Below are 71439 nucleotides of genomic sequence, written 5' to 3' on the forward strand. Positions count from 1 at the left end.
GAGGTTTCCAGGAAGTGAGACAGAGTTGTACGATTCAGCCTTACACATCTAACATGAAATACTGCTACCTCGGACGTGACAAGAAATGCCCTCTCATTTCACTGCCACCACAAAAGCATGAGCATACAATTGGGTTAACAAGAGTCACCACCCAAGACTTTTGTCCCACAATTTACATCATTTTATTTGTATGCCGCCTTTCCAAGGGGGCTTACAACATGGAAAAAAACCCACCACACAATTCAAAACACAACAAAAGTAGCCATAAACAATAAACAAAACATTAAAAAGTACACAAGCAAATCAAGCAATTTCCACATAAATCATAATAAAGATACAAAAAAATAATATCAATAACAGCAACAGCCCCTCCCCAGCAACAACAACAAACCAACCCTAAGCAATACTCCAGCCCAAGATTCTGTTCAGCAGCCTCAGATTATGTAGCTGGAGTCAATCAGGACCTTGCCTTCCCAAGCCAGGTAAAAAAGAAAAAAGGAAAAGCAGGTCTTCCAGAGTTCACAGCCTGGGGGTGGGGGTGGGGGTGGGGGTGAAGAGATTTAAATATAGAGAGAAACATATTGGCATGACAACCCTGTGTGGTAGGTTAGGCCAGGGGTCCCCAGACTACGGCCCGGGGGCCGGATGCGGCCCAATTGGCCTGCCAATCCGGCCCGCGATGACCCCCGCCACCCGCCACCGCCGCCCGCTCTTACGGCGCGCGCTCCCCCGCCCTCCGGCCCGCCGCGCGATCGGCGCGGTGGGAACCGGCCCAAACGCCAGTAAGTCTGGGGACCCCTGGGTTAGGCTAAAAAATATTGACTAGCCCAAGGTCACCCAGGGAGCTTTGTGGCTGAATGGAGATTTTAACCTTGACCTCCTAAACTCTAGTCTGATACCTTAACTACACTGGTTCCCATCTAACAACTCTTCTGTTTCCCAAGTGGCCAGAAATTTCATTCACACCCCCCCCCCCCCAATAATATGCCCTCCATCTCTGACTAGCAGAATGTTCAAGGGCTTTCCACAGAGATTCTCACTGAACATCCAGCATTGAACACTTTAGCATATAAGTGGAAACAGTGTACTTTGCTGGTATTTAAAAGAACACATTTCCCCCGGAACAGCCAACTGTTAGCCATCAACAAAAGGTGAAGTTGTGTGTCCTTGGATTAAGCCCTGAAGAAATAAAGAAAATCTAACCTGCCATCTAATAGAACATGGTATTCCCTCAGCATTGCTCTGGTTTTCTGTCAAGACTGCCATCACTCGCTTGGGTCACAATAAAACAGTAGCAACAAGCTTCCTTGATCCAGGGGTGCCGATGTGCCCCCCCCCACATTGAGGGGGCCCTGCATTGCATGACATCATATGCACAATGTCACACACCCCTCTGCCTGCCTGGTGTGCAAGCACTACCCAGTGCTGGGCTGCGGGAGATGGCAGCCCCTCAATATTGGGGGTGGGGCTCAGCCCCCTACCCACAAATATTCAGGGGGCTGAAGCCCCTTTCGCCTCCCAGAGTTGGTGCTGCTACCTTGTTCCATAAGTCTCTGTGCCCAGGTTGCTAGACTTAGCACCTGAAATGCTTCCTGCACATTTAAGAACTACATCACAGGAAGAATTTCATCTGGTGCAACTTTTCTCATGACAGCGATGCAACCTGTTGGAGTATTCCCTTTGATGAAACTACAAAGGGAGGAAGGAAGGGAGTCAGGAACTGGTGAACTGAAAAGAGTTGTGTGGCAATGTCCCGAACCCTCCCCCTTTGTTGGACTAAAGACACTTGACACCAGTATTTTAGGTTAATGGGCTAAAAAGCCCACAACTTTATTGATTACAGAATGTGAGTGGTATTGGCTTAGGCATTGGAACCAAACCGACTATATCTGACTCCTGCCCGTCTGCAGGAAGTCTCAGAAGGGTTAACCACCAGTAGGGGGAGCACTGTTAATGCACATCAAGTAGGATCTCCCCCCCAGGGTCACTGATAGGGGTCGTGCCTGGGCTTCAGACAGAGACCATGCTCCTCAGATTCTTTTAACAGAATACCCTTGAAATAGGAGGGGTAGGTGATGGCCACTATCTCCCCTCACGTCCAACCAAATACTCCAATGCCTAACCGGCAAACCTTACAATTTGCCATGAGGTAGGTGAAAAACCACATGGCTGGTGCCAATTTGCCAAGTGGAAAAAAATTCCTACCAGGTGCCTTCAACAGGCGACCAACCAAGGTCCATAGCAAGGTCAAAGGATTAAGAGCCTAACCTTAGGGATGGAGGGAGGGAGGGAGAAATGTGTGAGTGGGAAGAGAGAAGGGCGAGTCCCTGGCTGCGGGCTGCTTAACAGTTTCTAGTTGCTGTTACCTAGAATAGCTGATGGATGATTGTATGTGTGGACTTCAAAGCATTGTATTTGAGGTGGCAGAGTTTTTGAATCTGAATCTTCACTGAAACTGCCCTTCTCTTCTCAGCTGGAGAAAGTATGCCATTTGTCCATGCCAATGAGCCTCCTTCATGTGTCACACCCCATTGACTATTGGCATTGTGTGGCAACTACTGAATGAACAACTGAAATTGTTCACAGCTGAGATGCATGAAATGGTGAATGAAAATGGACCAGAGAATGAGGAGGCTAAAAAGAGGACAGAGAACCGTTGCAGAATAATATTGATGGAGGATTGACAAAACAGAAGAGTGGAATGGTAAAGCTGGAGCTCCCTCCATGTGTTGAGATTTAAAGAAAAATGATGTATGAAAGCAATTATTGGTTCACAATTTTGAAAAGGAAGAACACAGATAGGAAAATGACTCAATCTGATTCCTTTTATCTATGTCCGTTCACCCGTTCTAGGGCAGGCGGTTTTATAGGCGGGCCTGTAGCTAATTGCAGGCCAGATTGACTCCCTGCTGCCAAATCAGCCAATGGTGGCAGACTTTAGAGGGTTTTCTCTGGGTGTGTGACTAACTGCCCAATGGCAGCGCTTGGCCTGGTGCCCAGGGCCTGGATAAATTGCTGGCTTGCCAGGCCTTTCAGTTTCACATTTGTAACCAATAAAGTTGTGGTCTTATTTGATCCAAAACCAATATTCTGTGTGTTTTCTAGTTATTTATACCTTAGGGAACAGGGTGGTCACGCCGGGGCCTCAACACACAATCAGTTTTATCCCCTTTCCTACTTCATCCTCACATTAAAAAAGAAAATCAAGGACGAGATAAGTGCTTTGCTGATTGTACTTTATGGAACAGCATGGAACAGTGTATACAATTCCTACTGCTTGGCTTGGGAGTCCAAACCAAAACATTAAAACAGGGTAGAGGTTCTCAAACCTTCTACCCACAGGGCCTTAGTTGAGATGGTTGAAAATTACTGAGGCCATTGGCACAATCAGTTGACAACGATTTTCATCATTTCCTACTGGTTTGTAATTCATCTCTGGAAACTGCTAAATTCATCGCCACAGCACTTTCTTCGTGGCAAAGTGTTTCATTGCTCAGCTTCTCTCAAACTATCTCATCCTTCTCACACTTAAAGATAACAATAAATCAGGGAATTGATAAGTACTTTTCAAGTGTTCTTGCTGGTTCTACATTATGAAACAGAATGTAATAGTATTAAGCGTTTCTTAGCTCAGTTTCTCTCATTCTTCTCATGCTAAAAAATAAAAATAAATCAGGAAACTGATAAGTGGTTTTAAGTGTCCCCACTGCTTGTACATTATGGAACAGAATGGAATAGTGTATGTGAGCCCTACGGCTTTGTTAGGGACTCCAAAGCACCACATTGAACATGGTTGCAGTTCCAAAAATTTGTTGCTGTCCAAAACATACAGAAACGAAATAGACAGAACTCCCCCCCCCCGCATATCTCCTACAACATTCTCAATGCCTAATGCCTCTTGCTCACCTGCAAACTCTTCATTATTCTAAATCTAACATTAACATAAATTATTATTGTTGGAATTGAAGCTGAGTGTGATTATGATAATTCCATCATTAAATATATTTTTTTATGAAGCTGTATGAAGACATGCTTTCAAGATTTTTTATTTGCAAATCACAAAACTCTTTTTGTTTTCTTGTAGAGCACTTTGATCTTCTTTCTTTCTTTTTTTCTTGGAAATGTTTTATAGCAAATGTGATTATTTTAGCTCTGGAGTGACAGTCAAATGTTCTAACACAAGCAAGCAATAACACAACAACCACAGTTTGCTCTTTGAAATGTAATCCTACCATCAAATGTAGACTCTAGCTAGATAAACAAATAGATTTAATAAGAGGGAAATATTGCTTATGGCTCGTTTAGTTATAGATTACTTATTGATGGCATGCTTTAACAAAGTGCTATTCTCTGAGACTCTGCACTTAATTGGATTATAGGTCTACTAAACCACGGTTGGCATATCCAAAGGGGTTTCTCGATCCTTTCAGCCAGCTACTGTTGTCTCCATCTGCTCTCGGATATTACACAGTATAGTTTTCCAATTATTCTGCAATGGCATATTCTCCAAGTTTCTATTTGGGTACTTTTTATCTCCCTAGCTAGATTGCCTTTAACATCTCCAAATTTTATTATATTTTGGCATCATATCATGTGTGTATCAATTAAGCATTATATATTATAACCGAATTTACCCTGTTAAAGCATTACAAGATAAACATATTTAGTCAATAGTGTTGTTCTGTCTTTTTGGTATTATTTTAATTTTGTATTCTGTGCACTTTTGCAATTGTAAGTCACTTTGAGACATTTTCTGTACTAAGTGGTAAATAAATGCAAATCCTGTGCTACTTGATGTCAAAATAACTGAGGGTGCAATTTCATTCGATGCACGACGCATGTGTGCTACAGACACCCCCGTCCCCCCCAGGGGGGAGTGCCTTTGGGTTTGCCGCCCCGGGTGGCCAAGTGCCTCCATTTGCCGGTGCGTGTGGTGCAGGTGTGCCAAGAAAGAGCTTTACCTCACAGCACCATATGGTGCTTCGCATTGATTCAGAGAATATGCTGGTATAACTGCTGGTGGCTGAAGTCCAAAATTGCAATATACTCTGGTAATAATAGCAATGATTAAGAGTTCTAGCCACTCTATATCCTAGAGCTGGGACTTCGTTTTGGCAAGTTTCTAGAGATGCTACCCTGTATTGGTCTCTTTCATGCTCTCCCTCATTGGATGCCTTCATCTTCTGATGAAAGTTCACTTTCTTCAGTTGGTTCTTGTCCACTTATTGCTTTGTGAGCAGGAAAAGGTTGATGCCAGAAGAGAAACCAATGCCTCGAGCAATGCCAATGGCCTTCATGGTATTCTTGGCTTTCTTCTTCATGGGGACTTTCATAGACTGTGGTTGCGTCTGTAATTCTTCCAAAGCCACACATCTACTGTGAAAGGATATATATATCTCATTCTGCCCTCTCTTCCAAGCATTGAATAACAGTTACTCAATGGAATACCTGCAGGAACAGTTGAAGCAGCAAGCTGACAAACATCCTGCAAGTAGATAAATAGGAACCACTACAGCAGGAAGGTAAACAGCGTTTCCGTGTGCTGCTCTGGTTTGCCAGATGCAGCTTTGTCATGCTGGCCACATGACCTGGAAGCTGTACGCCCACTCCCACGGCCAATAACGCGAGATGAGCGCCGCAACCCCAAAGTCAGTCATGACTGGACCTAATGGTCAGAGGTCCCTTTACCTTTATATTAATAGTATATTAAGTATACTGTATTAATAGTATTTTAAGCAGAGACATCACCTTGCCAACAAAGGTCTGTATAGTTAAAGCTATGGTTTTCCCAGTAGTGTATGGAAGTGAGAGCTGGACCATAAAGAAAGCTGATCACCAAAGAATTGATGCTTTTGAATTATGGTGCTGGAGGAGACTCTTGAGAGTCCCATGGACTGCAAGAAGATCAAACCTATCCATTCTTAAGGAAATCAGCCTTGAGTGCTCACTGGGAGGACAGATGCTGAAGGTGAGGCTCCAATACTTTGGCCACCTCATGAGAAGAGAAGACTCCCTGGAAAAGACCCTGATGTTGGGAAAGATGGGGGGCACAAGGAGAAGGGGACGACTGAGGATGAGATGGTTGGACAGTGTTCTCAAAGCTACGAAAATAATTTTGACCAAGCTGCAGGAGGCAGTGCAAGACAGGAGTGCCTGGCGTGCTCTGGTCCATGGGGTCACAAAGAGTCAGACACGACTAAATTACTAAACAACAACAATAATATTAATAGTAAAATAATTATTAAGCTCTAACTTAAAATGATTGTTTATTCATAACAAACAGTAATGCAAACACATTGGTATTTGGCAATAACAAAAGTTCCTTTAGAAACACAATTTACAAAGACTCATACTTTTTTGGGGGGGCGGGCCCAAGAGAGTGGGGCCCTAAGCTATAGTTTGTTTAGCTTATACATAAATCCGGCACTGCCACTGTTGATGTCAGAGTTGAACCTTTCACCTTTCTTTCACAGAAGAACTTAACAAAGAGACCTCTTTAGTTTTTGAACGATGCCTATATGAACCTTTGACTGACAGGTTATTACTTGATTGGGGATTATTATGCACTGTTTGTCATGATGAATACTAGATACTTGACACGCATGGAAGTGTAAACAAATTCTATCTTTTTTTTGATAGATGTGGGGGGTTTTGCGTTCATTAAGCAAGACAGAACAATGCCCAGAATTTCCTTGCTATTAATCAGTTCAGCCCCACTTGATCATTGAAATCATAGTTCCCATGTCCTAGTTAGTAATTAAGAAGTCTGAACTGCTTTCTGCAGTTTTTATCATGTTCATTCAATTATTATTTCCATTGGATGATAGTGTGGTTAGCCTGACAGTCAAGCACACATGCAGTAGATGGCAGGAAGAGTAGGGGAATGCTATGGTCAGAAGTAAATGTGAGCTAAATGTTACATGCAAGTATTCTTTAGAGCTGGCATCTTGACTTGTGCAGTGGATAACATCTTTGCCAGGCTTATCTAAGCCTCTAAAATAAGTTTCCTGGTAAATTCCCCTTTATTCCCTCATAAAAAGATTAGACACGGCACAGTTTTCTATAAAGGTTTACTCACGCACATTCTGTTCACAGATGGATCCCAGAAGGCAGGCTTAAGTTACAAAATATATACACCTGGAATCTATTCCATAAGGAGATAGTTCCTTTGTCCTCTCTTGGCTGGAAGCTGGAAGCCAAGAGAGCATCTCAGACTAAGAAGATGTTGCTTCTTCGAGGAATGGAGTCAGAGAGAGATATGGCTGCCTCTCCTGTGCTGTTTTGTTACCTGCATGGGTGAGGTCATGCCCACCTCTGATCACATGCAGAGGAACTCTGTCCCAGCCCAGGAGGAAACAGGAATTTCTGACTGGCTGGTCCAGACATCCCCTTTTTATGTCCATTCTAGGAGTGTTGTATTTGACTGCTCTGTGTTTTACATCCCACAGTTAGCAGAAGGTTTAAAGTACCGGTAATAAGTTTAGACAAGACAATTAGCAGAGTTTAAAACACCATCCCTTGCAGTATTAAAGTGGAATCTTTGGGAATATTCTGTGTAATAATAATAGAATCATAGAATTATAGAGTTGAAAGGGACCACAAGGATCATCTAGTCCAAGCCCCTGCAATGCAGAAATCTTTTGCCCAACATGGGTCTCAAACCCATGACCCTGCTTTACTGACTGAGCTATTATAATATTAATTATTACCTTGTCCCTCTAACTGGTTCTCCCCAGCTTCTCTGGGTGGCTTCCATCAGGAAGAATATAAGAAAACATAACAAAGCATTCAACATTAAAAGTTTCCTGTAGCCTTATTTTATTTATTTTCCCCTTTCCCCTTCTTAATAAAAGAACCACGCAACAGACTGTAAATGAAGCATAAAAATTAGTGTTTAATCACATAAAGTCTTGCGCTAGATTCCAGCAGTAACAGTAAGAAAAACAAGGCATGCAAATTCTACTTCTAGATATACAAAATGCATAGCTGAGTACAAAAATGTAGTCTCCGCTGGAGCAGAGATTGGACAGACATCTGTCTGCCTCAGAAACATGGTGGGGGGAGCAGAAAAGATTAAACTCTAGCAGAGGGAGAATCTGCTTTCTCATGAGTGCACCTCTTTATCCAGAAGTCTGAGTTACTAACATTTGTGAACAAGGCCTAATAGAAGGCCCCAATACAGTGGCACCTCTACTTACGAATAACTCTACTTACGAATGTTTCTACTTACGAACGGAGCTCCGTCCGCCATCTTGGATGCGGTTTAGATAGGATTTTTTCTATTTACGAATTTTTAGATAGGGTTGCTTCGACTTATGAATTTTTTCTCCCAATGCATTCCTATGGGATTCAACTTACAATTTTTTTTCCGACTTACGAATATGTGTTCGGGACGCATTAAATTCATAAGTAGAGGTACCACTGTATCTTGACAGAGGTTTTTTTAAAGAGTTTATAAAACAGTTGCGTGTATGCATTTTATGTGATGACCACTCCAATAAGGGAATAGATGGGGTCAATAGCTTTGAGAAGGCTACTTGATAGATGGATACACAGAGAATGTTCCTCACTGTGTTTGTGATGTATTGCACTTGGTCTCTGAGGGGCCAAGTGCCACAGCAAGCTTTGTTATTTTTCTTATCCCAATGAGAAAAAATAAGTGGAGTGAATAAAGTTGTCAAACCCAGTATGTGGAAAATATAATGCTGCGGCGTATTTGCTAGCACAATACCCTGCTAGTTGGTAGGCAGGAGAAAAATGGGCATTTGGAGCCCTGACGTAAGCACAGTCGACACCATACCTCTTCTGTTCATTGAATTTAAACCTAGCAAATACCTCTTTAGTGTCACAGAATGAATCAGCAACAGACTATTTCCACAGAGACAGAGGTCAACCTAGTATGTAAATTTATGTTTTGCAAACCTCTTTCCCCCCTCCATGTGGGTTCTGAACATTCACTGCTCCAGTATTTGACAAAAGTATACAGAAGCAGAAACCCCGGCTTCCATGCATTTGGCCAAGAAAAGCAAATTTCAATGTTATTTACCCAACTGCAGTAATTACCAAAAAGCACAATTTATTTTTATCTTAAGCATACGTGGGGACTTCAACAATCGATCACTGAATCATAAACACTAATGAGACATTTCCAATCTCTTTCTCTATTCAATATGCATTCATGTAACAAAAACATGATAATAATGAATCCTTGTGTCTCACGCTGACTTGTTGGATGAATGCCTAGACTGCACAGTTTTTACCTCTAAGTTAAACTATTGGCTAAGAACAAATTGCACACTAATGATTCAATAGCATTTCATATAGACCAAACCCAGTTTCATCCTTGGTCAATACACCTCCCAAACAAAGCTAGCTTGCTGGTCACTTCATTCACTTCATTCACATCAGCTCATCTTCCATTGTACTGCGGCATACCGTGAATCGCATGTCATTCTCACTCTCTGCTTTGATGTTGCATACAGATAATGAATATAACTCTAACCCACTATTAAAGTATCTACTTTTATCAAGGTATACCACCTGCACATACTGATAGTCAATCCTCTTCTTCTTTTCCTCTGTTGTCTCTCTCCACCATGGTCAGAATTCAGACTCTAAGCTCCTTGTGACAGGGACCTGTCACTGTATGTTACTTTGTAACAGTACCATATAGACTGATGGCACAATATAAACAACAAATAACGATCAGTAAGGAAAATGTGACAAGAGGGCTGCCTGATGGCAGGGTGGGGAGTGCTTGTTAATGACCAAACTTGGCAATCTCTCTCCTGTCTACACCTGAACATGGGCTACATCATATGAGTGATCATGCTCTGAATCAGCCTGCTTATGGGGTATTTAAAATGCAGCCAAACCAACAGTTCATGTTTTGCTAGATAGGCACATGATAGACCTGAAGCTAGCTCACAGAGTTTTCCTGTAAGCTTGCTAGAGAGAACTCTGTGAGAGCCACTCCCATGGTGCCTTGACAGGGGAAGGGCATAGCTATATATTCTCCTACCTGCCTGGGCACACTCTCTTCTCTTTCCACCTTTCCAGCAACGTGAGAACATCTGCTAAGTCTGAGCTCTACATTTTAAGCTAGACTTAAGTATGCCTTTCTAACTGGATTACCATACTCAGCTGGCAACAATATAGAAAGCGGAGTGGCCTGCAAAACAAATTAATCGGATGCTGTTTTGCCTCTGTATGACAGTATCTCATCAAGGTGAGTCATTCTGGACTAGCGAACAAAGCAGGGTACACATTTTGAAAATGAAATCAATTGACAGTTATCACACGTGTTGATAGATGCATTTACCCCATGCAGCCCTGATTATGCACTTCCAACTTCACTTTGGTTATGTCATTCAGCATATACGTAAAGAGGCGAATAAAATACAATGGGAAATGATTTGTGTTTTACATTTGTGTAGCTGTAGGTTGACACAGTCAGCATCTACAACAAATGGGGCTGGGCATTTGAAGGACTCCAGAGACTGCTGACTGGCTCCCCTTTGCCAACGATCTCCCATGCAAACTAGCAGCCGGAACCTTTTGGTGTGACCTATGTAATGTATATGCCTATTGTCTTTGTCCATGGAGTTTATGGTGCTGGAGGAGACTCTTGAGAGTCCCATGGACTGCAAGAAGATCAAACCTCTCCATTCTGAAGGAAATCAGCCCTGAGTGCTCACTGGAAGGACAGATCGTGAAGCTGAGGCTCCAATACTTTGGCCACCTCATGAGAAGAGAAGACTCCCTGGAAAAGACCCTGATGTTGGGAAAGATGGAGGGCACTAGGAGAAGGGGACGACAGAGGACAAGATGGTTGGACAGTGTTCTCGAAGCTACGAACATGAGTTTGACCAAACTGCGGGAGGCAGTGCAAGACAGGAGTGCCTGGCGTGCTCTGGTCCATGGGGTCACGAAGAGTCGGACACGACTAAACGACTAAACAACAACATGTAATGTATGTTAATGTATGTAATGGCCCCTTTAAAAGAAATAGCTATGCCCCCCCCCAAAGGCCACCTCCTAGAGAGCTGACTCAGGTGTGGCCTGGATGGAGAAGCTAGCTTCTTCTCTGTGCAAGCACCCAGCCCTCATCAAGAATAAAACTTAATTTACCATTAACTCAGCTTGTAATGTGTTCCAGAAGGCAAGTCAATCTGCTGCTGTGGATTTCATTAAGAGGTGGAATGATTTGATTTGGTGTGGTTTATTGTATTTCTGTGACCTTTCATTCAAATGAATCCCAAAGCAGCTTACAACCAGTAAATAACAGTAACAAAATAGAACATCACAAATACAGCACAAATAATATAAAATCAATAAAACAATTACAGACTATAAAACATTAGTAACAAAGCAGCAACTGAAAAACTAAGCTAAACATTACAATGACAGCAAGAAAAGGGAGGGGAATCAAATCCTGATTGGTTACTTGAATATTCAATGTTGTTTTCAGCAAAGATTGACTTTGGCGTTGCTTTGCAGCTACAAGGTTTCTGCATTTTCTTGCCGTCAAACCCTTTGCTATAAGGGTTTAAAAGTGTCTTGATTATCCCTAACAAGAACTGTCAGCTGGCTTTGAAGTATCAGAAGAGTCTCGTCGTGTTTTATGAAATAATAAACATCATTTGCAAATGCATCAGTGTTACAGACAACATGCCAGCAGGAACATCAGATAAGAGAGGACAAGTTTTTGCAAAGAGGGTACCCCATGGTGAAGCTGCTGCTCTGCCCTTGAAATTCTGTGAGTGGTAAAGAGAATAGTTGCTTTTGAGGCCGACTGAAGTTTTCATTATCGCTGTCTTCAGTGATGGGGATATAATGTGTATGAAGAGCTTTCTGCTTATCAGTTGGTCATGCTGGGCTACACTCCTAGTAAAGTGTAGTGGTTCGAGCTCAGAGACCTCAGATCATATCCCCAATGCAATTCTGTTGGGAGAGAATGAGACCTGCTGCCTGAACATTATGCCCTTTCCTGATATCAGATGTTTTTAAATTGGCTGTAGCGCTTTGTTGCATATTCTGAAAAGGGCATTTTTTGGTCATATGTAAGAATTAAATTGGGACCAGCAGAGCTTCTTGCCCAGTAGCCTTCAGAAACCTAAAACCAACTCTGCAGTTTGTTCCTCTTTCTGTATATTCTCTTTCATAACTGTTGTGTTAAATTTTATGCATTAAACTGCAAGCTTCTTACTGGATCTTGTCATTTCTATTATCTGTAGAATGCCTTGCAGAGGTAGGATGAGATGTAAATGGAAAGAGAGAGGGGGTCATTTTTCAATCTGAGATTTCACCCAAGGGGATATTTTTTTTTCCATACCCTCACTATTTTATTTTGTTTTAACTTCTTCAAGCTAACTAACCCTGTTGGAAGAAACTGCATGAGATGGATGGCAGGTGTTTCCATCATAGCACAATCCTATACACCTTCCCTTGCAAGTAAATCTGGCTGAGTTCAATAGTCCTTCTTAGTATGCTTGCATAGAAAGATTGCTGTAGCATGTTGTTGCTGTTATCACTCATATGACCAATAGGACCCTTCCTTCACCATACTAGTGCGCAGGACTCTTTGAAAATTAACAATTACGGTATTAAAATTAAATATTATCATTATTATGGCTGTTTAGTGCTGGCACATCGTGACAGAGTGATTTATTGCGTTCACATCTTGCAAAGCGCCTTAAGTCCCAGTTCGATGAAGCGGGGAGTTAAAGAAATGCAAACATTTGTTAGTCCTTCAAGTGGTATACTTGATACTGCAAAGGTGTCTATTTTTAACAAGTGTCTCACAATTGCTTCAGAAATTGCTGGTTATATGGCAAGTCTAGTGAATGACAGCTTTTCCCCCTTCACTGAACAGGCACCTGGGACACCATGAAACAATTGCGAATAATAAAAAACCATGCTGATGTAATATGATGGCATTGCTATGCTCTACTCCTCTATTCAAAAGTTAGCCTTGTTGAGGTAAACAGGACCAGCTCCAAGATAAATGAATATAGTACTGCAGCACTACAGTGCAATCCCATATATCGGGGCTTGCTACAGGTAAGAGGGCATAGAACTGAAGCTCTAATACTGTACAGGCGTCAGTAACGTTTTCTGCCTGTGGGCCGGAGGATTCCCACAGACTATCGTCCGTGGGCTGGACATAGGCCACAAAGGCACAGAAGTGATTTCCGGTGCCGCGCTGTCCACGTCCCAAACACTGGAAATGGCTTCTGTGCATGTCCATGGCTGTGCAGAAGTGATTTCTGGCACTGCGGACATTTTGGAAATGGGCAGCACAGCACCAGAAATTGCTTCTGTGCATGTCCGCGGCTGCGAAGAAGCGATTTCCGGTGCTGGCTGCTCATTTCCAAAATGTCCGCAGCTCCAGAAATCGTTTCTGCGGCTGTGTAGACATGATTTCCGGCGCTGCTCAGTGAGTCCCCGCACTGCGCCGGTTTACCACAGCATGCGAGGGACTTGCCAAGCGGGCGGCTAGGTTCACGGGCGGCCCGTGGGCCGGATAAACAGCCTCCATGGGCTGTATCCAGCCCATGGGCTGGAGGTTGCCGATGCCTGCTCTAATATATGATCTCCACCAAGGGGCAGAGATAGAGTCTACATGCAGACCTCCTGCCCACAACATCCAGCCTTGTTTTGTTTTCTGACAACACATGAAAAAACAGAAAGGCATAATGTAGACACCTAATTTTCCCCATAGGCTTTAGAATGGGACTGTCTCCAGATTGTAAATGATTTGGCAGAATACACGTCCCAGTGAGGCCAAGCGCTTTTGTGCATATTGTTCTGCAGAAACTGTTTTTGTTAAAAGAAAACTGGTGTGTTCAGCAGCAGCTTGAATGTCTTATCCATGTTTACTGAGAAGCTTTTTGTGAATCCTAATTTATGAGCAATGCACATAGGAGACAAAGGAACAGAAGAGGGAGGAAGTAGCAACACAACTCCTTTGTTCTGGCAACTGGGGTGATTTTCCATGAGTAGAAAAGAGCCTACCATCTGCAAATACATTGTCAAAGAGGCAGGCAGTAGTATTAATTAGTAAAGGTAAAGGTAAAGGGACCCCTGACCATTAGGTCCAGTCGTGACCGACTCTTGGGTTGCGTGCTCATCTCATATTATTGGCCGAGGGAGCCGGCGTATAACTTCCAGGTCATGTGGCCAGCATGACAAAGCCTCTTCTGGCAAACCAAAGCAGCACATGGAAACGCCGTTTACCTTCCCGCTGTAGCGGCTCCTATTTATCTACTTGCATTTTGACGTGCTTTCGAACTACTAAGTTGGCAGGAGCTGGGACCAAGCAATGGGAGCTCACCCCATCACAGGGATTCGAACCGCTGACCTTCTGATCAGCAAGCCCTAGGCTCAGTGGTTTAACCCACAGCGCCACCTGGGTTCCCATGTTAATTAGTATTAATGATAAATAAAGCCAGAAATAGTAATTATTATCAGTGTCATACAAAGGGGGGGGAAGCATTGCATGAGATGAAAGAGAGATTTGCCAGTGCTTGGAACTTGGGTGAGAAGTGCAGGATGAGGTAGCATTTTCCTTAACTTTAGTCAGGATGCAAGGAATTATGAATCACATGGGACTTTAGACCTCTTATTTTGGGGCAGCAGTTAGTCATGCATTGCACCACCTTCTTGAAATTTGTGCAGGCTTTCAAAAGCACTGGGCGGACACGGTATGAGGATTAATGAGAAGAAGAAAAGTTAACGCAAAAATAGATTGAACTGGTGCAAGCTCCTGTAGGGGTGGCTGGAGGAAAATAGTACAGTGGTACCTCGGATTAAGAACTTAATTTGTTCTGGAGGGCATTCTTAACCTGAAACTGTTCTTAACCTGAGACACCACTTTAGCTAATGGGGCCTCCTGCTGCCGCTGCTCCACTGCCGCACGATTTCTGTTCTCATCCTGAAGCAAAGTTCTTAACCCGAGGTACTATTTCTGGGTTAGCGGAGTCTGTAACCTGAAGTGTCTGTAACCTGAAGCGTCTGTAACCCGAGGTACCACTGTACATGCATATCTATAGTTCACAGACTAATGATAAGAATTCCTGTAAATTGCTTTATCATCCCTAAGGCAGGTGTTGAGTCCTTCCTCCTCTGGCCAAGCAAATACAGAGAAGGGAGGATTCTGGGGCATTCTTGACTCAGACTGTGACAAGATGATTAATTTACCATGTAATTGTGTCTCCTGAAGCTTCCCCCCCCTTACTCTTTACAGCCACAGGAGTCCCAGAATGAACTTGAAACATAGAAAGCTGCCTTATACCAAGTCAGAGAAGGCCTACTCGAGCTCAGTATTGTCTACACTGACTGCCAGTGGCTTTCCAAGGTTTCAGGCAAGGGACGTACTTGGAGATGTCAGGAATGGATCCCAATACCTTCTGCATGCAAAGCAGGTGTTCTACCGCTGAGCTATGACCCTTCCATGGTCTTTATTGCGGTCAAAGACCAGGCAGCAAAGTGAACAGCAAGCAACATATGCCACATCTGCATGAAGAAGCGGACATACAGTAATTAAAAATTCCCTTATTTGTACAGGTTTTGGTTAAGACTTGCATTTCAAAATTTGGAGAAGTGCCGATTTTGCAGGATAGTTGTGGGTCAGTTTGTATATATTGTTTCAGAAAGTGCAAATTGTGAAAGATTCACATTAAATTGCAAACTGAACCAAACTTCCCCACCACCCCTAGGACTCAGCTACATTAGTAAAGAAACAACAATTTGAATGCTCTATAAACATGCAACACCAGATGGCGCCAAAGAGCAGGAAATTTTCATACAGTACTTCTTTTCCATAGGGTTGCCCCCCATTTGTTATAATGATCTAATTTTTGACTTACTTATTTATAGTGCCCCCCCCGCCCCGTGTAGATCCACCAATGCCCATTGCAGGGCGATTGAAAAAGAGCATGCTTGAGGAGAGGCCACAGGGCTCAATGAGTAAATCTATGCCTCAATTCTGTTTAGTCACACCCGTCCAGCTGTCTGCTTCCCTCCTACTCCAGAAGAGGAAGAAACCTCACCAAGGGGAATGTGGTCACTGATCGAGAGAAGAGGCCCGTCTTAGGCCTCTCTGCTGGTTAGAAAAGACACACTCATAATGGGGATTGTTGGAGCTAAACTACAAACCCCTCATTCTCAAGTGAGATTCAGAGGTGGTTTGCTGGTTGGAAATGACATTTCAAACATTATTTCTTGCCAGGGATGGTAGGACTCATGATTCAGCCCACCATTTCTGGTAGGAAAAGACATTATGCCATACCTTTCCCCAGTACTTTTTTCGGGGGGGGGGGGTGCAGGGGTACACATACCCCTAAACATTTTGTGAATCTTTGTACTTTTGTCCATTTAGTGTATTTATTTTTCCTGATTTGAACTATAAAATGATGGGGTTTTTTGAGTAAAAGTAGAGTACCACTAAACTTTTTTTTAGAAAGAAAAGCACTGCCTTTTCCTGAGGTTGGAGCTCTCCTTTCTACAATGGAGTGCACAGACATCTACTACGACAACAACTCTCATCGTCACCAAGGTGATGCTTTCCCCCCTCTTTGGTGGTGAGGAAGAGAGAGTAGCAGTGGGTGGAGGATTGGCCAGAGCTTGTGCCCTTTGAGAACTGAGCAAATGCCTCCCAGACCACTTCAAGGATTTGCAAGCATTGACTAGAAAGGCTTGCAATTTGGGGAGGAACCCTGGTTTGTGCTTGCCCACCACCACTGTGTAATAAGGAGCCCTTAGCCCATGCTAATTCAATTATTTCATTTGTTGCAGCCGGTGCCCACTTGGATGACTTTATACCAGCCTAAGAGACAATGTATAAAGGGTCTGGCACATAAATGTACTCACAGCACACTGCAAGGGACTGATAACCTCCGCAGTTCAAAAGGCAGGATGAATCATTGCAAGCGCGGCGGTTGCTAAGCCAGTGCTCAAGGCAGGGTCCTGATTTGATGCATACATTTTAAATACAGTGATACCTCAGGTTACAGACACCTTGGGTTACGGACGCTTCAGGTTACAGACTCCGCTAACCCAGAAATAGTACCTCGCGTCAATAACTTTACCTCAGGATGAGAACAGAAATTGTGCGCCAGCAGCACGGCGGCAGCGGGAGACCCCATTAGCTAAAGTGGTACCTCAGGTTAAGAACAGTTTCAGGTTAAGAAACTGTTAAGAAGCTCTTAACCCGAGGTACCACTGTATACACTTAAAACTGCGCTCGTCCTTTCAGTCATTTTCCAGTCATTGTTGCAAAAGAGCTCACTTCTGGTCATTTGTAAGGATGGGCTAGTATTGCCCATGAGACCTGTACTGGAAGACTTGTGTGGGGAACCTTTGGCCCTCCAGAAGTTGCTAAACTACAAGTCTCATCAGCCACAGCAAGCATGGCCAATGGCCAGGGATTATGGGAGTTGTAGTTAAGCTAAACGCCTGCTCTTACACTAGATAGGTTTTAGTTGCCCTTAATGCTATCAACAAATAGCCCAGTGTTTCCCAAACTTGGGTCTCCTGAGGTTTTTGGACTCCATTTCCAATCATTCCTGACTACTGGTCCTGCTAGCTCAGGAGGATAGGCATTGTAGTCCAAAAACAGTGGGACACCCAAGTTTGGGAAACCCTGAAATAATCAAATGTTGAGTGTTTACATACCACATACCATTCCAATGTCTTCAGATCCAAATATATGATATTGGTAGCCTGGGATCACTTGAGAAGGAAGGAAACAGCAGTCAAATCTGCAGCAAAGTGATTGTGAACAAGGGCAAAATAAAGCCCAATAAAAATAATCTCAGTTCCCATCAATAGACCATAGCCTATACAGCTTTCAAATTATTGGTCCTAGCACTGAGACAGTCTGCAATATATATATATATATATATATATATATATATATATATATATATATATATATATATTCTAATGCTGATACAAGGTAATGCATTCTAAGTATATTGTGGTTCCAACAAACTAATTTGTCTCAGGAGCACCATGTGTGCTGATAGTGCTGTCATTTTTATGCTGTAAAAAGCATCGTTCCTTTGCTATAGCTCAGTTGTGGTGCTCTGTTCCTTTACATAAAAAGATAAATGCCTCTAGCAAGCCAGATGAGGTTAAGTGCCCCCCTGTATCATCACCGGCTACAAATGTCTGAAAGCACAAAAGATTAATTCCTTCCATTTTGTTTTCAAGCCACATTGATTATTGTTGCGAGAAACAAAAGGAAGGGAAGATGGGATCAAATTGATGCTCAATGAACGGTCTGTTTACATGCACTCTTTTCCACCATAAAGGTGATTTTATACACTGATTCGCTGTGGATTTCCAGGGTTTCAGGCAGGGTTCTCTCCCAGTCCTACCGGGAGATGTTGGGGAAAGGACCAGGGCTGTCTGTATTTGAGCAGATGCTCTGCCACTGAGCTACCTCCCTGTTTAAAGTTTATTTACCACACCCTCTGCTGTTCTTCTCTTAGTTCTGTTCATTCCATGTTTTTATGATTGCTAGAATCACAGATGTGATAACTGTACATTCCCATTGTCAAACTTGCAATGCCTGCAATCATAAAAGCAATCAAGTATCCCTCAGCAGCATAAAACCCAGCTCTAAAAAATCAGCCCAAATGACATAAAATCCAGCAGCAAAACTAACCAGTACTCCAAAGATCCATGTAATCAGAGCTAACAATTCATGGCAATTCACTCCATGAATGCCAGCAACAATTCTGCAACCTTTTCTTGACATAAGTGGTGGGTTTATTCTACAACTGACATGGGCGCATTGGCCAGGAATTGGTTGGGTAACTGTTAAAATGCATTCGATCCCCAAATTAACCACATTCATGTAACAAATTACATCTGGATGAGGCGCCAAAGAAACACACTTTCAAAGAAAACCGTTTTGTGATTACCTTGCCCCTGCAGCTGGTGCATTTGGGATTAGTCACACTGGTCTTCCAACTGGTGGGTTGGGACGAGCATGAGCCCTACCACCATGCAAATATATGTTAAAATGTTAAGAAATGGGCCCCCAAATAAATGTCTGGGTTAAAAGTGGGCCCTGGGTCCAACGAAGCTTGAAGATATCTTGCCTAGACCACAGTTTCTCCTTGTCCATGTTAGTGTGGCAGTACCTCTGTCAATATAAGGTTGATTTGCATGTTCAGGTTTTGTAGATTTCTGCAGATTCCCAGTCCACTCTGGAAGTTTCATCTGCCTACATGTCCTACTTCAGGAGAGTTCTGGATCAGCCTGCTATTACACCGTATATTTCATTTTGCTGGAAAAACAACAAAGAAGGCTGTCACCATAATACAGGCCTCCCCAAGCTGCGGCCCTCCAGATGCTTTGGCCTACAACTCCCATGATCCCTAGCTAACAGGACCAGTGGTTGGGGGAGATGGGAATTGTAGTCCAAAACATCTGGAGGGCCGAAGTTTGGGGATGCCTGCCATAATAGATAATAGAATTGTAGAGTTGTGCCGTAAATTGGTTTAATTGTTGTTAAGGACTCTGCTCTGGGCTCTGTTTGCTGGTTTCTCTGGAATGCAGCTCCTCTTCTGAGCTGGCCAGCCACATTTGGCTATTTCCACTGTGTCCACTGCTGCAGACCTAATGAAGCAGCAATGCCAGCAGGAGAGTTTAGAAGAGGGTTATATACCTCACTATAAAATCCTCTTCCAGGCTTTTTTGCTGGGTTGGAGCCGAATTACTATCTCCCTCGGTCCGGGATGTCTAACTAATGGTCCTCCAGGTGCTGTTAGATTGCAGCTCTCATTAAACCTGGCCATTGCCCATGCTGGTGGGAGTCCCAGTACATATGGAAGGCTACAGCTTCTCCCTTCCTGCCCTAGCAACCAAAACAGCCACCACTGCTGAGAGTTCTGCAACGGGTTGAGCTCCCGTTGCTCGGTCCCTGCTCCTGCCCACCTAGCAGTTCGAAAGTACGCCAAAGTGCAACTAGATAAATAGGTACCACTCTGGTGGAAAGGTAAACGGCATTTGCGTGTGCTGCTCTGGTTTCACCAGAAGCGGCTTAGTCATGCTGGCCACATGACCCAGAAAAACTGTTTGTGGACACACGTAGGTAGCCGTGTTGGTCTGGGTCAAAGTAAAATAAAAAAATTCCTTCAGTAGCACCTTAAAGACCAACTGAGTTTTTATTTTGGTATGAGCTTTCGTGTGCATGCACACTTCTTCATATACCACTTCAGATACTTCTTCAGATACCGTGTGTTTGTGGACAAAGTCAACATCCTCGGCCAGTAAAGCGAGATGACACCGCAACCCCAGAGTCATTCGCAACTGGACTTAACTGTCAGGGGTTGTTTAACTTTTTTGTGTGTGGGGGGGGGGTAGTTATCCAAGTCTGGATTCTGCAGTGGACTGGCATGATCTGCAGCTCCCAGACTAATGTGTGGATTGAAACATGGTCCTGATTTTTGTGATTTTGACTCTAGCAAATTTCATGAAGTGCTCAGTGAAAGCTGTCATTATATTGGATTCTTTCCAATAAGTATTTGTTGCTGGTGCTGAATGGAAGGGTTTGTGTGGCGGCCACGGGCAGTGAAAAAGAGTCTGCAAGTGCCCCCTGGAACAAACAGGATGTGATGCCATCCACTCACTTGCACAGACACTGTTTGGTGAAAAAAGATTATTTCCCCCATAGGGACAGTCATATTCCCGTCCCCAATGCACTGCCCATGTGAGTCTCCCAGAAGGCCACAGGCGCTGGTGCTCATCTAAGCCCAGGAGGTAGGTTGTTCCATAGAGTGGATAATAATAATAATAATAATAATAATAATAATAATAATAATAATAATATATTTATACCCAGCCCATCTGGCTGGGTTTCCGCCGCAGAAAAGTCCCACCCGCTGGTTGCTATCAAGTTGAAATCTATCACCTTGGGAAAACATTGCTAGAGGTCCTGGAGTACAGGAAAGAAAAGGCATGCAGTAAGAAAGAGGGGGAAAGAGGATTTGCGTAATCAAAGAACCATTTCCCACATGGTTGCCAAGTGCCCGCAAATACCCTGTGCAATGCAGATATACAGAATAAATGTGTAATATGTTCGGAGTCCTTACAGGGATCATGAAATAAGGATTAATATAGGAGGCAAACTGTGTTTGTGTGTGTGTGTGTGTGTGTGTGTGTGTGTGTGTGTGTGTGTGTGTAAAAGAAGTATGCTGTGCATTCTCTTCTTCGCTGCAATACTGTGATTTGCACATCCTGGCTGAATGAAGAAACTGGAAGCATGTGCTGCTTTTGTTGCTGAGCTCTGTGTCACTGCAGCCTCTCAGTGTTTTCTTCTCTCTCCTGGCACTGCTGCATGACTCTTTCCACTGGGAAGGAAATCCTTGGTCTGAAACTGGTCATAGAAGTTGCACTTGGCACTGGGCTGTTTCCTCACTGCCCCGCCCCCCCCATTTCTCTTTTCTCTACACATAAACTATGGATGGATGGGCTTGATCACAGCCTGAACTACTGGATGGCTGGATTAAGATCCAGAGCACAACAAATTATGTCTTTAACTCAAGTGGAGGAAGGATTCCCATCTTGTCGAAACTGGTCATCTAATATAGAGCTGAATGGCACCCAGGAGGCTTTTGGAAACCCCTCTGCAGACTATGATGAGGAGGAATTTCTGCAATACCTTTGGAAGGAATATTTGCATCCCAAGGAATATGAATGGGTTCTGATTGCTGGATATATTATTGTGTTTATTGTGGCTCTGGTTGGAAACATCCTGGGTGAGTAACATTTTGTATACTAGACTCCTATAGCTATTGTTATTATTGTTGTTGTTGTTGTTATTGGATTCTTTTGATTTATTGGTTTGTTTGTTTCTCATATGGGATATGTGTGTGTGTGTGTGTGTGTGTGTGTGTGTGTGTGTTGTGTTTTTATATATGTTGTAAGCTGCCCAGACTGTCTGGAGAAACCCAGCAAGATGGGGGGGGTGGATATAAATTTAAAAATGTATTATTATTATTATTATTATTATTATTATTATTATTATTATTATATCATCATTATTATTATGATTTCATACCATCTTTTTCACACCACTTGTATACTGTACTGATAAAACTTTAAAAACCAACCATAAACCAACTGTACAACACTGAGATTTAGAAAAATAATATATGGCTGTTTATTCTGAGGGTTTTGACATGTGTAATCTTTGTTCTTTTCTGTTGGGATATGATTGGGATATGATTGAAGCATTTGATAATACAGCCATCTGAGACTGTTAGAAATGACATTTCCAATTTTTTTTATAAAAAATTCTCTGATGGTAACCATATTTATTTGAAGGATTTCAGTAGCCTTTAACTTGTTGAGGCATCAGTCTTATACTTAGTTAGATGCAGTAAATATCATTGAACTCAACAGATATTGCTTCTGTTCAGATGTGCATAAGATTTAAGTGTAAGTGTCCATTTTATTAGAAAACATGTTCCTAAATCCAGACCTTGTAACGTCAGTAATAAGTGAGGAACACTTTGACCTTAGGCAAATTACATGGAATTAAGTCATATCAAGTTCAATGAGTCCTCAAGCAATATATTCAGCTATTTCGTTTATTGGTTTACAGACCGAACTGCTGCCTTGCTTTTCAAAAGCAACTGGGTTTTTTTATTGCTGTCCACAGAGGAGGGGTGCTGAATTCTTCAAGCCTCATCATATAATCAGAACACATCTTACTTCATATGACACTTTACCCTAAGTGGTTCCATTCATACCAAGAGAATTTTGAATGACGAGTTCTACTACTTCATTCAACAGAATTCTGAATGAAATTATGAATGAACACTCAGCCTGAGAAAGAGGGCAGCTGTTCTTCACGGTTCTCAATGCTGATGGCTCTTGTATCCCATAGTCTTGGTGGTGTTATTTAAGACAATCTCAGAGCTTAAAGCTAACATTTAAATGAGATGTGCCATTTGCCACATGCCGGTTGCAGTTTGCTGAAGTCAGTGACAACGGTGTGAAAAAATGTATGGAGCTTTGGCCCTCCCTGCGAACATATTAATTGCTGTACACATATGGTGTGTGGGTTTTGAGGACTGGGAGGGGAGATAAAGTTAAACCCATCCCTTCTATATCATCCAGTGCCTGTTGAGAAGGGACAGAAGAATTAATCACAAAAATTCTGCACCAATCCAACACGGCCCTTAGGGGAAGTGCATCTGCGAGAAATGGGAAGATGAAAGTGAAGTTGGGTAAAGCATGGTAGGAAGGGAAGAGATAGTATAAAAATCAGGAACTGAGGGAAGAAGCAAACAGGAACAAGAAAGGATGAAGCATTAATTCAGGCATTATAGAAACAAAGGAAAGGTGCATGTAAATGGGAAGTAAGGGAGCAGATAAAAGCTGATAAAATGATAGATAACGAAATGTTGCTTAAAATGCATGAGATGATTTGAGGGAATGACTGATCCCACATTGTTTGTGGCAGGATCAGGGAATACATAGGAAGAGCAATGTCAAATAGAGGTGATGAGGAAAGAAGTTTTAGAACTCCCCGATGAGCTAGAGCTGTTGCGAACATTTCAAAAAGCATGCTCCAGTACATTTGTGAGGCAAGCATGACCCAGCTATTGAAATGCAAAGCACTCACTGCTGCTACTGCCCCCCCCTTAGCTAGTGCCTATAAAGACACACAAACCAGATCAAAGGAAGTAATAGTACCGCTCTATTCTGCCTTGGTCAGACCACACCTGGAGTACAGTGTCCAGTTCTGGGTGCCACAATGTAAGAAGGATATTGCAAGCCGGAACATGTGCAAGAGTAGGGAGACCAAGAGATGAGGAGAGGGAATGTGGAACCAGGCATCTGGCTGAGTTCAACAGGTGTGAATCATGAGAGGCAGAGCTCCCCGCTCCCCTCATCCACCTTGTCCAGAAGTCATAACTGAATTCTGTAAAACAGGCATAGCTGCCAAGTTTTCCCTTTTCTCGCGAGGAAGCCTATTCAGCATAAGGGAATTTCCCTTCAAAAAAGGGAGAACTTGGCAGCTATGCAAACAGGTTAAGAAAGAGGACACCACACAAACATCCCAAACTAATCCACTTTTTGAAACTGAACGGTTACAAATCAGTGTCAGGGGAGCAGGTTCACCAACAGGTCAGAAGGGAGACTGGGAGACTCAAAGAAAAGTCAGTTGTTTTATTTGGGAAATTAGTATGCAACAGAAATCACACAGGCGTGAAGACGTTGCCAAGACTTGCTCTTAGCACTTCCTCTTCCTGCTGCACCTCCTCTTCTGGACTTCTTCCAAGTAGACGCAAACTCCGGCAGGGAGAAAGTATGAGAAAATCCAGCATACCTAAGACAGGAGGGTCCCTAAATGTCAGGAGTGGCTCTTCAGAGGACATAAGAGATTGTAACAGGAAAGAGGAATCTGAACAATCTCAGTGCTCACACACAAACCTTTTCAGTCCTAGACTCTATCATTGTGGAGCCTAATAATTTGCAGCAGGTGAGCCCTAATGTGCATAGTTACAGATAAAGATAAGCCCCACTGGATTCAACAGGGCAGCTAACACAACCAATTTGCTAGCCATCAGAGCAATGAATACATTTCTCATTTTAAAACAGTGTTGCATTTCTATTTTCCCTTCAGGATTTTGAAGGCCAGAGATGAGCAGATGGGTGCTGCATAGGCTTTAATCCAATAAAAGCAGCGAGACCTTTCATCAGCAAAATCCTCAGTAGATCAATACTTTGCTTTTGGTAGTTTGAGCCAGTTTAACTAGATGCATGTGCTTTGTGGATTAGATGCTTAGGTCAATATTAAATTGCACGGCACCAGCACAGCACAGCATGGTTTAATTAAAAAATAATCAAATCTATATAAAAAGCATGAGTGCTACCATCCCTTCAAAGAAATGTGAGCATTTCCACACTAGGAATTCACTGCACTGGTATCATTGCCTTTATTTCTGATAATCTGCTTACCCTTCAGATGTTTTGGACTATAACTCCATTGTCCCTGGATATTGGCCAATGCTAGCTATGGCCAATGGGGTTTGTTGCCCGAAATGCCTGAAAGGCACCAGGCTGGCAAAGGCTGCTCTGTGCCTTTAACACAGGACTGGCCCAGGGCAAAAGACAAGATGGCAGCCACCACCGTTCCCCTACTGAAGCTGGTTGCACCTTAATAAACCAACAGCTGAACCTTCATCCCAACACTGGTGATGGGATGGCATAACCCACTGTAACTGAGGCAGCAGCCCAGGAGAATCTACATGGCAACAGATAGGTATGGTTGAGGATTCAAGATAACTGCGAGGGGCCAGCAACTGCTACCTCAGGTAGCTGTCTCACTCTGCCTAATGATAGGGCCAGCCCCTCTTTAATAGCTGCCATGAACAGCTCTCCACACACACAGTTTTCCCAGGGCTATGCTTCTGCTGAATTATTTCTGGCATATAAAGACAAAGGTTTGTTCCTGAAAAGTATGGCAAGAGAATCACAAAGTCCTAGTGCATGGGTAGGCAAACTAAGGCCTGAGGGCCGGATCTGACCCAATCGCTTTCTAAATCCGGCCTGCGGATGGTCCAGGAATCAGCGTGTTTTTACATGAGTAGAATGTGTCCTTTTCTTTAAAATCCATCTCTGGGTTATTTGTGGGGCCTGCCTGGTGTTTCTACATGAGTAGAATGTGTGTTTTTATTTAAAATGCATCTCTGGGTTATTTGTGGGACATAGGAATTTGTTCATTTTTCTTTCTTTCACAATATAGTCCAGCCCCCCACATGGTCTGAGGGACATGCTGAAAATGTTTGCTGACCCTTTGCCTAGTGGGTGTGGAATTAGTTTATCCGGCACATTTACCACTGCATTTCCCCTGACCTCATTTCTTTTTGAAGGAAGCTCTTAGTTTTCTTTGAAGCAGCATTCCTAAACAGCATGAAATCAGTACTCTGGCAGATATCTTTTTATTCTTCCCACTGAATAGTCCAAGAGAGACTGCTTTATTAAATCCTAAGGAAGGAAGGTATTTCAAGGGCGGCTGAAGATGTTTTGCTGCCCAAGATGAAACAGTAAATCACAAGGTAAAGGTAAAGGTACCCCTGACCATTAGGTCCAGTCGCACACGACTCTGGGGTTGCAGCGCTCATCTTGCTTTACTGTCCGAGGGAGCCAGCATACAGCTTCTGGGTCATGTGGCCAGCATGACTAAGCCGCTTCTGGCAAACCAAAGCAGCGCACGGAAACACCATTTACCTATTTATCTACTTGCACTTTGACGTGCTTTCAAACTGCTAGGTTGGCAGGAGCTGGGACTGAGCAACGGGAGCTCACCCTGTCGCAGGGATTTGAACTGCCGACCTTCTGATTGGCAACCCCTAGGCTCTGTGGTTTAGACCACAGCGCCACCCACGTCACAAGGTAGGGGACCTTTTAAAGCCAGGGAGACATGTTCCCTTGAGGACATCTTCTAAGGGACAAATTCTAGTGGTGGGTAGGACAAGATGCAAAAGTGGACAGAGCAACAGATGTGACTTTCACCTTTGTGCAGAGGTGGCATTTCAGCTATGCAGAAGTCAAAGGGATACACATACTTATCCACTTATCCATTCTCCATCCAGGCATCATCATCACTCAAGGACACATTCTGGTTAGTCAAAAGCCTTTGAGGAAGGTATGGAGCAGGGCCAGTGAATGGTGTGACCTGGGAAGGTATGTATCCTATGGAGAATCCTGAGAGTCGAGCAGAGAGACCTGTAGGCCCCAGTTGTCCTCAGGCCTGAGAGCCCCCATCTTTTCAGTAAATAGTACTTCCCAAGTCATGGTACATAATGTCCAAGGAAAGCCAGTTCTGGAACCTGAGGCAAAACAAATATCTGCAAGCAGCCCACACTGTCATCAAAGATACAATGATAATAAATTCAATAACCCAAAATTCCCTGCCCTTTCATGACACCCAAAACCAGTTACTTCGGGCACCTTCCTCACTCTGCCTAATGCTAAGTCAGGCCCTGATCAATGTGCTGATAGGGAAGAAATGATTGAAGTTGCACCGCATTCTTCATTCAAGGAAAAGGGAGAATTTGGGCAGAAACTGATAGGGGGGAAATTGCAAGAGAAGTCCTATAAATCAGAACATGTTGACATCAGTTATGAGGATAAACACAGCAGCGACGGCCAACTGCCAGATTGCAGTGATGTAAAGGTATCAGAGCTTCTGTTCTGTTGTGGATGATATTTTCCTGCCTCCCTTGAGAGCTATCTTTGGGTTATCTCTTTTTTCCTCCTCCTCTCTGTAGCCTCTCAGATTCCTCTGCAAATGCAATTTATGGCTTCTAAACCTTTATCCAATAAAATCAGCAACGATTATACAGAAAACTTCATAGACTTCTAAAAGTGAAAGCTCCCTAAGGTGGTCACTTTAGACCAGAGGTGGCTAAACTGTTGAAGGACTACAACTCCCATCACCCCTGACCGTTTTGCTGTGCTGACTGGGGCTGATGGGCATTGCAGTTCTACAATGTCTAGAGGTCCACAGGTTAACCACCCCTGCTTTAGACAGTATGCTTCTGAATAGCAGTTCTGAATAGGAGAAGAGGTAAATAGCAGAGGACTTGTGCTCGTGTCCTGCTTTTGGTTTCACATATGCTTCTGGCTGGCCAATATGGGAAGAGAATGCTGGACATCTATTCTGGATCAAATCAAAACATCCATAGGCATGCAATCCATAGAAGCAGCAGTGAGCAAACTCCCTTTGGACAGTCCAGTGTTGGAGAGATGTGCTGTCCATTTCCTACTTGAAAGTGAGCCTCTCTGATGCAAACCAGAAAAAGATGGTGGAGAAGTGTTCTTGTACTCAGGCCCTGCTTGTGGGTTTCTCACAGGAATCTGGTTGGACGCTGTGAGAACAGGATGCTGGACTAGATAGGCCTTGGTGTGATCCAGCAAGCTTCCCTTATGTTCTTACAATAGGTTGATGGCAGAGAAAGGTCAAGCTGATAAAGTTAGGGCATCACCCAATGAACTTCATGTTGAGCAGGAATTTGAACTCCTGTCCAGGAGACAAACTCCCTACTCATCCTTCTTACATGAGTGGGAAAGCGAAGTTTGCTGCCAAGCCCCACGCCATCTGGGATCATGTTTAGAACATTCCACAACTGTGAGGGTGAAGGTCTACAGCAGAGGGCCTTCTCTACTTGAGAATTTAGAACCCTGCACATGATTTTAAATTAAATTCTAAATTCTGGGAGCCTTGACCAATAGAAACAGCTCCTCGCTGCTGTGCAGAGCTTCACCCTCACTCTCATGAGATGCTTTAGACATGATAATGGTAACACACCAGATGAAGTTACAGGTAGGTAGCTGTGTTGGTCTGATGTAGTCGAAACAAAATAAAAAAAATTCCTTCCAGCAGCACCTTAGAGACCAACTAAGTTTGTCATAGGTATGAGCTTTCGTGTGCATGCACACTTCTTCAGATACACTGAAGCAGAAGTCCCCAGACACTTATATATAGTCACGCCAAAGGATAAATGGACATAAATCTGGCAACAGGAATTGCAAGACAGAGAAACCAGTAGGAGAACACTTCAATCTCCCAGGACATTCTATACAAGATCTGAAAGCAGCTGTCTTATTACAAAAGAATTTCAGAAATAGACTGGAAAGAGAAGTTGCTGAACTGCAATTTATTACCAAGCTTAAAACCACGGAGAGACCTGGATTGAATAAAGACACTGGATTTTTATCCCATTATACATGATAAAGCTGGAAGGAATTCTCACCCCTTGCTTTTTCCTGTATACCATTTGCAGTCATTAACAGTCATCAACTGCTATCAGTCTGTCAATCACCCACTCCCTCCACCCTTCTGAGTAATACCTCCCCCCCACCATCTGACTATATATAAGCGCCTGGGGACTTCTGCTTCAGTGTATCTGAAGAAGTGTGCCTGCACACGAAAGCTCATACCTATGACAAACTTAGTTGGTCTCTAAGGTGCTGCTGGAAGGAATTTTTTTCTTTTGTTTCAACACCAGATGAAGTGAGGCTTGAGGTCAGAGAGAATAAATATACCAAGTTAACATTCATTTTCAAACCTCTTGACGTTGCCGTATGAAAATTCATGATCCATGTCGAGTAGAAGGTCACAATAAATTTCCCAGTGGCCTTTTGGATCTGCAAATTAATTTCAACTATGAATTTTCCTGAGCTCCGTCAGCTGACTGGAAACTCATAACAAATGATTTAACAACTGATATACCCAAAGGTGACTCCATTCACTTTGCATGTTAAGGAAGATGAGAATGTTCCATCATTTGCACCTTGCACCAGTTGCTCTTTCAAATTCTTGCATATGTGAATTAACTTGCCTGGACTTTGAATTGCATCCTGTGCTTTATATACCCTCCAACATTTCTCCAACAAAAATAGGTATATCCAATTTAATAATAATACCCCACCCATCTGACTGGGTTGCCCCAGCCACTCGTGGCAGCTTTCAACATATATGAAAACATAGAAACAATAAACATTAAAAATCTTCCCTATACAGGGCTGCCTTCAGATGTCTTCTAAGGTTGTATAGTTACTGATCTCCTTGGTTCGAGAGTTGCATAACTCCATACCCTCCAATATTTCTCCAATGAAAACAGGGAGATCCCAAGGAAAAGTGGGACACTCTGGGATCAAGTCAGAAACCAGGACAGCTTCTGTAAATCTGGAGCTGTCCCTTGGCGGGTCAGGCTTTACAACCATGGTTGACCTCTTAAGCAGGTGTCAAGAACTGCTTGCCACATGGAGCAAAGAGAAAGGCATCATCCAGAGAGATTTACAGCTGATAGACCCTGCCATTGTGCTGCTATGACTATGATTTTTGCTAGATGGAGCCTTGAAGCAGCGAGTGTTTTGCAAAGTGTGTTGTTACTGCTCCCTTGGAGAGAGGCCTGCTATGTCTGTGCTCCCAATTAACTTCTGATCAGCGCTTGGAATTTATCATGCACTCAATCAGCAGATTTATAATAGTTCACCTCTCAGCTCACTCGAAACCTGTCTAACCACAGAAACAGTGAGTGGGCTTTTTCTTTTGGTTACTGTTTAAGTGCACAGGCCTTTATAACTCAACAGGCAATTAGTAAGATGTCCTTCAAGAATGGCCTTCATTTCTTCAGTAGATGAATAAAGGCCATATTTTTAAGTGTTATATTAAGGTAGATAAAGCTAGATAAAGAGATCTACGCTCACATTTCACAACTGGCTCATGGATGATGGTATCGCAATATGGCTGACTTGGTCATGATTTTTACCAGGCTAGCTGGGCATTTTTGCATCCATTCCAGGCCATGTTCTGGAGCCACATGGTGCATCAACTTTGCTGAAGCTAAGCAGGTATGGGCCTGGCCTATGCCTGGACAGGGAGCCACATGGGAAGTGGGAACTCCATGCTTGTGTCTTTGAGTTCCAGGAGGGAAGGAAGGCAAGCCAGAAAAGTCATAAATTCATCAAATCTACCCAGCGGCAGCTGGTGTCCTCTGGACCTGGTGGAGCAGCTAAGATGCCATGACGGTATGGTCACAGGGAAGCAGCCACCTTGTTCTGGTTTTCTCCCCATCCATCTTCCTTGCAGACACTTACAGTGGACACTTGAGCATTGCAATTTTACAAATAGCACTTGACAAAACTGAAAAGTGTCTTATTTTGGTTCGGGGGGGGGCTGTTGCATTTTTGCTGCTGTTGCTGCTGTGGGTTTGTGCCAAAGAAGCTGCACATTGCTCCAAGAATGCCATGGAGAGCTTTATGCTCTTGCCCAGGCCTCACTTGCTCACCTGCCTGACCCACCGTGGCAGAATCTGCCCCTCTCCACATCTCTCTTGGCCTGGCCAGGGAGCAGCTGTGCACAAGGTAAGGACTGCAGCTGAGGAGTGCAGCAGGTCTCTGACCTGGACAGAGTGGAGCGACGCATTGCATTGAAAAAATATTCTTTAAAAACCAACTATGTGTATCTGTGGGATTTGTGTTTGTTTTACCCTGTGAGTTTAGATATTGCACACAGTGCTGTAATGCATGCAGCAGTCTGACAAAACTCTTGCCCAAGACATGCCCTCCAGCATCTTCTCACACAAATCCAGGGTGTGCGTGCACACACACCGCACATCATGGTGCCTCCCCACTGCAGCCACCCCCTGCCTGCCACATTCGCTGCAGCTGCCCCCCACACATTGTCACCTTATCTTCACCGACTCTTTCTCCTCCTCTGCCACTGGAAGTGGTGTGCCTGTTTCTGGGAGTGTGCTTCCAGATGTGCTGTGCCTGTTCCTGGGAGTATGGTAGCAGCCATGGGGGAGGTGGAGGTAGCAGGTGGGGCAGTGGAAGCAGGGCATCCAGGATTTCAAACAGAAGCCGGGGCGGCTTCTATAAATCTGGGATGTCCCACTCAAAGTGGGACTGTTGGGTGTCATGCATCTGAATTATTCACACATTTCTTATGCTCCATCACAGCTGGCATTTTATTGCCCTTTGGAAGGTTTAGTATTGGGTATGCAGGTGGCGCTGTGGTCTAAACCACTGAGCCTCTTGGGCTTGCCGATCAGAAGGTCGGCAGTTCAAATCTCCACAACGGGGCGAGTTCCCGTTGCTCAGTCCCAGCTCCTGCCAACCTAGCACTTTGAAAGCATGCCCCAAAAAAAGTGCAAGTAGATAAATAGGTACTTCTCCGGCGGGAAGGTAAACAGCGTTTCCTTGCGCTGCTCTGGTTCGCTAGAAGCGGCTTAGTCATGCTGGCCACATGACCCGGAAAAACTGTCTGCAGACAAACACCTGCTCCCTCGGCCTGTAAAGCGAGATGAGTGCTCCAACCCCAGAGTCATTCACGACTGGACTTAACTGTCAGGGGTCCCTTTACCTTTTACCTTTTTAGGTTTAGTATAAACCTATTCTTGAGCCTGGGGTTAAGGAGCAGGCCTGGACCCCCTCAACCTTGAATATGCTGGTGATCAACCTTGGTGATGCTGGTGGAGAATGCTCTTCCATCAAGCACATGGGCACCTCTGCTTGTTATTTTGTCATGGAATCTATCTCAGCGGTGTTATCTGTGCAGCAAAAAAAAAAAAAATGGTGGAGAGAGGAATATAGTGGTGGTTTTTCGCATACACATTGCTCCTTCTGTGGTGTGGGGGAGGACCCATTATTGAGCCCTGTTCTTAGAAGCTGGAATTCCCCTAGTGCAAGGATCAGGACTTTGTTAGAGGCAAATCCTCCCAATTGTTTTATTGCCAGGATGAAAAGAGGCATGCTGACACAGTGTGGCAAAATGAATGAACTGCAAACACTTCAGATGTTCTGCAAGCAAGAAAGTGCTGAAATGAATTAAGTATTCCCCCCCCCTCCCTACTCCTCCAAACTACAAAATAAATCCTAAGAGGGAGAATAATATTTTCTGTTGTCATGATTTTGCTAGTCAAATGCAGATTAGAAAATCTGATGCCAAAAAACCCCCAACTATATGCAAAATTGTCAGTTATTTGTTGTCTGTTACGTTCACTGCTATATGCATTTTAATGCATCCTCTCTTCCAATATCGGTTGAAGAACTGCCTCTCAATATTTGGATAAGTGTGAGTTTCACAGGACAGCTATATTTGCATTCATGTGTTGTATTGGAAAATGTGAATGAAGTGTGAGAACCAAACCAAGTTCCTCCCCCGTCCCTCCTGATGAGTAAATCCCACCAAGTTCATTGCGGCTTCCTCCATAGTAAGTCTGCTCAGGATTGCAGGCATTATCAATCAACGAGATAAGCACTGAGCCGAATCCAAGATGGCGCAAATCCCTTCTCATTCTGTAATCCAGCCAAAATTATAATCTCATGGTGGATTCTTGAATTTAAAAATTGGAACTCAATTCAGATAAGGAAACCTATGAGATATGATCACAGTTGACTTTGGAATAACAGGTCCTGGGGGTAGTACTGCAGCCATGGCTTGCTTTGTGAGCTGCTCAGAGGCATTTCATTGGACGCAACTGAAACAGGGTCCTGAAGCCCATGAGCCATTATTTGAGCATTCAGTTTACTGAAGTGATTCTAAATCCTTTTGGGAGAGTGGGTTGTTTGTGTGTGTGTGTGCATACATGTGCATAGTAGACCCATGCTCTCATGTTCCTGTGCCTGCTGACCTCCATGAATTGAAGAACAGAGCTCTGGATTTGGAAGCCCTCTGAACTCATGCAAGTTCCCCATGCCAAATGCCCCCCCCCTGAATATTCACAGTTCTAAATCGCACAGGGAGCCTCTACAAGTACAGAAGGCTTACAACTCAGCATGCAGGGAAACACTGGTGAAGTGGAAGCAGCGGGGCTAGATAGCAGGCCTCCACTTTGATATGAGCAAGCTGAATGCTTAAATAGAGCCGAGCTCAGCAGCATAATAGTAGGACATTGAATGAGCAAGACTTGTCAGAGGTACCTTTTTCTCATTTTCATTTTAAACCTCCTGGAAACAGTATTGATGTTGATGGGCATGAGAAGGTTCTCAGCCATGTCACTGACAATGATGGGATTTTCCCCCATCTGTATATTCGCTTCTGTGTGCCTTCTCCAAAAAGGCAGGCAGTTATTCTTTCTCCAAGACAATCATATGACTTGGGCATCCCAGGCAGATCCCTCCTTTCACTCCATGACCCTGAACTGATCCTGAGCACTGCAGGAGGTGTAGAAACCGTCTGAGTGTACCCAATGAGAGGATCTTAAACTGGGAGAAGGTATGAAAGATTAGGTAATGCTTAGAAGGCACAACTTTGAGAAACTTGGCTCCCAAGCCTTGCCTTTTCTGGTCACTCCTCTTGGACCAAGATACTGTAATTGCATTGTTCTGATTTGTTGTTTCCTGGTGTCCATATTGATTCTTCTTTGCAAATAGTTTGTGTTGCAGTATGGAAAAACCACCACATGAGAACAGTCACCAATTACTTCATAGTAAACCTCTCACTGGCTGACGTCCTTGTCACCATCACTTGTCTTCCAGCGACGCTAGTGGTGGATATCACCGAGACGTGGTTCCTTGGGGACAGCCTGTGCAAGGTGATCCCTTATTTGCAGGTATTGTTTTCCAGGTTGGCAGGGTGGGGAGCTGCACTTTAATATAAATATATAGTGTTATGCATTGAGGTCAAGTGCCTGACCCCTCTAATCCCTGGATCCAGCAAGTGTTAAAAGTTAGTCAAACCTTCTAATTCTGGGAAATTAGCCAAACTACCTTCCTGGCGAGGTGATGGGGGTTAAGGCACTCAGTGCAAGACAGCAAATGGATCCCTCAACAGAAAAAGGCAGAGTTGGTTGGGAACTGTCTGAACTGACCGGGAGACTCCGAGATCGAAGTGAAGCAGAAGTGGAAGAAGACTGGAAGAAATTTAAAATTTACTTAAAGAATAAGCATATAATATATTAGACTTTGTGGAAGTGAGGGAGATAAAATAGAGGTTGTAGATAATACAATGGTGTAAAACAAGTATTGTTAGAAACTGATGATAAATTAATTAAGAAGTAGTTTTGGTTAGAATATAAAAGGTTAGAATATAAAAGGTTAAGATGTAAAAGATATAGAAACAAGGTAATATTAAAATAATAATTAGAAAGTATATAAGATTTAGACTTTACTACTGAAGATATGTAAAGAATCGCAGAAGGAGGAGGAATGAGGAAGTCAATAGATTAGCAACTAGGGTTATAAGTCTGAATTTTTGTTTTTATATTTTTTGTATTTTTGTATTGTTGTATTTTTTGTGTTGTATGTTCTTTTCTGTTTTGTATTTTTTAAATGTTTTCTATTTGTTTGAAAAAAATCTTAATAAATATATTTAAAAAAGAAAGAAAGAAAAAGGCAGAGTTGGGAGCAGAGGTAGCAATGGTGTGGGCTGAAGTAAAAGCAGCAAACTGGGAGAGGACAGACAGAGCAATGTTTGGTGCCTGTTTACAATTCAATGCTGCAGCTATGGGAGAAACAAGGTCCTCTTGGGGTGTTGCCGGATTTGTCTCATTTATATCCAAAACTCTCCCATCGTTTGATTGGCCTTCTTCCACATCAATCCATCATAGAATTTCTCCCACCCCAACAGGCCTTTCCCCTAAAGCACCTGCTTAGATTAAGAGAGTGCACTCTTTCATTAAACATAATGTTATATGCCACCCCAATCTCCAGAGCAGTGCGAGATTCCAGGCACAAATTTCCCACCTGGGCCTGTGTTTCATTGGGAAAATGAAGCACGGCGAATACTGTGGTTTCTTTATGATATATGGTTTATTTACACATATATGCACACAGCTTGAGCCTGCTTTTATTGGGGGGGGGGGCGCAGCATGACACGCCACACGGGTCTTACTTTCTCCAGAAGCACAGCATTTGATTCAACAGACACTAGCCGTTTTTCTCTGCCTCCTGCACTTTTGCTTATCAAGTACCATCTTACTCAATTTCTGGCCCACATTACTTCCCCTCCCTTCTCTAAGATCTTGGCTTTTATCTCTCCAGTCAAAGGGGCCTCATCTCTTTGCACTCTATGGTAAGTTTCTTCAATCCCTTATACAATGGTACCTCGGTTTAGAATAGAATCATAGAGTTGGAAGAGACCACAAGGGCCATCGAGTCCAACCCCCTGCCAAGCAGGAAACACCATCAAAGCATTCCTGACATATGGCCGCCAAGCCTCCGCTTAAAGACCTCCAGAGAAGGAGACTCCGCCACACTTCTTGGCAGCAAATTCCACTGTCGAACAGCTCTTACTGTCAGGAAGTTCTTCCTAATGTTTAGGTGGAATCTTCTTTCTTGTAGTTTGAATCCATTGCTCCGTGTCTGCTTCTCTGGAGCAGCAGAAAACAACCTTTCTCCCTCCTCTATATGACATCCTTTTATATATTTGAACATGGCTAACATATCGCCCCTTAACCTTCTCTTCTCCAGGCTAAACATACCCAGCTCCCTAAGCCGTTCCTCATAAGGCATCATTTTCAGGCCTTTGACCATTTTGGTTGCCCTCTTCTGGACACGTTCCAGCTTTTCAGTATTCTTCTTGAACTGTGGTGCCCAGAACTGGACACAGTACTCCAGGTGAGGTCTGACCAGAGCAGAATACAGTGGTACTATTACAGTACTTCCCTTGATCTAGAGGCTATACTCCTATTGATGCAGCCCAGAATTGCATTGGCTTTTTTAGCTGCTGCATCACACTGTTGACTCATGTCAAGTTTGTGGTCTACCAAGACTCCTAGATCCTTTTCACATGTACTGCTCTCCAGCCAGGTGTCACTCATCCTTTCATTTCCCCCCCAAGTGTAGTACTTTACATTTCTCCCTGTTAAAATTCATCTTGTTTGCTTTGGCCCAGTTGTCTAATCTGTTAAGGTCATTTTGAAGTGTGATCCTGTTCTCTGGGGTATTAGTCACCCCTCCCAATTTGGTGTCATCTGCAAACTTGCTCAGGATGCCCTCAAGCCCATCATCCAAGTCATTGATAAAGATGTTGAATAAGACTGGGCCCAAGACAGAACCCTGTGGCACCCCACTTCTCTCCAGGATGAAGAGGAGCCATTTATGAGCACCCTTTGGGTTTGGTCAATCAGCCTTTTACAAATCCACTGAATGGTAGCATTGTCTAGCCCGCATTTTACCAGCTTCTTTACTAGAATATCATGGGGCACCTTGTCAAAGGCCTTGCTGAAATCAAGATAGGCTATATCCACATGAACTTAATCCATTCTGGAAGTCCGTTCTTAAACCAAAACCATTCTTAAACCAAGGCGCGCTTTCCCTAATGAGGTCTCCTGCCGCCGGTGCCCTTCCACAGTTCGGCTTCTGCTCGTAGACCGAGGTAAGGTTCGCAAACCAGAACACTACTTCCCATTTTGAGGAGTTCATAAATCGAATAGTTTGTTAACAGGGCTGTTCTTAAACCAAGGTACCACTGTATTGTAGTTGCTAATGACTCATTGTTAACACCTCACTCGCAGTAGGCCAGTTCTGACTTAATTAGCTCTAACACTTGGCTCAGATACACATTTGATTGATACTAAATACACATGAGTCTGGCTATTTCCTGGCTTTCATACTCCAGACTTAAATTAAAACCTACCACTAGCTTAATTAGGATTTTAGTATGTCTTGCACTCCCAGATTCATAACAAGAATGTGCTTTTAAAAAAAATGAACTGTGTTTCATTTGTTGATGATTGGCACTCTAGATGGCATTTATCTAACCAATCCTCTGCAAAGACTTCCTCCTCCCTCCTCCTCCTCCTATGCATCCCCCCCCAATAAAATAAATTGGGTACAGGCGTCAAGAAAACCCCCTAAACAGCACACATTCCTTTGCTTTTAACAGGACTGAGAAGTGACTTTTGTTTGCTGGATTGTGCCCATGGAGGGGAAAGTTAATGTGATTCTGAAAGAATCATTAAAAGTGCCAAAGCAACATTTCCCCCCCTCCTTGTTTTACTGATGCCTTGTTGCCCTTCTGTTCCTTTTCCCCCTTGCTAGACTGTGTCGGTCTCTGTTTCCGTGCTAACCCTGAGTTGCATCGCCCTGGATCGATGGTATGCAATTTGTCACCCTTTGATGTTTAAAAGCACAGCCAAGCGGGCCAGGAACAGCATTATCATTATCTGGATTGTGTCCTGCATTATAATGATCCCCCAGGCATTTGTCATGGAGTGCAGCCATGTCTTGCCAGCATTAGCCAACAAGACCATCTTATTCACGGTTTGTGATGAACGCTGGGGAGGTGAGTGTTTTTCACCACGGGACTGGAATTGCCCACATGGCCATTATGGAAGGAAAACTATACAGTTAACAAACCCACTGCATGAGCATCTTATCTTCTGAATTATTGGGTATTGGTTGAAACCAGGACATTGCATGATCTTCTCTGGCACTGGCTTTTAGCTGCCTTTAATCTCTAACTGGATATCTTAGGTACAAGGTAGGAGGGAGATATCTGCGGTGTGGAAACAGCAGCGCATAGCTGCCAAGTTTTCCCTTTTCTCACGAGGAAGCCTATTCAGCATAAGGGAAAATCCCTTAAAAAAAAGGGATAACTTGGCAGCTATGCAGCAGCGGGAGCATCAGATTGGTTCCACCACTGCACTCACACAATGCTGACCTCCTCACTGGCTCCGCCCTTCTCTTCTATGTCTCAGTTACCAGAAATGATTTCTGCATTGGGAAACTAGATGAACTGTGCTCCACCCCACTGGGTGTCTGTGTTGGGCCTATATTGTGACTATGTTGATAGCTTATGACTTGAACATGTGAACATAAAAACATGGGATGAGTCTTCTGTTTTCACAGGAACTGGTCAGGTGCCTATGGGAAACATGCAAACACACTCTCTCTCCCAACCACCACCTCGCCTGTGAAATTTCACAGGCCTTTAGATAGCCCAAAATAACCAGAGGTATCACCAGAATAACCAAAGGTAACTGGATACCTTAAGGACTGCCATCTTCCACAAGACCTTGCAAGCTCATGCATTCAGAACAGTTTCAGAAGCACATCAGAAGGTGGCCTACAAATAAAATGATTGATTGTTTGGATGGTCTCTGTGTCTCACTGCCATTAGAAGTCAGGTGAAGATAGGGCCTTTTTGATGGTGGCACTACACCTTTGGAATTCCCTCTCCTAGGAGGTTTGCTTGAGGCCAAGGAGGAACTCTTCTTGGCTCTGACATTTTTGTTTCCCCGGGCCTTTGAGGTTTTGGGGTGTGTGTGTGTTAATTCTGCTGTTCGCTATGCATTTGCTGTGTCTTTTTTGTCTTGCTATTGTTGTGGTTTTAATTTACTTCTGACTGTCGGGGGATTGAATGATTGGATTCTTCAACGGCACACACACAAAAGCTACCTTACATATAGAAAAAGCAGTATGTGAAGGAAAAGATTGAACCCTTTATCCATTTGCTTGGAAGTCAGTCCTGCTGACATCACAGCAACCTCAGCCTCTGAGTCTCCCTTTGCACCTTATTTCCAGATTGGCCAATCCGAGAGGAAGACTTTTCTCCATCCCTGCCAGATGGCGGTGTCAAGCATTCTTTCACTTCCTTGGGAGAATATTAGAATTAATTTGCTTTTCAGGCTTCCAGAGATGAGTTCTGTGAGGAAGCTGAAATGTCTCTACTTTTCTAGTGCCCCATTTTCCAGCTACGATGGCCAACAAGGTTCAGTTGGTGGCAATACTTAGACCAAAGCCAATAATATCTCATAATTTCCTGTTGGGAGCGCATGGGACTGGCAATGGGATCCCAACTCAACAAGGAACACAACCTAGCAAAGAAGGAATTTCCCTTTAGGGGCATGCCCTGATTTGCTTGATCATAGTATCACAAAACAGGGTCTGCAGTTACATGATCAGCATGTAGTAACTGTTGGGTCATGAGTTCAAGGCATTGAGAGCCATTCAGCAATTTCACTCATGTTTTAACACAGCACCCAGCATCTAAGGATTTGGGGTCCTTGATGATGAAACCTTCAGCTGTCCTGCACTCCTACCCATCCTGTCAGTCAGATGTGATAATTGCTACATTGGTGGAATCTTTAGTTCTGCTTAAAGCACTAAGGTCCTTAAGCAATTGTTATGTGAAGTATGTGCCCTGGGTTTTCTTTGAAGTTCTACCTCCAAATGCATCTACACCCTGATTGAGACCACTTCAAAGGAAAAGGCTCGTTCTTCATCCATCTTGATCCATCATCGACTTGTACACAGCCTGGCAGCTTCTACATTTTTCTCTTTTTTTTAAAAAAAAGCTAAAGTTGTTAAATTAGAAGCCATAAACCTCCAATGGTTGTTGAAATAAATGCTGCAATTATATTTGCACTATGCTGCCTGAAGGTCACCGTGCAGGCAGGTGGTGGCTCTTTATTAGCTTTCTTGAGTCCTGCCGCTTGAGAGCTCAAATACTTAAGATAATGGTAATTTCCCCTGCAGTAAAATTTCAATTACAGTTCTGGCTCCCTGACACAGCAATGTTTCTTTTCAGACCTAGGCAGTTACTGAACCTTCTTATATATTCTGTGCGCTAAGAGAAAAAAATGACTTCATCTGGTTCATGTGAAAGATACAGATTCACCCAGATAACATCACAGTTGCAGATGCTGGAATTCATGCATATTTATAGAAACCTTGGGAGATTCACACCACTGAAGAAAGCACTTAAAGCAGGACTACCAACCACCCAGTACTTCACTGGTCTGACCACCAGGAGGTAACAGGTACTGGGCTTCAGAAGCCAGTGACCTCCCAATTCTGTCTGGCACCACCCCATAACCTGCTACATGTATTGGCTGGCTTCTTCCACAACCCATCAGATTTGCTGTGGCTCAACCCCTTATATGCCAGATTCCATCCTAGATCCTCACCTCACAGTTCAATACTTTTCCTGACTCCACAAGGTTCTGACCAGGCTGCAAGTGGTGAAGGTAGAGTGGCAGTCCAGTCCAGTGGTAGAGCATCTGCTTTGCATGCAGAAGGTCCTCAGCTCAATCCTCAACATCTCTAGGTAGAGTTGGAAGAGACCTGTCTGCAACCCCAGAAAGCTGCTGCCAGTCAACGTCAACAATACTGTAGATGGACCAATGGAAGGCAGCTTCCTGTGTTCCTAACAATCCTAGTTGGCCTTCTGCCCCTTACCCCAGGAGGCCAACAATTTCTTGAAATCTAAGCTTCGCAACCTTGATTTCAAGGTTGTTCTCCATTGTTTTCTACATCTTCATCTTTTAGCAGGGTATTCAGGCAATTGAGTAACCAATGCCTTTGGATGGCTAGTTTAGTTTAGATGGCTAGATTAGTTTAGCAATCTAGTCAGCTGCAAAGTCAAAGTAATCTATTCTATGCCATGCCACTTCCACTTGCTGTTCCTGACCTCCCAAGACATGAACTCCCTCTTCTTTGGACTTTCATTGTATACTATGAGATAGATAGATAGATAGATAGATGATAGATAGATAGATAGATAGATAGATAGATAGATGATAGATAGATAGATAGATAGATAGATAGATAGATAGATAGATAGATAGATAGATAGATAGATGATGAGAGAGAGAGAGAGTGATGATAGATGATTGATAGATAGATAGATAGATAGATAGATAGATAGATAGATAATATATATTATTTGCATAGCCCAGTTAGGAACCCCATTATGCTAGGGAAATGCCTATTACCTGTTTTCTTGGTACTGAGATTAAATAGTCCTGTAATTAACTCTCAGAATGATGCTCTGCACAGTTCTAAGTAAAAGCTTGTTTCACCTTACTCTGGTCTAGAATCAATCTCTGCACTATGGCTAGCACACACATTTCATTGAATCACCATTCCTGGCTGCTGTGGATCAGCTGTTTTGTTTTAGCAGAGAATTTTAATGGCAATGGGATAATTAAGCTTTCTTATTTAGTTCTATGCACATTTCCAGTTCCCTCATCAGCTGGGAACTAAAATGTGCTGCAATGTTCAATTCAGTTCTGCTTCTCAGTGCAAGTAGAAACTTGCCAATAGCTGTAGCAGCATGTGACTAACAGAAATGAGAAGTAAAAGAGGTTCTCCCCATCATTTGTATGACATTCTTCAATAATTTGTGGTTGACAGAACCAGAAAGGAATTTTACTTACAGCATTGATCAGCTGACAACTGTGAAGCTTCTACCTTTCTCATAGCAAAATAGGTTTTTGTATGTTAGGTGTATTTTACTCTTCTTGCCACAACTCTGGTAGCAGAGGGCATTGGGCAGGATCCACAGCTTATGGGGCACTCCCATAAAGGGTCTTTGGGGTGGTGCTTCAAGGCTGCAGTCCTAACTTAGCACGGCAGCCACTGCTAGGTTACCATTTAGACCCCACAGGAACAGCTCACACTATGGTAGGTCCATAAATGTTTGGCAGTTCCCATATGGTGGCCCCAGCAGATGGGCTTAAAGATGAAGCACTCTTGACCTCTGCTACAGCAACTCTGTACCATAACCAACACAGCTGTCTTGCTCTTTTGCATAATAGCCTTATACAGTGGTACCTCCAGTTACAAACTTAATTCATTCTGGAGGTCCGTTTGTAACCCAAAACCGTTCTTAACATGAGGCGCGCTTTTGCTAATGGCGCCTCCCGCTGCTGCTGCACCACAAGTGTGCAACTTCCACTCGCATCCCGGGGCAAAGTTCGCAACCAGGAGCATCCACTTCTAAGTTAGTGGAGCTCATAACCCGAAGCGTTCATAAAGAGGACGGTATGTAACACAAGGTTCCACTGTACTGCTCAAACATTGATCCCTATCATGACTCAGAAGAGAATTTTCTGACAAACTATTTTTCATTACAGAGATTTAAAGTATCCTCTATTTGCAGTACAATTTAGTGGCCTATATACTAATACATGGCCAAAATGAACAAAAATTTGACATATCAGGGTCCTTATAATCCTCCAGGGTTGGAACATCATTTTCATTTTTCTACCATACTAAGCTGATGTCGCTGCCTGAAAATATAATCCTAGATGAGATTCAGGGAATTTTAAAATTTGGGGAAGGCTGATATACTGCCTTTATGAGACAGTCTAAAACTACCCTAAGTCAGTCAGTTTATTGTGTTTTAGCAAACAGCCAATATACACATAAAAAAACCAAAAACAATAATAGTAGTGATTTGCATTTCTACTCCTTAATCTTTAAAGGATACATCATTTCACATCCCTTCTTTGAAATTTGTAGCATGGATCTTTAGAGCCTTAGCAAGAAATTTAAATTTTCTGAAAGATATGTACTTCTCTAAACAAACATTAAAATACCATAACTAAAACATTAGAATCCGATTTGCTTGTTCACAGAGCAGCAGATTAACAACTGATAAAGAACTAGCTGGTCTAAATCATAGAATCATAGAGTTGGAAGAGACCACAAGGGCCATCCAGTCCAACCCCCTGCCAAGCAGGAAACACCATCAAAGCATTCTTGACATATGGCTGTCAAGCCTCTGCTTAAAGACCTCCAAAGAAGGAGACTCCACCACATTTCTTGGCAGCAAATTCCACTGTCGAACAGCTCTTACTGTCAGGAAGTTCTTCCTAATGTTGAGGTGGAATCACCTTTCTTGTAGTTTGAATCCATTGCTCTGTGTCCGCTTCTCTGGAGCAGCAGAAAACAACCTTTCTCCCTCCTCTATATGACATCCTTTTATATATTTGAACATGACTATCATTTCACCCCATAACCTTCTCTTCTCCAGGCTAAACATACCCAGCTCCATAAGCCGTTCCTCATAAGGCATTGTTTCCAGGCCTTTGACCATTTTGGTTGCCCTCCTCTGGACACATTCCAGCTCGTCAGTATCCTTCTTGAACTGTGGTGCCCAGAACTGGACACAGTACTCCAGGTGAGGTCTGACCAGAGCAGAATACAGTGGTACTATTACTTCCCTTGATCTAGACGCTATACTCCTATTGATGCAGCCCAAAATTGCATTGGCTTTTTAAGCTGCTGCATCACACTGTTGACTCATGTCAAGTTTGTGGTCTACCAGGACTCCTAGATCCTTTTCACATGTACTGCTCTCAAGTCAGGTGTCTCCCATCCTGTATTTGTGCCTTTCAATCCCCCCCCCAAGTGTAGTACTTTACATTTCTCCTTGTTAAAATTCATATTGTTTGCTTTGGCCCAGTTGTCTAATCTGTTAAGGTCATTTTGAAGTGTCCTCTGGGGAATTAGTCACCCCTCCCAATTTGGCCCAAGACAGAACCCTGTGGCACCCCACTAGTCACTACTCTCCAGGATGAAGAGGAGCCATTGATGAGCACCCTTTGGGTTCGGTCAGTCAGCCAGTTACAAATCCACTGAATGGTAGCATTGTCTGGTCCACATTTTACCAGCTTCTTTACAAGAATATCATGGGGCACCTTGTCAAAGGCCTTGCTGAAATCAAGATAGGCTATATCCACAGCATTCCCTTCATCTACCAGACTTGTAATTCTGTCAAAAAATCAAAACCCTATAAAACCTGGTTGAAGCGGTATGTCTTCAATTGAGTCTGAAAAGCCAACAGCATCTTAGATTCTAAGCCAAAAACACCTGCTAGATGAAGAGGGCTTGGTCTGTCATTAAGTATATTCCTCCCTCCTCCTTCAGGGAACTATTTTTAATTATCCAGGAGACTGGTACTCAATCTCAGTTTCAGAAATTGTCAGGACTCCCCATGGGGCAAAATCATGTAGCATCTTCAACTTGAGGTGACCTTAAGGTGAAGTGGGCTCCAGGCCATGAAAGCCTATGCCATAATAATAAACTTGTGAATCTTTAAGGTGCCCTAAGACTCTTGAGGGATGCGGGTGGCACTGTAGGTTAAACCACAGAGCCTAGGGCTTGCCGATCAGAAGGTCAGCGGTTCAAATCCCTGTGATGGGGTGAGCTCCCGTTGCTCAGTCCCAGCTCCTGCCAACCTAGCAGTTCGAAAGCACGTCAAAGCGCAAGTAGATAAATAGGTACCGCTCCAGTGGGAAGGTAAACGGTGTTTCCGTGCACTGCTCTGGTTCGCCAGAAGTGGCTTTGTCATGCTGGCCACATGACCTGGAGGCTGTATGCCGGCTCCCTCAGCCAATAAAGCAAGATGAGTGCCGCAACCCCAGAGTCATCCGTGACTGGACCTAATGGTCAGGGGTACCTTTACCTTTACCTTTAAGACACTCTTACTTTGCTGCAGCAGATTTTAATGGTTAACCCTATGGAAATCTAATTTAGGTGAATGTTAACATTCTCTAGTGGATCTCTTGAGTGTTTGAAAATTCAGAAACCTACCTCGGATTAACAACACCTACATACGTGAACACGTCTGACACCCTAACTGTGGAACGCCCTACCCTAAAGGCTTGACACCACATGCAAAACATGCCAGGATCTGTGTGGCCTTGGTTAATAATGTGCTTTGAATGTTTTGGAGGAAAGGCTCCTGTTTTGAAATGATCCTATCTATTCAGCCCTTTAATTTTACAATATGTTTCTTGCATGCATTAACAATTACATAGCAACTAACAATTTCAAATGAGCGCACATAGAGAAGATCAAAAGAGATGTTATTCAAGTCCTTTTTGGTTTTCTTTGCAGCTGAAGTCTACCCCAAAATGTACCACACTTGTTTTTTCCTGGTTACATATATGGCCCCATTGTGTCTGATGGTGTTGGCCTATCTACAGATATTTCAAAAGCTATGGTGCCGACAGGTAAGCTTATTTTGCTGTGAGATCCACCTGTGTGATCCGTTTCATGATGCCTCTTAAAGACTGACATGTTTATGTATTTCAGTGACGGATACAAAAATATATTAATGGTACAGAGTAGAATAATTGTGTATAATTCACATGCAAGCAATCTTTCACACAAAAAGGAACACCATGTTGTCCAAAACCATCCAAACATATGAACTGATATAGCAAAGTAAGTGCTTGCATCCAGTCCACAATTTCTTAGCTTATATTTTCACTCTAAAGAGCTGAAATGGAATTATTCCTGCTAAGAAAGGATCATTTTCTTCCCTAGCTCTTAAGTTACGTTCAGAAGAAGGCTTGATTAAAAAAATATGGAAATATCGCCTAGAACAAAGAAAGAAAAATGTTGTGAACATTTCTGAAACATTTGTATTGCAGTTCGGCACAATATATATTATAATGTGTTCTTGTTTCTTATTTCTGTTGATAGAGTAGATTTAATATATCAGCAGAAGCTGTTTCTACTCCCACTCATGGAAATAACATATCTCTGTTTTTCAAGTGCAGTTGCCAAAGTGAACAAGGTGTTATATTAAGGAGAATTAACACAGCAAGCCTACTTAACACCTATTAGCTAGTGTGATTTGACTCTTTGCTCAGGTACGTCACATCAAGTAGAGCAGGTGTACCATAGCTGCCTTTTAATCTCATTGAAAATTGTTGGGCACAATTTTTCAGTGATATTAGAGCTCATTAAGAGAGCCAGTTGTTCATCAGTTATCCCTTGTATTTGCCAACTTGATTTTTTTATTCATAAAATAGTTCCATATTTTGGACCAATAACCTCTCGGAACATGTTTATGAATCTTTGGCTAAATTAGCAATATGCTCCTATAGAGCAGATCCTTAGGTGTGTCTTATGGGTGCACTAGTATAGCAGGTATTAAGTTTATGTTTGCTAAATTTGTAACCCAATTTTACAAAGCCATATACAAAAGAAAATCAAAATCAAAACACAACCAATACAATACAATTTAAAACATGATTTAAAATTATGTTTTTAATACTCCTAGATGAACCATCATCAGACAAAATGTCACACAAAGCACTATCAACATAGCTGCCAAGTTTTCCCTTTTCTCGCGAGGAAGCGTTTTCAGCATAAGGGAAAATCCCTTAAAAAAAGGGATAACTTGGCAGCTATGACTATCAAGTTTCCATCAATTCAGCATCTTTACTGAGTTCCCTCTTTAGGTCTCTCTTACATCTAACAAAAGGGGGTTCTGGTTCAGAATGGAGATGCATAAGCAAAATGAACACATTTCTGGGAGGGCATCTTTCATTTTAGCCATAGAAAAGCAACTGCATTGAAATCAACATGTGTGTCTATTTTTTATATACTGTATATATATTTTATTTTATGTCTCTAGGCCAATGAGCCTAACAGGTTTTCCCTTTGGGCAAATGGAAATAATTAACATTCCATTTACTATGCTCTGCTAGATTCCAGGAACTTCATCTGTGATTCAGAGAAAGTGGAAGCCTCTGCAATCCACAGCACAGGCGCAAAGGCAGAAGCCATCGGCAAATTTTAGGATTAGTGCTGTGGCAGCCGAAATCAAACAAATCCAAACCCGGAGGAAAACAGCACGTATGCTCATGGTCGTTCTCCTGGTTTTTGCCCTCTGCTATCTCCCAATTAGCATTCTCAATGTATTAAAAAGGTAACATTAATGCACAATGAGTAATAATATGCATCTATGTGTGATTTTCTAGTCTTTAGGTAACAGGATGATTCCATTTTGCAGCTTTAAGTCGTTGATGCTATACTCCTAATAGGAATATAGCAGGCATGTCCAACAGGTAGATCATGATCTACTGGTAGATCACTGGACGTCTGCAGTAGATCACTGGTATATCATTGGCTCCCCACAAAGAAGCTGAACAACTGCTCAGCATTTTACCTTCTCCCTGAAAAAACTCAACAACTTTGACCCAAACTACCCCAAAATGGGCCTTCCTCCTTCCTAAAAAAAGCTCAACAACTTTGACCTGAACCCCCCAAAAGGGGGTAGATCACTGCCAGTTGATCTGTGAGAAGATTGCAGTCTCTTGGGAGTTGGCCACCCCTGGAATATAGCATCTAGATCAAGGGCAGTAATAGTACCACTGTATTCTGCTCTGGTCAGACCTCACCTGGAATACTGTGTCCAGTTCTGGGCACCACAGTTCAAGAAGGATACTGACAAGCTGGAATGTGTCCAGAAGAGGGCAACCAAAATGGTCAAAGGCCTGGAAACTATGCCTTATGAGGAATGGCTTAGGGAGCTGGGCATGTTTAGCCTGGAGAAGAGAAGGTTAAGGGGCGATATGATAGCCATGTTCAAATATATAAAAGGATGTCATATAGAGGAGGGAGAAAGGTTGTTTTCTGCTGCTCCAGAGAAGCGGACATGGAGCAATGGATTTAAGCTACAAGAAAGAAGATTCCACCTAAACATTAGGAAGAACTTCCTGACAGTAAGAGCTGTTCGACAGTGGAATTTGCTGCCAAGAAGTGTGGCGGAGTCTCCTTCTCTGGAGGTCTTTAAGCGGAGGTTTGACAGCCATATGTCAGGAATGCTTTGATGGTGTTTCCTGTTTGGCAGGGGGTTGGACTGGATGGCCCTTGTGGTCTCTTCCAACTCTATGATTCTATGACAAACCCTATAGCAAAATTAGCATGTGTTTGTTTGTTTGTTTGTTTGTTTACAAACTGCCAAGTCACAAAAATATACAATAAAATAATTAGAACATGAAACTTTAAAATAAAAAAATTAAGAACAAATGGACAACAGTGACTCAGATATCTACAAGGTCTCAGCCAGAAATCCTTTCCAGCTCTGTCATGTGAAATCCTTATTTGCTGAATTTGTTGGAGACTGAACCTCGAAAGTTCAGTGGACAAGAAATGAGCTTGAGCAATGAGCTACGGCCTGTCCCTGATATTAGCATGTGGTTTTTAACTTTGCAGAAAGGCAGGCAAAGCTGGAGCTGATGTGAACATGGCTGGCTTGACTAGTTGTCAACACAGTTGAGCAAGAAGTGTTGAAACACCACCAGCGACCAAGCGTCTCTCTGCTCCTTCAGCTGCTGTTTAAGGCTCAGAAGCAGAGGAGAAGGAGAAAAGAGGCAGGGTGGTAGAACTAGAACCTGCTTGAAGAACAAAAGTGTTCTGGGCACAGCAAGCCCACGGTACAGCCCGTGCTTGACACCCTGCAAGAGGCAACATTGGGAACAATCAAGAACTGCAGGATACACTTAAAGACACTAGAGGGCACTCCAGTCTTAGGGACTTGAGTGAAGGGGCTTAGGTGAGTTTAGTGTTTCTCTGTAAATAGGAAATTAGAGCACAAGCAATTATTAATGTTGTCTCAGTGATAAGCCAGGTTCCTGAAAGAATAATGAAAATAACATAACTAGAGTATGCACACCCAGCAGAAGAGGAGTGCAGCCTTGTACTGTGAGGGCAACCAAAGTAGCAAGATTTCACATAACTTCTTGTCTCTAAGCAGGTCTTCTTGATCAGGGCTAGTCTCCAAAGTGTGGTAAGGACCAACATTTGCCTTGTCCAAGACCAGAACAATCCTTATTCCCCCATCAGCACCATCATTCTCACTTTGCACAGAGCATTCAGGCCAGAGGTGACGGGAAATATTTCTCAGTGTGTGGTTATCTGAATCAAGGCATGTGGTAAACTTTTGCACTCCCTTGGACAACACACAAGCCTTTTACTTTAATAATAATGAAACTGTTGTGCCCTTGTGGTCCTCTGCATTTTGAAATACATATTCTGTGTACAAATCTTTAGAGCTAATCAAACTGAAAGCTAGTTTGAGATTTAACCAGATTTCTAATGTCTTCTCTTTTCTTCTCTTTTTGTAAGGGTGTTTGGGATGTTCAACAATGCTGACGACAGAGAAACAGTGTATGCCTGGTTTACATTCTCCCACTGGCTTGTATATGCAAATAGTGCAGCAAACCCAATTATTTATAACTTTCTCAGTGGTAAGTTGTTCAGTTTTGCTGCCTTTTATCAATGCCCCCCCCCCTGCATGGTTTAGCTACACAGCTCGGAACTGTTAGAAGTCTTCCATTCAATGTAATGGGCTCGAGCCCATGAAACTCCCTCCCAACTGAGATTAGGCAGCCACCCTCCTTGTTACACTCCAGGCATGTTGCCAAGCCCTTTTTGTTCCAGCAAGCATTTTAAGACAGTGCTCGGTCTTACGATTAAAAAAAGGAAAGAAGTTTATTGCCCCATTCCTTTGTGTACGCCACTTAAAAATATGAACAATTATTTAGTATAGAAATGTCTTAAATTCAAAATAAGTAAATGAATGAGCCTTTGGGCTTCCCTTACCTTCTTGTTGGGGGTGGGAATAATTTGTGCCTCCAATTGGCTCCCCTGCTTGAGTTTCGGGCTGATGCTTAATTTCCTATCAAACTATCTGCTGGTGGCTGGTTGAGGGGGCTATACTTGCACACTACCCTTGCTGCCAACATCAGTACAAGACAGATGAACTCCCTGTCTTTACTGGGTTTACTGGTAGAACATGAGACACTTAATCTCAGTGTTGTGGGTTTGAGCCCCACATTGGGTGAAAGGTTCCTGCACTGCCAGGAGGTTAGACTAGATGGTCCTTGTAGTCCTTCCCAACTCTATATACTCTTCGCTACATGTGCCATGAATCCAGTGTTTGGGAAACTCATTTAACCAAGAGGGGGAATAATACTATGATTTTACATGAACACATTTTTAATGAAGCCATGTCATTATCTCTTTGGGGCAAGGGCATAGGAAGATAGGGGCGGTGGGGGGGCTCCCCGCCCCTGCACACGGCACGCCCCGCCCCCAGAATGCACACCACGTCCCTGGGGGCAGCGCACCTGCTCTCTGCCCCCGGTGGTGGAGCATGAAGCTCCGCCATGCTTTGGGGTTTACCCAAATTGTATCAGTGGCATTAAAAAAAAATCAATGGAGTTAGGATTCATTTTCACATTTGCATTGTTGGTAGGAAAAAAATATCCAGTTCATAGTATACTATCTCATGCTTCTGGTGCTGTTTGATTGGCAGGAAAATTCCGAGAAGAATTCAAAGCAGCTTTTTCCTGCTGCTGCTGCTTTGGCATTAGCCACCACAACGAGGACCGGCTTCGAGGACGGACAAGCACAGAAAGTCGGAAATCCTTGACCACCCAGATCCCCCATTTTGACCATGCTACCAAGTTATCAGAGCACGTTGCATTGACTCACATAAGCACACTCCCAACAAATGGCACTGGACCTATTCACAGCTGGGAGCATCCCAGTTTCTCTGTGGTTTAATACTTTTGTAAGTGGAAATCTGTGCATCCAGTTGTCTGAACCAGTAACCAGAGTACTGCGGACTGGAAAGGAACACCTCTTATTTTCTAAAAGAAACCACAGCCTTGTTTGGAAGCTTGCGTGATTTTAACAGCCTTTGCTTTTGAACTGTAAGATAAGATTGTTTGGGAACACATTAATTTTTTTATAGACCTTAACTGGTCAGAGCTTCTGATGTATTTCCTTTCTCAATAAAGAGTGGGTGCATCTTGTGTTTCAGTCAAAGTTGGCGGTAAGCAAGGGGGAAAGCATTGTGATGGAAATCACATTAGGACCAATTTCGCCTCCACCAAGTTGTTCATAAAATAGCATAACTGAACCCTATACTAATATGGCTATACTAATTGATACTAATAGTGACATCATTCATTGAATGTGAATCCAAAAGGGGCACCAACCATATCAAGGAAGATATCTGCAGCAGAGGTGGATTTAGGAAAGCACGGTTGGTTCTGCCGTGCTGGGCATCAAGCCTAGGGGGCGCTGCAGGGTGTCCGAACTATGATGTAGTGAATTGAGCAGAAAGGAAGGTGAGAGTTCGGGTGGGTGCCGAATTTTGCCCTTGCACAGGACACCACTGAAATTTGAAAGACTAAAGTCCACCCCATCTGCAGGCTTGGGGAAAATTGCAGAATTGGGGGAACATACCCCAAAAGAGTTCAACAAGGGCTAAGCATGCTCAGTGCCATACAATGTTGATTTGACACACACAGAGACAAATGGGAAACTGGGGAATGGTGTATTCTGGAAAAACTTGGCAGCAAAGGGACTCAAAATGGAGCCTTGTATACAACTGCCACCCATCTCTAGGCTGACCAAAGTCTTAAGCCCAGGAGCCAGGCCTGAAATTCATTGCTTGAACAGGTTAGCTTTCATAGAGTAATTTTGTCTCAGCCTCACTTTGCTTTCCCATTTCCAGACCTGCCCCCTGACCATATGCAAGGCATATTCTATAGAACATCTGACTTCACAAGGAGGTCATCTGATGCCTCCCAACTTATTGAGATGAACAATGTGCCCAGATGGCTGCACTCAAGGTATCCAATCCTTTGCTCCAAGTTTTGTGCCATCCTCTCTCTTGGTCTTTACTTTGTTTCCAAAGCCACAACTGTAGGGCTCAGGGTGAGAACATCTGCTTTGCATGCAGAAGGTCCCAGGATCAATCTCCAACATCTGCAGGTAGGGCTTGGAGAGCAACTAAAACCCTGGAAAGCCACAGCTAGCCAGTATCACCATTTCTGAACTAGATGGTCCAATGGTCTGACCCCCATGCCACCTTGCACCTTCCACTTCTCCTTATCTAATGTATTATACCTCCCTCTTTCTCACAGGTTGGCTCCTGTTACACATCTTCAGAAATGTTTGTCTTTCCCCATCTCCCCTTCCCTGTCACTGTGAGCCCATCTTTATTGAGCTGTGACCTTACATATTGGTATGCCCATAGCTGCCAAGTTATCCCTTTTTTAAAGGGATTTTCCATTATGCTGAATAGGCTTCCTCGCGAGAAAAGGGAAAACTTAGCAGCTATGGGTATGCCCCACACAGCTAGAGCATGAACTCATTTTCTCATTTCACCAGGGTTTCCTGGGACTCCAGAGAAGCAGATACTGCAGCAACTCCCAGGTTTTTAAGGTCTGTGGAAGGTACTTTGGAAAACAGCAACCACCTGCCTGCATGTTTCCACCTGCAAGATTAGATTTCCCTTTAGCTTTGAAAGAGTGGGAAGCCCAACCCCTCTAATCATGGTATCTTCAGGAGGATGAAGAAGGAAATTCTGCTTATCATCATTAACTTGGTATCACGACTGAACTATTGCCTCACCAGGCATTTGCTCAGAAGACTATAATTCATCTAGACTCGCAGGCAGCAAGGTATGTAGTAAGCGACTGTCAGGGCAGCTTTTACTATACTCCGGAAATCTGCAACAGGTGTGAAATGGAGGGTTGGCTTTCCTATCTCTCTGGGATACTTAAAGCAAGCAAGAGCAGGGAGGGGAGTCCCACCAGAACGGGCTCACTCTTTCAGCGCCAAGGTGGACCAATCGCACGCAGCCAGGAGAGAGCTGTCCAGCGCGGCGTGGTGCTGAAACGACTCGGAGGTTTTGCGATTTCAGAGAGCATCAGGCGACAGCCTGATGCTTACTGTGCTCAGCATCAATAGCTCAGGACTGCCTTGCGCGATGAACTCCATTCTGTTGCTGGGTAAGTTCTCCAGAGTTCCTCCTCGTGGAACCCAATCCTATACACGCTGACTCTGAAGTAAGTCACGCTGTGTTCGCTTGGGCTTGTTCTGAATTAAGTGTGCCTATAGGACGGCAGTCTCAGCTGCCTGTTGGAGGGCATAGCATTGGACAGTGCATATGGTCCCTGCCACTTATTGGACTGTTCCCTCCTATTGTAGTCAATATAAAGGATAGACTTTGTACTCGCACATTTGCTAAAAGTTAAACTTTATTTTCCTCCTCCTCTGCTCCTCTCCTATCTAAACATAATAAACTTGTTGAAATGGCAGCAGCTTTGTTTGCTTTTAGAAACTTCGCTTTTAGTCTTTGTGATTGTAAAGGGGAACTGTGTGTGTGTGTGTGTGTGTGTGTGTGTGTGTGTGTGTATAAGCAATGTGCTGATTTAGAGCTCTGTGATCCTCAGATGAAGGGCGGAATAGAAATTTAATATATAAAATTCAAGAAATGAATAAGATCTAATAATTGTCTGTAGTGAGGAGAGCAGTTTCCTATCCCACCACAGCCCACTGTTTTTAGCATGAGCAATTTTGTTTAGATTCAGATAGCCAGACTTATTATTATTATTATTATTATTATTATTATTATTATTATTTTCAATTTTATACATTTTAATAATTTTAACATTTCAAAACTTGACTTCCTTCCCCCTCTTTCTGTGGTTCCTAAAATTTATTTTAAAATTTTCTGCATATCCAAATTAACTTAATTTGCTCATTTATTCATCTACTTTAAATATATATTCTCATAAAACTGCAGGTTATTACAATAATCCTGCCAATGTTCTTATCTGTTTGCAGTTTATTTGTAAACATTCAATAAACCATTTCCATTATTTTATAAAAAGTCTGTTATTTTGTTTTCTTATTTTTTCAGTAAGTTTCGCCATTTCTGCATATTCAACCAATGTTATTTTAAACATCTTTTTCAATTCATTCTATATCATTTCCCAGTAAGCTTTAACCTTACTACAAGACCACCACGTATGATAAAAAGAACCTTATTTCTCTTCTGTCAATTAACTCAGTGTTAGGTACCATCAATATATCATTTTCATATAATTTTCTCTTAGACCATAACATGCTGTAAATTTTATATCCATATTCCACATCATTCCCATGCTTCCACATCTATATTATGACCAATATCTATTGCCCAATGTATCATTGAGCCAGATAGCCAGACTTTATCCCAAATAAAATTGACATTTGCAGTTACTAAGAAAACATAATTGAAGTGAGATGGCTGAAGGACCACATGGCTGTCACATGGCTGTCTGGTCTCCACGCCTATATTGCAGAGCAAAGCTTCATTCAGATTTCTATTACCAGTGGGAATGTATGTCTGTTTGTCTGACTCATCCCATTCTGTCCTGTCTCTTTAGCAGTGTGTTGCTCCTTCTTTTGTGCCCAAGGTTCCTAGTGCTCTGTGGAGCATGGCTAATCCTTTAAATGCTCGTGACTGTTGATGCTTCATGAGTCACATGGCTTTCTTGTTCCCAGAGGCAATGTGTGATTGGAACATTCTTCATGCACTCCTCGCATGGCTGGTAAAGAGCAAGCTTTTGAAGAGCAGGTGCCAGCTTCATACTAAAATGCTATCTCTATGGTGGTACATATTTAATTTTATTTCATTTATTGCCAAGAGTGACACCTAGCCAATGCATTTAGGCTTGAGTGATGACCCATTCCAGTCTGTAAGTAATACAGTGGCAGATCACCCTAAAGGTACTCTGAAAGGTAACTTATCAAGTAGATCTGAAAAAGGGAGGTTTTGTTTAAACAAACCCATGCTTGTTTGCTGAGTGGAATGTCTAAGTGCATGTCAGGCCACATGAAAAGGTATTGTTACTACTGTTGACTTTTCCCTTTGGCTTGAGGTAGGTAGGTGAGAGGAAGAACAGAGAAGCAGGCCTCTAGGAAGCTGCAGAACAAGAATAAGATGTTCCCATAAAACCCACATTTTTCAATCCTATTATTTTTACTTATTAACTCTCATCTTCTGAGGAAGAGGAAGAGATCCATTTCACACAGCTGACTTTGTTGATTCCTAATGAAACTGCAATTGCAAGATGAGAGTTGAGAGAGTGGGGAAGTCAGATGGAACTGCTGGCTTCTCAGCTAAGCCTACTTCCCTTCTCCCCTGCTGCTGTTGCCTGATGGAATAGCTAATAGCCTTGCACCTCAGCACTCAAAGGCCCATTTTTTTGCAGTGGGACTTTTAAGAGTGCTGTCTGTGCAATGGATTATGTCTGCTTCATCACCCCAGGCACCAAAATCTTAATGGACATATTAAAAGCAGAACCTGTTGAACAGCAGAACAGCAGAGCTGGGTATGTTTAGCCTGGAGAAGAGAAGGCTAAGGGGTGAAATGATAGCCATGTTCAAATATATAAAAGGATGCCATATAGAAGAGGGTGAAAGGTTGTTTTCTGCTGCTCCAGAGAAGCAGACACGTAGCAATGGATTTAAGCTACAAGAAAGAAGATTCAACCTAAACATTAGGAAGAACTTCCTGACAGTAAGAGCTGTTCGACAGTGGAACTTGCTGCCAATGAGTTGGTGGAGTCTCCTTCTTTGGAGGTCTTTAAGCGGAGGCTTGACAGCCATCTGTCAGGAATGCTTTGATAGTGTTTCCTGCTTGGCAGGGGGTTTGACTGGATGGCCCTTGTGGTCTCACCCAACTCTATGATTCTATGATTCCACATAGCTAGGCTTACTAGGGGCATGAATTGCAAGCTGGTTTGAGCCCTAGCAAAGCTTATTTTAGAACCTGTGCTCTGTGCAAGTTAGTTTGGAGGTGAAGCGCAGAATGGAGAAACACTTGCCAAAGGTGAAAGAGAAGAGAGCTTAGTCTGCTTAGAGAAAAGACGGAATTCCTTGTTCCCTGATGGATCTAAACAGGGGTATCTGAAATTCAGCATGGGTAACCTTGTGTATCTCCTTTACCCTTCCATGCTCTCTACAATAAAACACTGGGTAGAAATGCAAAGGACCCACTGCTTATCACCAAGATTATATTATCTGTTTTGCAGTGCTGGCACTACATCCCATGCATGTCACTGCTTTCCAGCCCTCCAAATGCCAAGAGCTGAGAGAGAGATGTGAAGCTGCAGGAAATGGATGCGAAAGTGTCTGGGCTTTGCTTGAAGAAGTTTGTTGCATTTCAGGTAACTACGGAGAAGCCATAGATTGCTCTATGATTTCAGAGAAGCAGCATTCCTTGTCTAATCAGTTTCCATTAAAATGAACACTGAACGGAATTTTACAAGGGAATTCTTCATTTCACCTTTTCTCAGAAAGGTGGTAGGAGAGTTCATTTCCCGTGCCCCTATGGAGGTGGGCATCGTCACCACACACTTAAATGGAGGGAGCATTCCATAGAAACACACCCTTCCATGCCTAATTCCACAGTCATTGAAATGAATGTGAAAGATCTTATAGACTGAGCGATGCAGGAGGTCCTGCTTACGCAATGGATTGCTGGGCAGGTTGCTAAACTCTACTTCTTTGCAACTGACTACATACTCAGTGAAAACAGGGATTGGAGTCTTAAATACACTTACTATGGAGAAAGCTCCATTGCACATGGGCTAATTCGGATCATACAAAAATATTCCAGGGGGGGGGACAGAGGTGTGCAGATAGCCCCAGCGTATACATTTTGTGAATACAGGCGTCGCCCCAGTTAAGCAGGGGTTACGGTATGTTCCTGGGTACCATGTGTATACATGAAATCAATCTCCAAATCTTCGTTCTCAATCTCCAAATTTCCACAGGCCTCAAAGGTCGGTGCAAAGGCTCCTGGGCTTGCTAGTGGTTTTCCAGCTCTTTTCGTGCCATTTTTTGCAGTTTTCCCATTCTTTTCAAGCCCTTTTTGCCCCCTTTTGCAGTTTACATTGATTGATTTATTTCCTGGTGAAACACATATAGACACAGTCATGTGGGTGAGTGGGGAGATGCCTATTGTTGGGAAATTTATAAAAAAGAGGCAAAAGGAATACAGAATTTCAGCAGGAAACTATGAGATGTGTACCTATTACAAATCAAACCGAGCCTGCAAAACTTTTGCTGGCACAAGTGGTTTCCAAGTAATGCATACAATTGCCCTGATAACATCATGAGCACAAAGAATAATGAATGTTCAACAAATAGACTAACTGGAGAGGCTGTTTGTTTGCAGTGGTTTGGAATTAAAAGCTTTGTAACAGAATGAGATCATACATAATTACTCTGTCAAAAATGGGGGGGAAATCTAAGTGTTTTTAGGATGAGGATCCGTGGCTCTGATCCTATGGGTTGCTCCTTAAGTTCAGTAATACATTTGAGACTCCATCTTTCCCCATCCCCACCCCAGAATGTAGCTCTTGATGTTCTTCTGGACAATTTCCTTACACTTACTGACAGATATAACCTATAGCGTGTCAGACTTAGGTGTTAGGCGAAGATATACAGCCAGTTTGAAGTTAATAGAATCTATACTAAATCCCCAAAGAAGTAGTATCTACAATATAATATATACAAAGGGGAAATCTCATACTTTTCATTTGAGTGAATCTACGTGGTTAAGAGTTCATCTACTCAACAATAACAGGAAACTATTATTTTTTAAAATCCAACTCCTACATAAATGAAATTCTGGCATTTTAATTGAACAGCTGAATCAACAGACTGAATCAGCCTCATGAAACTTGTAAAAGAAATGTACACCAGTTTAGCACATGTCCGAAACATGCACAGATTACATGAAAGTCTTGTGACTTTGATAATTGAATTCTCACTAGCTGCTGATCTTTCTGCTGGAGGCCAGATGTTAACACAGAAAGTCAAAAGATAGGGGTGGGGGTGGGTTGGCACTTATATTTTCAACAAGTCTCTGAGTCTTTTTAAAAAAGCAAAAAACTAAAATGTCCCTTTTTTATTTTGATGAGCAAGTACATTTTGCATCCTTTCCAAATGCAACCAACAGGCCACAAAGTAAGTGATGCAGTATGAAACAGCATCTTTCAGGGTGGTGTCCATGACATGGGTATTCTGAGTGAGAAAACCACCACTTCATGTGTTTGCCATCAGTAATCACATAATAAAATGGTACTGAAAAATGTGAGAGTAAAAAAAAAATTAAAAAATCAGCAATCAGAACGTTCCACGCTTCAGGTAATAATGCAGCAACATTTTTTAAAAAAGTAATCCCTCTTAGATACACACAGACACATTTACTGATGATTGGAAGCTGTTGAGAAAATACTTTATGGAGAGTGTGTTTGATCATCCACAGAAGAAGCACATATACACTGTTCCGCTTTCCAGTTCAGCAGACAGAATTGAACCTGCAGAGAGTCCTTTCTTAAAAGCTACACCCAAGGAATATGCTAGCCCAGAGGTGGAGTGTGGGGTTGAACCAACAGGATTTTAACTTTGGAAAAAAAGAAAAAGGGGCATCCACATGTACGTACTCACAGGCATGTGTTCTGTTGGAGTGTTCTTATTTTGTGGTGGTCTAGGGTTTTATAGACTAGAGATGACTTCATCCAGTGAAATGGTACCTAGTCCATGAAAGCTTTTGAGCCACTCAAATTTCGAGCCTTTAAGGTGCTACGGGATTCCTTTCCTACAAACTACTTCATACCGTAATTTATATTGGGTCACAATGTTTACTCCCGCTAGACCCACTGAAGTGAATGCCCATGACTAATCAGGTCCATTCATTTCAATGGGTCTACTCTGAGTAAAAGTTAGTTGAAAAGGCGGGATATAAATAAATAAATATAATAACATCAATGAAAGTATTAAGACCCATTCTTGCATTTAAAATCCAGGCGACAACTACACAGTAAAAGATTCAACCAACTGTAATAAAACAGTCAAGTTCTTAGTTGACCAGTTCCCAGAATTTAAAGACTGCATCTGCACCAACGATAACTGCAGCACTACAACGTTGCTTGGCAAGCAATGTTTCGGGAATAAAGGTAACAGATTATTTTCTTCTCTAGAACAAAATAATGCAGTGTAATCGTGGCCCTGATAAGGCTATCAACAGCTGCTAGAAATGGGAGCCGTATGGTACCTTGAGGATCAGAGGCTTTCAACCATTTGCTGGGGAATGATTGAGAGAGAGGTCATGTCTTGCTTGCATGTTACCACTGGGGGGGAAGAAGGATGTTGGGCTAGAAAGATCTTTGGTCTGATGCAGCAGGCTCTTATGTCCATTGTGGCTTAAAGGTTTAGCTTTGACAAACTATCAGATTCAAATATTATATGGATCTTTGACCTCTAATTGGGAGACTTTGACTTTTCTAAGCAATTATAGTAGTCACCGGAGTCCAAAATTCAAGACAAATAAAGTACAATTCAAATCCAGATAAAACCAGTGGTTCTTCTCCCCAAGAACCCCCCCACACACTCAGCTTTTCAGGTTTTTCGGGGGGGGCACAGGAAGCTGCAAGAGGGGAGAGGAGGATTTCCTTCCATGAACTTCCCTTAGAATCGACGCCAATTCATCAACCATTTAAGACCACCAATGAACCCTGCAAAACGACAAGGTTATGGACTCCAGCTACCGCCTTGATTAACAGAAAAAAAGCAAAGGAAAAGGCTAGTCTTCAATTAATGTTTGAAGGAAGAAAAATTGCTCTAAGAGCACTCCATGAGGCATAATTCCACCCTTGGGTGCTGCTGTAGAGAAGGTTCTATCCTGGATCAGCCTTACAAATAGGCAGAGTGAGGCATTCAGCTCAGGTAGCATACTGGTGAAACTCGGAAAATTAGAATATCGTCGAAAAGTGCATTTATTTCAGTAATGCAACTTAACATTTTTATTTTTATTTTTACAAATGCTTTCTTTTGGAAATTCCACAGTAATAAAACAAATAGTTACAATAATACCAAAATAAACATCGCTATTACATTTCATTAATTACATTCCATTTATAATTGACCCGCCTAATGACAAATAATTACAATTACAACAAATAAAGGTTTGACATATCTTGCTTTGCATGTCATGCATCTATCTCATATATTGGTTTCTCCTTTTAAGTTGCATAAATGCACTTTTCGGTGATATTCTAATTTTCCAAGTTTCACCTGTATGCTTAAAAGTGCAGTATGGACAGAGCTGTGTGTTTTGCATGACCAGTCCTGCACTCCCATAGCTAGCCTGCCATCTTCAGGTGCAGTGCGGAGGACAGTGTCAAAAGTCAGGTTCAATTTCCAGTTTAGTTGGCTTTTTGTAAATATCATCCTTAACTTCAGGTAGCAAAATGTCTTGGGATGGCCCTTGTACCATCCCAAATAATCATTGGTGTGTGTGGGGGGGAAGTATTTACAAAGCACAATTCACATAGCTGCTCCTTTGCTTATCAGTTTTTACAGTCAGCCTGATTGCATTTGAAAGACGCAGCCACAAGCATGATCTATCCAACTGATTTTGTGCACAAATTCTCTTTGCACAGGGAAATCAAAGCTTTATCCGCCCACAGATGTCCAGTTAGGATTCCTGCCACAGTCAAAATTGCAGGAGACGGTGCACACAGGCATGTTAGGAACCGACTGTGCAGTTGCAAAGGAAATATGCCGAGGAGATGGCACCTGTTTCTTGCAGTACAAGAAATTCCAGAGAATGTGCAGAACCAAAGTAGCAAACTGTAGCCTCCGTATGGTGGTACAGCAATGCCTCACAGCATGGAAGGAGTTAAGGAGAACAGTCCTGGGGAGCTGCATATGCCTAGAACCGCTGCATAAAAGATGCACTAAAATATGGAAGCATATATTTAACAACACATGTGTACAATACACCCAGGAATATCGAGCCTCTGCCATTCAGGAGGAAACCTATACAGGCTTTGATGCAGGTAAATGATGAAGAGTGATCTCTTCAATAACACCAGTTATTGAAAGGAATTGAAAGGAATTGAAATGAAACCTTGAAATGAATAGGTGTGATGGCACAACCCACCACTTTTCACATTTAATTTTTTTTATTAAAAATATATATGCAGAAAAACCGGTGGCAGGTTGGGTTGTGGTTCTCCCTGTTACCATTGCCCACATATTCGAGCCAAAAGTTATCATGCTTATATGGAGTCCCAGTGAACTCAGCATGCATTGCTTACATGTTGTCATGCATAAGACTGGACTGCTGAAATCGATGTGACTTGCTTCTGTGCAAATATGTGTCAAGGTGTGGCACCACTACTAACTTCTGCTGCATTGTTCTCAAGGTCTTCCATGCAGGATCAAACATAGTCAGCCACAATGTGGCAGGAAACACCCTAGAATCCTACAAGAGATGTAGAGATGGCCACTAAACTGGACAGGAGTAGATACATCCATGGAAGATTGGAAGATCAGGAGCTATGAGCTGTGAAGTCTATGTTCTACTTCCAGTGTTGGAGGATGTAACCAAATGGATTGGATACATTTTCCTTCAGAATTATAGGAAGGGCTTTGTATGCCAGCTTCCTTCATTTGGTGCATGTATTTTAGTTTCGGTATAAACAGGACTCTGTTTTTGCACCTACAGACACACAAACACACAGCAAATGTTCCTGTTTCCAAAAAGGACAAGAGGGTAGTCGGATCTCTCCAGCACTTTAAGTTGCTCTCCAAGATGTGGAGGGAAAGAAAAGGGAAAACCTGGACATTTTGGGGTCAAATCAGAAACCAAGATTGCTGCTGTAACTCTGGGGATGTCCTTGTAAAATCAGGATACTTCGAGGGTATGTCATAAGCACCTGGTTGGGCATGGATAGAACAGATTGCAGGAACAGATTGGTCTTTGGCCTGATGCAGAAGGGCTTTTCTCATGTTCTTGCGTTAATCCATTCTTTTTATAGATAATGGTTGTTGCCTCAGCCAGATACCTCCTCAAATAACCATTGAATCTTGACTGTGTACCTAATCCCAAAGACAGAGAGTTATTTGCTTTCCCTCTGTTTTTAATTCCACGTTGCTGTAGCTTACTGCAACTCAAACATCATTTACTCAGATATGGTGTTACTCCTATGTTTGGATTTCTTCTAGGCAATTCAGATAAAATTGAAGCTGATGTGTAAATTCTGAGAGGAAACAGCAGGTGCAGAAGGGAGAACTTGTCCCAATACTTGCAGCTGTTGCATTATGCAATCAGTGCATATGAGTCAATGTCAGACATCACTTTAAATTCATATTGTTTGCATCTATTCTCCTGCCCTGCTCACTGAATCAGGAGCTATGGCAAGCTACAGTTCCCATCCATCCCAATGGCAATGCTCAGAAGTGTTTGGCCTTTAAAAATGAAGTATAAAAGGCCTCATCTGATCATGCAAACAAGATGAACAAAGATGATAGTGGGATCATCTTTGCTGCCACCAGCAGAAACCAGCAGGTAACAGTCTGGTGTCTGCAGTCTATGGAGGACCCTTCCCCATCCATGGGTCCTATCAGCTGTCTGAACATACTGATTACTGACACCAAGCCTGGTGAAAAGGTAAGGTTGATATTACTCTGTGCCACACTCCAATGTTGTTGGGCTACAGCTTCTGTTGTCTTTGGCTATTGGGGTTGATGGAAGTTGGAGTCAAACAACATCTAGAGCAACACATGATTCCCACCTTTGCTCTAAACTAAGAATGCCTCTGCTAAAGGCAGTCAAATAACCTGATCGTCATTTTTTTCTTAACATTGTGTTTCATTGCAAACTGCTGCTTCCATTTCAAATCTGCAATTAACTTACAACATGTCATCTGTGTAATATGTATCTCCTTCGTTTTAGATCACCTGAAAATAAAATCAGAGTGGAAGACATCGTCTCTTTCAAACTACGGTAAACATTAGCCTACTTTTTAAATGTTTCTAAACCCTGTATCAATTTCAACTTTGTGGCCCACATAAATTATGAGTAATGCAGCTTCCTGACCCCCATGCAGAATGAGCCACTGCAAGCTCATTGCAAGAGCTGGAAACAGTGAAGGGAAAGTAAGAAGGGCTAAACTGAGAGGTCCGGAGGGCCATATTAAGCCCCCGGGCCGAAGGTTCGCCACCCCAATGTATGACAGAATGAATGTTTTTTTTCCAGAAAATGAAAATAGAAATGGGTTGCCCATGGTAGAGTGACCGCCATGTCACAAATTCAAGGCAGAGATTGAGAACTGTTTTGTTCACAAAATCATTCCTCATACCCCTGTCCCAATCGTCTTGTGTTCACTTTGCTGTTTTCTCAGAATACAAACAACTGCGCTCCTGCTTCCAAGTCAAAGTGGACTGTGTCAATGATGGAGTCTGTAACAGGCAACTATCTCGCTACCTTCAAGCCTGCCAAGCTAATGCAACACAGTGCAATTGGAATCGATGCCAAGCGGCTCTGCGGTCCTTCTATGAAAACATGCCTTTGAACGTAGCCCTGGTGTTGACGTTTTGTGATTGCATGCCGTCAGATGAAAACTGCCACCAAGCCAAGGGGTTCCTTCATGGCACACTGTGTGGAGTCAATATGGTCTCAGCTCCTTCATGCCTCGATGTAATTGACACATGCCAAAGAAACGAGATCTGCTGGTAAAATACACATTTTTGGTTGACTGCTGGCACATGTGTGTTTAATTTAAAAATGCACAAAGAGCCCAAGATGATCTCTTTTTATTTGCTAATTCACAATGTAGCAAATAATGTTTGCTTTCCAACCTACACCACAAGCAAAAGCTCGTAAGAGGGTTTTTCTGTGATTTAAGCCTTCCTCCTAACCATCTCTGTCATTCAGGAAATTCATATAGATCTTTTGCAGGACATGTACATTTTAACTCTTCTTGAATGTGCACCCTATACTATAATCCAATCACTGCAAGGTGGTCTAACTGGCAGATAATTCACTTTAAGACTGTGTTACCCTCAAGGCTGGTCATGGAACTTGGCGCTTTTTAATAGTATTTTCATCCTGGTCCTGGAGATGCTGAGAGGAGTAAAGGATTTGGGATCTTAGCAGGAGCTTCAGATGGCTGATACACTCTTCCCTGCTGCTGATACCTCTCCCGCTGTTCCTGTTGCCTTTCCAATGACCTAACTCTAATGCTAAAGCACATGAGCACATCTACACAGATGTAAAAATAATCAATATGCATAATTTAACGTAGAGGTGCATACAGATTAACACTGAAAACACTGCAGGCAAATAAAGCCATAGGAGATTACAGGACTGGGCCACCAGTAGCAGACAGGACCACTCAAGGTCTAAAAGTTCTAAGCTTGCATTGAGAACAGAGTTAGGGTCAAGTTACAGCTTCTGCTTATTATATGTCATTCACCCAGTAATGTCTCTTATTTATCTTCAATTTCGAGGATCATAGCACATGGGGGGGGAGATGTTAAACCCACCTCCCCAGCTTCAACTTCCCAAACATTGCTCCCCATTGAGGGTATGAGGCTTTAGGGCAAGCATCCCCAAACTGTGGCCTTCCAGATGTTTTGGCCTACAACTCCCATGATCCCTAGCTAACAGGACCAGTGGTCAGGGATGATGGGAATTGTAGTCCAAAACATCTGGAGGGCCGAAGTTTGGGGATGCCTGCTTTAGGGTATGAACATGTCCAAGCTAGATGTCCCTTGTTTTGTCACTTATAATAAATTCTTCATTTTTCTTTCATTTTGTTATTTGCTAATCTATCCTTCAGCTCTCCCTGAATTATACATGAAAGGGAATACCAGGAAGAATAAAATGCATACACATTTATTTTTCCACAGGGCCAAGTATGAAGCATTTACATCTAAGTGTTTAAAACCCTTCGCCCAACAATGCCTTGAAGATAAAGCTTGTTTCGAATCTTTGGATGCAAATGATCTGATGTGTTCTGACAGCGATGAGTGCCAAGCTGCTTATGTCGGAATGTGGGGGTCTGTCCTTCGAGGAGTCGAGTGTACCTGTGACACAACACCACTGGCAAAGCAGACTGCATGCAAGTGGTTCCATCATATCCTCCACAGCAAATCCTGCTTCAGTAAGTTGAACTAACCCGAAGGAGCACCTCTCTCTTAATCAACCTGCCCAGGCCTTACGATTTGCCTTGTACCTTTGCCAGGAGGTCCCATTATGTGGCAACGAATGAATGAGTCAACCAGTTAACGATTTGAAACTTAAAGTTTGCTTCAACTGCTAACAGAAAAAAGAAGATTCTCATTTTTTAATGATCTTATGATAAAATGGGGATTCTAGCAAAATTGGCACCAGGCAGACACAAAAGCAAGGCATCAGCAGAATTAGAGGATTCCCAAAAGTTGCAGAAGTACACAAAAAAATTAGGGGGGGGAATCAATGGGGACTGAAGATGCTCAGTTGGCACAGGTTACTGGCTGGCTGTTGGGGCAGTGGCGACGGGGACAGAAAATTGAGAGGAAGTAGAATGAAGTATCCTGAAAAAGGGGCAGATGACGGGGTGGAATCCTGGACAGGAGCACTTCACAATCCAGTGTTTTGTTGCAGGCCCTGCTGGCTTTCACGCAATTGCTCTCTTTTTATATCCTCTTCTATTTACAGCTCAGATATCAGGTGGAAAAACTGACCTTTACTCATCACGTATGGTTCTACCGGGGAAAATACTTCCTGTAACTGGAGAACAGTCTTTATTTTACAGTAAGTTTGGCTTTTAAAAAAAGAATGAAAAAGCTCCCACCAAGGTCATTGGAGAGTCACAATGTTATGAGAGGCATAGGGTCCCACGGGGGGGGGGGGAGCACCAATCAAGGGGTCAAGGAAAGGAATCAAACCAAACTTTTTAATATTATTATCAAGAATACTGAAAGCAAACTTAGCATAGAAACCTTCTTCAGGGATAGTTGTTAGAAGCCGAAAGAAAAAAAATAAAATATGGTGATTGAGACCCTAGGAGATATTAAGCTGAGGACAGTGACTATTTGGTTTTAATTTATATTATAGTGACTGCATCAAAAACTCTTTGATCAATGTTTTATTTCTGTTTCCATAATTTAATTTTTAGCGGACACAATCGTTATAATAATGATATACACCTCTTGCATAATCTTGGTGCTGGCGATAATCCTGCTGACTTTGTTAAAGACCAGGTAATTGCAATGTTTGTGGGGGGAGTGCAGGGCTTCGCAGGAAATGTGTGAGAACGTCCTGTTTCCATAGTGTGTGGCTTCTGAATCCTGAGGAACCCTTTTCTATTTGGTTCCAAGACAAACGGAGAGTTTCACGATTGCCAGTAAAATAGAAAAGACACATGAGGAATGCACATGAACTGAATGAGAAATGAAATGAATTGTGTACTGCATGTATGCGATAAGGCAGTATGTGCTGAGTCAAATTGTAATCTTAAATTTGGGGGCAAGTGTTATTTTATACTGTAAAATAAAGTTCAGAAGCATAATACAGTCCTCCCCCGCCTCCCGTGTGGAATGCAAGAGAACATGGGTGTAGCCGGGATTTATGTTGGGGGTGGGGGCAGGACATCCACCTATCCTGTTCCAGAACTGAGCTATCTGCAATGCGATTGGTCAGTTTGTGGAAGCCATGCCTATCGCTTAGTTGGGTTGCCGGTTGCATCGCTAGAATATGGCACAACATCATCCAAGTGACCTCAGCGAGCATTTCTAGTTCAAATATTCTGATTATTTCTACTTTTAGTTAAGTATTTTTATTTATTTACTTGATTGGGGGGCAGCTGCTCCCCCGCCGGCTACACCCATGTAAGAGAGAAAAATTGGGTGGCATAGAGAATATTTCTGCAATCCTTCAAGCTCCACCCATTTGTGGCTTTGGCCCCACCCACCATAAGCATGTAGTCCTGACAGAAAAAGTGGCCCTCAGCAGAAACAACCCACACTTTAAAAAATAAAATAAAACAGCAGTTAAGGAGGAACACTTACAATTTATGACCTGAAAGACTCCAGCTGCCCTGAAACAGAAGGCACACCATCCAGTTAATGTTCAGTGAATTTATTTCAATGACAGGCTGTATGTTTAACTTTCTTCTGGGAATCAAGGGGAGCTCAAAGTGCTTAACTGTGACTGGGTCATACCCAACATTTACACAGCAAGTGATAATGGCTATTGATTTCGGTCAAGTAGATTGTGTTGCTCGTGTTTCATGGGTATAGAGGACGATGTTAATGCAACGCACATGTGTTTGTTTTCAGAGCTTGCACAACTGTGTATCAGGCCAAGACTGTTTTGCCAGCCCATTTATCCGAGAAGCTCATGATGCCTCGACGACCGTGGATCACCGACTGCGTCGATAATGCTATTTCAGGCTCTTCTCATTAGCCAACCTGGTGCACATATGCCATGAAATTTCTCTTCAGAGAACACATGGCCTGTAATCCTCCTGTTCCACTTCAGCAAACACTGGGCAACTTACTACAGGAGAGGACAACACTGGAGTTGTAATTGCTTTATTTGCCTCACTACTGTGTTGATATGTTAAATTTAAGATTGAGACATAGGATATACTACAGGATGAGACGTTTTGGCCATGACATGTTTCCAGCCCAGCGTTTGCCATACAACTGTGTTGAAAATTTCCTCCCCATTTTTTCAACCATTCTCTAGCAGTCAGTGAGGAAATAAATTGCATTTGAAAATTATCACAGGAAGAGAAAATATCTGTGAAATTCTCCTGGACAGGGTACAACATTATGGTGTACTTCTATTGCTTTTGAGATGGCCAACGCATATTGAAAGTGCTCTTTCATTCCTTTCACAAATCCCAGTTCCAGACCCTAGTTTATTAATACCTATGAGGGTTTTTTAACTCTTTACTGTGGTAAAGTCTAATGTCCATTAATATACAAAAAAGTATTTTGCCAGATCGCATCTCTTTTTTTGCTCATATTTGTAGCTTTATGCTGAGAGAGTCACATTTTAGTCCAATGCACAGAAAAACAAGTTGTAAAACTTGGCAAATGCCAAAAACATACAAAAATCTACATTTGAGGCCCAGCCCAAATGTGCATTAGCCCTGCATGTATATCACATTGTAGTTGGAATGCAAATGCTAAAACCTGAATCCCAGGACTTGTGTTACACTTCTGGCGCAGAGGCTGCTGCAACCCTGCTCCTTCCTGCACCACAAGGAAATTTGAAAGGCGCAGCAGCAACTTCCCCCTGGTAATGCAATTTCCTAAGGTTTTATGCTGGCATGCAAATGAACCATGGAAATGGCATGAGGGTCCTTTTGGGTGGCCCAAGTCACCTTCTTACACCTGGCATGGAAAGGAGTGGTACCACTGTGGTCTTCATAGGTAAAGGTAAAGGGACCCCTGACCATTAGGTCCAGTCGTGACCGACTCTGGGGTTGTGTGCTCATCTCGCATTATTGGTCGAGGGAGCCAGCGTATAGCTTCCAGGTCATGTGGCCAGCATGACAAAGCCGCTTCTGGCAAACCAGAGCAGCACATGGAAACGCCGTTTACCTTCCCGCTGTAGCGGTTCCTATTTATCTACTTGCATTTTGACGTGCTTTCGAACTGCTAGGTTGGCAGGAGCTGGGACCGAGCAACGGGAGCTCACCCCGTCACAGGGATTCGAACCGCCGACCTTCTGATCAGCAAGCCCTAGGCTCAGTGGTTTAACCACAGCGCCACCTGGGTCCCAATATGACTGGTCTTCATATGACTGCACTAATTTTACTGACCCTTTGCAGTTCTTCATTTGATATGCTATTTTGTGAAAGCACTACAAATCTGCTCTGTCTCCTGCTGGGATTGTAATGAGGCCTTTTCAACCAGGAAACCTTTCTAAAGCATTAGGACCCTTTCAGATATTATGCTTTAACACTGGTGTGCAGAATCTCTTTTAGCAAATCTGCACCAGCATGCTTTTTGGATACAGGATATATGCTATCTCTGAGCTAGGGGATTTCTCCCCTGATTCCTTCCTTCCACCACCTCTCCTGCTTGATAATTGGTTTGGCCAAACACCTTCTGACTGTGCTTTGTATCTATTCTACTGAAAGAGGAAAGGATCCTTAATCTGAGATACAGGTTTATTTTGGGAAATAGTTGAAGCAGCAAAATACACTTCTCGTAGAGTTATTGAGTTTTCATTGGTGTAGGTTTTTTATTGCTATTAAAAATAAATAAAAGTGATGTTATCATGATGTATGAATTCAAGTGCTACTATGGGAGTGGTGGATCCTTTCTAGCTGTGGAAACAAAGACTAGACAAAGACATGACGAATCTCTTCCAGCTGTGTAGCTCCATTGGCACAATCAAGTAAGGAGAAAGCAGACCCTAAACTGGAAGGCAACACCCAATAGTCAAAAGAGCAGAGAGGCAAGATTATCCATTGTGAAATTTTCTCCACAGGGTGGGGAGACAAAAGAGACTTAGTACATTTTATGCTGATGGCAACTTAAAAACAACAACACCAAAACACTTAGAAGACTATTTTGACATTAAGCGGTGGGGTGTGTGTGTGTGTGTGTGTGTGTGTGTGACAACTAGGGAAGATGTCATTGGACATAAATATTCTTTTGCTCTTTGGTGAAGAAAATGACCCAAATGTGCTGAGGAGATCGCATTTTAAAACCACAGGGCAGCATCCAATGCGCTTGTCCCATTAGTGCCAGGATTTACATTTGTGGAAATGAAACCTTCCCTCCCTCTTCTCTTCCCACAAGCACCCCATGCACGCCCCCAAATCTGCTCTGGAGGGTTGTATGAAAACCCAGAACATATTTAGGAGGCACGCACAGGAGAATAGGAGAGGGAGGGGAAGTTCTGTCAGGCAGCCCAACATGAGCTGACAGAATGAGTGCGTTATTTAACAGCAAAAATCTGTGTGAGGCTTTTTCTATTTTGCTGAGAGGGAGGAGGAGAAATTACTCCCACCAATAATTTGAGTGCAGGTTTCCCACTGCAACACAGAACATATTTCCTAGGAAGGTGGCGGATTCTCTTTCATTGGGGTTTTTAAAGCAGAGGCTGGATATCCAATGATAAAGGTAACCTCAATTTTCCCATTCCACTTAAATCAGCAACCAAGTTTGACACAGAAATGCTAATCAATCTTTATTCATTTATTGGAGCTGGCACCAGCCAGGAAGCTACAATGCTGTTGATTCCAATTGACAGCTTTCCCCACACTTAACTGCACTGTCAGTATCCACGGCGGAAAAATAATCAAGAAGCCATTTAAATGGAAAAATACAGTATCAACGTTATTCAGAACACATGCCAGATTTCTATTGATTCTGCAGCGGCTCTGTTTTTTCTTTTCCTCTAGATATACACAGAACATAGCTTGAGTAAGAATGCACTATTGCTGTAAACCGGTGTAAATTCACATTAGGAACCAGTTATGCAGGAAACTTTATATTCTACCCTGAAGTTCTTATAGGCTAAATAAATAATCAAAGGTACGACGCAAGGTGCAATGCAAAGTTCTTATATGTTAAATAAATAATCAAAGGTGCAATGTGTAGTCATTGTACACTGAGTTCACCCATTGAGATCTTCAGATTGTACATGGCTATCTACTTTGTCACAGTTGTTCAGCTGATTCATGGAAATGGCAGCGAAACTGAGACACTGCTCTGAAGCAAGTAGTCAGTTGTTCTAGCAGAGTAATCCTCTGACCTGATCTAGGGCCATGTTCGCACTTGATGCGTACTTGAGAGTTCCTACATGAGTGGTTTCCCCATTCACGTATGTTGAAAGTGACCGGCTCTGAGTGTGAATCTCTTTGTTTGCACACAGTTGCCCTGTCCATTGAAATGAAAGGGCAAGTTCCTGCTGAAGGAGGAGCATCGCCTTGAGTGCTAAAATTCTGCAAGAGTTTGAAGGACCAGGACCTCTGCAGCTTTGTCTGTCTCTTTCATAACATAGCCCACAAATAACACAGTATGAACCATATGACAGCATGCATCTGAGTGACTTTTCCCTTTCCAGCAGGGAAGAGCTGCACAGAAGTCTGCAGTCTCCACATATTGTGCATGTTGGATTGTGGTGCTGTGGTATAAGGGCTCCTCCAGATAACCTGTTTATTGAGCATTCATCATGCATAAGGCTAAGCTATGTCTAGTCTTTACTGGGCATTTGTTCTGATTGGTTTGGGTAGTGTTTACCCATCTTCCCATTACCTTGCCACACTTTTTGTGTGTGCAGAAGAGGGTAACCAATTGGGTATGTTTAGCTTGGAGAAAGGAAAGGAAAGGAAAGGAAAGGAAAGGAAAGGAAAGGAAAGGAAAGGAAGGAAGGCTGATCACCGAAGAATTGATGCTTTTGAATTATGGTGCTGGAGGAGACTCTTGAGAGTCCCATGGACTGGAAGAAGAGCAAACCTATCCATTCTGAAGGAAATGCTTCCTGAGTGCTGGAAGGACAGATCTTGAAGCTTAGGCTCCAATACTTGGCCACCTCATGAGAAGAGAAGACTCTTTGGAAAAGACCCTGATGCTGGGAAAGATTGAGGGCACAAGGAGCAGGGGACGACAGAGGACAAGATGGTTGGACAGTGTTATCGAAGCTGCCAACATGAGTCTGACCAAACTGTGGGAGGCAGTGGAAGACAGGAGTGCCTGCCGTGCTCTGGTCCATGGGGTCGCGAAGAGTCGGACATGACTAAATGACAGAAGAAGAAGAAGAAGAAG

At 42.9% G+C, this 71439-nt stretch overlaps 2 protein-coding genes across 2 annotated transcripts; both read left to right on the plus strand.

The window, feature by feature from the left end:
* Positions 1-21544: 21544 nt before the first annotated feature.
* On the plus strand, positions 21545-50583 carry HCRTR2 (hypocretin receptor 2). The gene is made up of 7 exons (XM_088665701.1): positions 21545-21773; positions 33916-34094; positions 37525-37774; positions 45121-45230; positions 46719-46939; positions 49141-49262; positions 50333-50583. The coding sequence occupies exons 1-7, from the start codon at positions 21545-21547 to the stop codon at positions 50581-50583; spliced, it is 1362 nt and encodes a 453-aa protein (XP_088521827.1).
* Positions 50584-52634: 2051 nt separating this feature from the next.
* On the plus strand, positions 52635-67120 carry GFRAL (GDNF family receptor alpha like). The gene is made up of 10 exons (XM_035110691.3): positions 52635-52823; positions 55896-56030; positions 58680-58829; positions 60315-60713; positions 62615-62665; positions 63063-63393; positions 64573-64826; positions 65363-65458; positions 65823-65907; positions 66985-67120. The coding sequence occupies exons 1-10, from the start codon at positions 52757-52759 to the stop codon at positions 67109-67111; spliced, it is 1695 nt and encodes a 564-aa protein (XP_034966582.2). The 5' UTR covers positions 52635-52756; the 3' UTR covers positions 67112-67120.
* Positions 67121-71439: the final 4319 nt, after the last annotated feature.

The sequence above is a fragment of the Zootoca vivipara genome, chromosome 3 (assembly GCF_965207765.1).
Source record: "Zootoca vivipara chromosome 3, rZooViv2.hap1.1, whole genome shotgun sequence".
NCBI classification, from domain to species: domain Eukaryota; kingdom Metazoa; phylum Chordata; class Lepidosauria; order Squamata; family Lacertidae; genus Zootoca; species Zootoca vivipara.

Bases quoted from the DNA above. Each gene is read 5' to 3' on its own strand.
- GFRAL (XM_035110691.3), top strand. From the start codon at position 52,757: ATGCTTACTGTGCTCAGCATCAATAGCTCAGGACTGCCTTGCGCGATG. The intron at 52,824-55,895 runs GTAAGTTCTCCA...TCTGTTTTGCAG, and splicing joins GAACTCCATTCTGTTGCTGG to TGCTGGCACTACATCCCATG. The intron at 65,908-66,984 runs GTAATTGCAATG...GTTTGTTTTCAG, and splicing joins CTGACTTTGTTAAAGACCAG to AGCTTGCACAACTGTGTATC.
- HCRTR2 (XM_088665701.1), top strand. From the start codon at position 21,545: ATGTCTTTAACTCAAGTGGAGGAAGGATTCCCATCTTGTCGAAACTGG. The intron at 21,774-33,915 runs GTGAGTAACATT...CTTTGCAAATAG, and splicing joins TCTGGTTGGAAACATCCTGG to TTTGTGTTGCAGTATGGAAA. The intron at 46,940-49,140 runs GTAACATTAATG...TCTTTTTGTAAG, and splicing joins ATTCTCAATGTATTAAAAAG to GGTGTTTGGGATGTTCAACA.